Source organism: Pollicipes pollicipes, unplaced genomic scaffold (assembly GCF_011947565.3).
Source record: "Pollicipes pollicipes isolate AB1234 unplaced genomic scaffold, Ppol_2.1 Scaffold_4002;HRSCAF=4701_pilon_pilon_pilon, whole genome shotgun sequence".
Classification (NCBI taxonomy): Eukaryota; Metazoa; Arthropoda; class Thecostraca; order Pollicipedomorpha; family Pollicipedidae; genus Pollicipes; species Pollicipes pollicipes.
The window spans coordinates 6,802,214-6,866,160 of record NW_023596420.1 but is presented as its reverse complement, the minus strand read 5'-3'; the positions used below and the strand labels follow the sequence as shown (position 1 = coordinate 6,866,160).

General features: G+C 46.5%; 12 non-coding genes across 12 annotated transcripts; 6 read left to right on the top strand and 6 right to left on the bottom strand.

The window, feature by feature from the left end:
- Positions 1 to 16,439: 16,439 nt before the first annotated feature.
- Positions 16,440 to 16,605, top strand: LOC119094641 (U1 spliceosomal RNA). The gene has a single exon (XR_005093783.1). It is a non-coding gene; the product is annotated as a U1 spliceosomal RNA (small nuclear RNA).
- Positions 16,606 to 17,054: 449 nt separating this feature from the next.
- On the bottom strand, positions 17,055 to 17,168 carry LOC119094651 (U5 spliceosomal RNA). The gene has a single exon (XR_005093792.1). It is a non-coding gene; the product is annotated as a U5 spliceosomal RNA (small nuclear RNA).
- A 2,366-nt stretch (positions 17,169 to 19,534) lies between these two features.
- LOC119094639 (U1 spliceosomal RNA) lies at positions 19,535 to 19,701 on the top strand. Its single transcript, XR_005093781.1, has one exon. It is a non-coding gene; the product is annotated as a U1 spliceosomal RNA (small nuclear RNA).
- A 438-nt stretch (positions 19,702 to 20,139) lies between these two features.
- Positions 20,140 to 20,253, bottom strand: LOC119094653 (U5 spliceosomal RNA). Its single transcript, XR_005093794.1, has one exon. It is a non-coding gene; the product is annotated as a U5 spliceosomal RNA (small nuclear RNA).
- Positions 20,254 to 26,868: 6,615 nt separating this feature from the next.
- LOC119094650 (U5 spliceosomal RNA) lies at positions 26,869 to 26,982 on the top strand. Its single transcript, XR_005093791.1, has one exon. It is a non-coding gene; the product is annotated as a U5 spliceosomal RNA (small nuclear RNA).
- A 3,174-nt stretch (positions 26,983 to 30,156) lies between these two features.
- On the bottom strand, positions 30,157 to 30,323 carry LOC119094670 (U1 spliceosomal RNA). The gene has a single exon (XR_005093811.1). It is a non-coding gene; the product is annotated as a U1 spliceosomal RNA (small nuclear RNA).
- Positions 30,324 to 37,266: 6,943 nt separating this feature from the next.
- On the top strand, positions 37,267 to 37,433 carry LOC119094667 (U1 spliceosomal RNA). Its single transcript, XR_005093808.1, has one exon. It is a non-coding gene; the product is annotated as a U1 spliceosomal RNA (small nuclear RNA).
- Positions 37,434 to 40,608: 3,175 nt separating this feature from the next.
- LOC119094649 (U5 spliceosomal RNA) lies at positions 40,609 to 40,722 on the bottom strand. The gene has a single exon (XR_005093790.1). It is a non-coding gene; the product is annotated as a U5 spliceosomal RNA (small nuclear RNA).
- Positions 40,723 to 47,327: 6,605 nt separating this feature from the next.
- LOC119094655 (U5 spliceosomal RNA) lies at positions 47,328 to 47,441 on the top strand. The gene has a single exon (XR_005093796.1). It is a non-coding gene; the product is annotated as a U5 spliceosomal RNA (small nuclear RNA).
- A 443-nt stretch (positions 47,442 to 47,884) lies between these two features.
- On the bottom strand, positions 47,885 to 48,051 carry LOC119094638 (U1 spliceosomal RNA). The gene has a single exon (XR_005093780.1). It is a non-coding gene; the product is annotated as a U1 spliceosomal RNA (small nuclear RNA).
- Positions 48,052 to 50,421: 2,370 nt separating this feature from the next.
- LOC119094648 (U5 spliceosomal RNA) lies at positions 50,422 to 50,535 on the top strand. The gene has a single exon (XR_005093789.1). It is a non-coding gene; the product is annotated as a U5 spliceosomal RNA (small nuclear RNA).
- Positions 50,536 to 50,984: 449 nt separating this feature from the next.
- On the bottom strand, positions 50,985 to 51,151 carry LOC119094640 (U1 spliceosomal RNA). The gene has a single exon (XR_005093782.1). It is a non-coding gene; the product is annotated as a U1 spliceosomal RNA (small nuclear RNA).
- Positions 51,152 to 63,947: the final 12,796 nt, after the last annotated feature.

Here is a 63,947-nt window from a genome sequence, read left to right as displayed (position 1 = left end):
GCTTAATTTCCATGCACGTTTTATATCTATATCTATATCTATATATATATATATATATATATATATATATATATATATATATATATATATATATATATATATATATATATATATATATGCTCAAGATTAGAAAGCCGTGGGCCTGAAAAGGTCATTTTAACATGGGAACCCTATGCCTAGTCGTGAAATGTGCGCCGTTGCTGCCATATTTTATACTAGACTTTGGACCCCCCCCCCCCCCCCCGATGGCTGCAACCACACCCGGGAAGCCGGCGCACGCTGCAAAGCCAAGCTCCTGTTGGTCACGCGATGGCGTCACCGCGCGCGGTAGCAACGTACCTGCAAAATGTTGTCAGATACTAGTGTGACCCAGATTTTGAAGTTCTAAAGTTGTCGCCAACGGAGTGCTGGGGTACTGGCTCGGCAAGACATTGCAGCGCAGGCATCACATCTTCCAACGAACGCTTTTGGTCGCCTCTGCGCTGGCCATGGTTGCCATAATAAGGAGCCAGCTTTGCCTAGAGATCTTGAGAAGAAAAAAACTTGCGTGAGATACGAAACTGCGATTTGAAGTCTTCGTCACCATGTCCTGGAACCGCGCCATGCACATCATTTTCTGTTTTGTTTGGCGACGTTGACGCTTTGGCAGGGCCAGAACCGCTACGTCGGCGAATGCACCAATGCGTTAGCCACTTTCTGGATCCTGTAACATAAATAGTTTGTCTGGACAGTTTGATCGTGGGAAAGTTTATGTATGCCTTGGATGCTTTGGAAGTTGACTATACTGTATAGGCTGATGTTACATGCTTCCATTCGTCTGTGTGTCTATATGTAGAACTCTCCTTCATGCGACTTGTCACAACATGAGATTTCTCCCCCACACGTGCTCCGAGCAAAGCTGTATCCCTGCTTACAGCCACACGCGCCAAAACTCGTCCATGCGTAACAAAATATACGGACGACCTCAATATACATGCTCGATGATCTTGCTGGCATAAGGCGTTAAGTTACCAGTGTCTGTTTAACTTCGTAGTCGTGGGATGATCGGTTGCATGTGGTTATGTTCGCACAACGCTTGAAATAATGCAACGTCTTTCAGAGTCGAGGGCGATGACCTGCCTTTCTCTGCCTATAGTATTCTCGTTAAGGTAAGTCGTCATGGCGTAGGCGGCTGTTGTGAGAAATGCGCCTGAAGTGTTTGCACATTTGTACATTGAAGTACATTTGACTGTCCCGACTCGTCAAATATCGTCTGCTGCGCGTTCAAATGTGTTTGTTTGGGATACACGGTGATTTTACTAGCCACCATGTTGAGGAGTTACTGGAGCGTTCTTCATAACCGTAGATGACGTAGATGTGGACGTCATAGGTTTTACACTGACAGGGGCGGAGCATCTGGCACACATTTTCCCTATCAATAACGGGGACTCTGGGAGCTTTTAAGCTCGCGCCTATGGCTGGACCCGCATGCTCAAAGGTGGCAGCACTAATCGGGCACGCACGTTTATATAGGTAGCGCAAAACGCAAGCTGGACGTCGAAAAAATCTGAAAAAGCCTGAAGGGGCAGTTAACACCGCTTGCCCCACCACACTTTGAAAAGTGTGGGGGGGATACGAAACCCCCACAATCCCGTTGCTACGGCCCATATTCCGACTTTGTGGATGACTTGCTTGCGCGCCGCCACTCAACCAATCGCTGCGCGACATTTCCTCAGGTTCAGACAGACACGTGACCTGCGCTGTTCCCGCCGTGGATTCCCGCCAAAAGTCGCGAGCGGGGCCTTAGTGTTTGTTCAGAGCGCGTGCGGGGGTGGTGCGCAGACGCAAGCAAAGCACCGATGGTGCTTTGTGTGGGCGCGGAGATCGGGAAGCGGTGCTGCAGATCGGTGAGTGAAGACCCGTCAGGCTCAAGAAGCTCTACACGCCAGGTATCGTGATAGTTAAAGTGGAGCTGAGAACCCCGTGATTTGTTCTGAGCGCGAGGCGATGCCCGCCCTCAGCATGGCGAATATTCGGTCGTGCTTGGATACCTTATGCGCGGTCTGCCACAAGCACGATATATGACGCTATCGGACAAGATTGCGTTAACACCCTCGTTTGGCATGGGTTACAAATAGTCGCAGAGATGTGTGGCGTAACGATGTGGGAAAGACGATACTTGAGCGCGGCCCACCGGAATCACAGCTCCGCCCCGCCCCGCCCCTTCCCACGCTGACTGAACGTCGCACTAAGCAGATAGGGCGCGCCAAGTATCTGAAACTTGGGTGTTTCTTGGTGTTTTTTAGCCCCAAGACGTTTTGTTCTCCTCAAGCATACACTGGAAAGAACGTAAAAAACTCTCTGAGCGACGTCAGATGGAGGCAAGCTGTTCCTGCAACTTTGACAGCGTCGGGCACCGCGCTCACGACTGAGCGAGGGACACTGCTTTCGGGTTTACAGTCGAATCTCTGCCATATCACACTTAATCTTTCCTTGCAATGCATTCAGTGCTCAGGTCTGTTGCTGCTCACCAGCACATGTTTAACTCTCCTACCGTCCAACGACACCAACACGTCAATGCACCGGGCCCGAGCCCGCGCCTAAAACAAACGGTGTCCCTTGACGGATCAGGGGGAAGCGCAGATAATATCTCGTACACGGCGCGATTCAACGTTTCTGGATTGCACGTAGAAGTCGTTTGAAACGCAAGACAAATTTGTACGAAAGTATATGTTGTCATATTTACATGTACCTTTAAATATAAGGTAAATCAATCATGTATTGATGACTAGGATATTTTTCATTCGTTTTAAATAGTACTTCTATTGAATTTTTATTAGAAACCATCAAAAATGGATATGGCATAGAGCGTATAATGGTGACGTCAAACATCATCCCAAACACTCGCTCGGGCACACGGAAGACCACGGTTCCGCGAGCCTCCGGCTCTCGGGGAGGATTTAGCATTGCAGAGAAGGTATGTTCTCCACCAAGAAATCCGAGCTGAATACGAGGTGAAAACGCATAAAAGGGTCATCAAACAAAAGTATGGAGTTGTTTTTATCGATCTACTGAGCGTCCTCGCGAAATGATAGTTTGAGTATAAAGCTAAAGCAGGGTTTCTTGTTCTCCGTTGAGGAGACCTTTTATTGGTGTATCTACAGAATTATTTACGTTTTTTGAGATCTAACTTTTATCTTAGTCTGGTTTTGGTAACCAATATTTTGTACAAAATTAATAAGGTCCTAAAAAGCAATATCAAAACCAGTGAATAACCTGCAGAGGTTCTGTCCTTGAAGACGGCTATTGCGTGCGCGCCATTTATGTAGCCTACCGACCTTGTTTTGGAGGAGCCGCGCGAGGAGCAGTGGTAGCGCGACGGGTTGGTGGTGTAGATAAAGGCAATATATAAATTTAGGCCAGTGTCATACACTGAGAAAAGTATTGTGTTGGACTCAACGCCGGTGAGCAGATGTACTGATGCTAAGCTTATGCGACTGGATTGCTCTGTGAGGATGAAACGATTCTTCCGCCCCTGCTACGTTGGTCTCCGAGCCCCGACCACGCAGCAGCCTGACGTCCCGGGTGGTGTAGTTTTGTACATAACTTGATGGGGCGGGTGAGCAGAGAAATCTTTTATCCCCAAAAATGGTACAAACCATGTTCTTCCTGATTTCGACCAAGTGTTTTTCTTATAGATGGCGAGGGTTTGGCATCCTATCCAACTAAATTGGGAACTACACACTTGTTCCCAAAATTAAGTACATCTAGGTCCTAAAAACCCAAGCGGGGCATCACATCACTCCAAGATTTGTCCTCTGGTTCAGTTAGTGCAGCTACATTCTGGCGCCTGGGCCAGAATGTAGCTGCACTAACTACAATGCCCCAGATGCTCCTGTTTATGTTGCGGCGTGCATGACATTTCAGCCATAAACCTAGCATTGTGCTCCGGGGGATGGTGTAAAAGGCGCACAACAGTTTAGGCATCTGCTTCTATCAGCCTGTATTGAGACTGACACCTTTACAATAGAATTATCAATATCAGCTACTTCCTATCAGCTCCATAGGTAAAAAAATGCAGTAGGTGCAATCATAGACTTGGGAAGGAAGCACTTACTCGGGAAGCTGGAAAGTCCAAGAAATGCAAGCGGCCAATTTTAATGGTCATTGGCAATCACTGAGACCAGCTAGAGCATGGTGTTAACTGTCATCTGCTGCCAAAGAATGTCCTTTAGTGCCAGCTTTAAATGCAGTGCAAATTCACTTAGGTTATTTTGTTTTCAGGACAAGCCGTCATTTCAATATTTTTGTTCTCTCCCCCAAGAGCCAAAACCAAAATTCAGATGCTGCGCGGCACTGGCGACGTACTCAGCGAACAGTGTTAAAGGTAATAGCTCTATGAGCATCAGCGGCGTGGTACGCATTTTCAGTTTTAGGGTATGCTCGAATCCGGTCAGTAAAACTGTTTTGACTATTATGCCCGTCAATAGCGACGCCAACTTCGTGTTATCGTGGTGCCTCACATTGTTGATAGGTGGTCAGCATTAGCTGGTCAATTATCGTGGGCTATTTAAATATGGCTTTAGTGTCGTGAAAGACGTGATTATACACGGTTATGGTTGTGGCTTTGTTCGATGATCATTTGTCAGGTCCGCTGCACCGTTGGTTATGACCGAAGACCAGGCAACGTTTTTTTAAGTTTCGTCCTTCTCTTGACACATGCTAATACGTGACTCAAATGTGGCGGAATACCTTCAGTGCGTATCGCTCATCAATGCTATTTTTCACCTTTTTGATTTGGAGTACCAGATTCGGACGCAGTGCTGTCACTTTTGAACCCACAGACCCGCGAGGCGCGGACTAAGATAGCCCGCAGGGCTTCTAGCGAGCATTGCTGACCACATTCCGGGTATTTGCGGACATTGCTGACCATGTTGCGATCACTTACGAGTATTCTACACTTAAACTCATCCCCCTTACATTGTCTTATCCACAAACCTTCATCTTATGAGATAGAACTGGCTGGTAATACATGCCAATTGAAGATAAGCGAGTTTTTTGGCAAACAAATGCGCGAGGTAGTATCCACTTCTGTGGCGTACGCACGTACTCATATTTGCAAGTCGTGTTGGAATGGATCATGAGCTGTCCAGGGTCAAGACTTAGACTTTGAGTCATTTACGGTGCACTCATCTTTTACGAAATACTTCTGCCTTCTCGTACATACCACGCGGCACCGCAATGCCGAACCCAGTGGGTATATGGCATTATCTGTGTAACCGTATTCAAGGCATTGGGAGCAAGAATTCAGCATGAGGAGGGAGTTCGTAGTCAAGTTCTTAAGCCTCGTTAGTGGACGCAGGTCAGCAAGTTTAACCATCATGCAGGTACCTACTGACGTGTATGGAGCTGGAACTGGTGTTATTGTGGTGCCTTATGGCAAGGAACTTCGTTTCATGACGGCTTTTTATGTGTGAGGCTATCCGTTTTTCATTGCACGTGCTAGTGTTGCTTTGTTAAATTGACAACTTGGATGGTTTGGAATGTTTGCTACCTTTAGGCTTAGGATGACCTAATTCCGTTTAGACATGTTTGTTTGTATGCTTACAAATGCGTATTTGTTGTGCAGCAGTCATATAAACCCAGCTACATGTAAGGTGGGTCTCGGTTTTGCGTTCTTATACTGGTGTAGTTCTTTGATTTCTTGCCTTCTAATGTATAGGTGATTGAGCTCTTCACCAATCGGGGTTTGTCTTGGACAACCACAGTTTACACCTGGGACCGAGGGATTGCATGTGTTTGCTCTTCAGCAGACTCTCCCCAGGGGTCAGAGTTTCAAATATGGAGATGGATGAAATTCATCGGTCGTACTCATTGCTAGGCTGTAAAAAACGTTTAGCAGTTAGTGTAGGTTTTGAAATTTCCTTGGTGACCCCTTTACTATCATCAGGCTAAGTATGTGTATGTGGAATAAATATGATATCTATTGATGCAAGCCATGGCACAAATTTAACAGCCTAAATGAGCGTGCTTAAATGTTTTTATAGCAGCTCCCTGTTTAAACATAAATATACGGTTAAGTATTTGTATCTGGGATGAGAAATGAGGTAAGCAGGCCCATGTTAACTTTTCAAGGGACACTTACCTTGTGCGCGAATTCGGGCCTTCAAATTTGGGTTTGGGTTGGGTGCGGGCATTCCCATTCCCATTCCCATTAAAAAAGTGGCAGCTGTAGTCGGAAGTTTAGGTCACCTCCGCTTCGTCAGAACCCAGCTGTGCTCTCGCGGCCCTCATGCGGACATTTGGGGCTGGGGCGAAGCACGGGTGACGCGCGTATCTTCCGTAGTCGTCCTCCTCCCCGCTCTCCACCCAAGCTCCGCTCTCCTGCCCCCGGCATCGGTGGGGGAGCACGTCAACTGACGCCCCACGTCATAGGTGTCACAACACTGTAACGACCGGTGGGGTCCGACGCGATTTATTGCTGGAGTCCTGTTCTGGTGCCATTTGATGTGGATAGGGCGACAAACAACCCAAACGGCCTCATTTACCCGGTTTACATGGGCAGCCGAGGATAATTCGAATTAAGATCGGAACGGATCATGCGACGTTTACCCGGTTTACATGGGCAGCCGAGGATAATTCAAATTAAGATCGGAACGGATCATGCGACGTTAACCCTCTCGGCGAGGGGCGTTTGCATGGGCGAAACCGGCTCTACGTCGGATTAACGGTCGATAGTTCGATCCCGCTTAGTTTCGAATGAAGGAACGGATTATGGGCGAAAACTGCGCTTTTGAGGCGAACTGAACAATACAAGAAGAAAAAAGCCGGTACTCTGCGTATGGATGGCGAATGTCACGAGCCATGGAGGGCGCGAGACAGCTTTGAGGGCGAGGAGGAAGATGGACTCCGTTGGAAAAATGATCTGTGTGGGACTCATAGGCTTTATAGCTACAACACAAGCCATAGCACTTCATCATCAGTACCTGAGGGCAGCGTTGCCATTTAGACTTGGCATGGACTGGCAAGTCAGAATGCAGCTATTTGCTTTCTTGACATACTAGGGTTGAAATACTGCTTTGATATCCTTGCAGTCAACAGCATTGGCTGATATGGACTGATGGCTAGGTGGCACAAACACCTGTGTTTGCACAGTCCAAAGATCATAACATGTGAACCAGCCTCAGAGCTGTCATGACAAAAGCAATATGGGCTCAAAATTCATAACAAATGATTAATTATAACAACAGCTCAGTTATCCACCTCATGGTTTGCAAAGATACGTGTCACAAAAAAGCACCAAGGTGACATATTAACTCACCAGTACAAAAACAGGTAATGATGTGCACCACAGATGTTCTCTGCACATCATGTGGCATTAGGTTAGGTTTACTTAGTTTATGCACTGTTTTCTTCCACATGAAATGCACAAACCTGGATTTGACAGAGTACTGATGACAGCTATTTTCATCCAGTGCTCACATTTGCTTTCTTGACATTTTGAAACCATCACTGGGCAATTTTGGTCCCATCATTAAAATAGTTCACATTCTGCACTGACTGCAATGATCTACTGTCTATATTTGTTGATCCTTTGCATCATGCAGGAATTATTGAGTTACCTATCTCACACACATTAAACTGACAAGCAACAAACAGCCTAACTGCATCAAAAACAAATATTCCAGCCCCCGCTTCCTTGCCAGTTGGTCTACCAGTGTGACATAACTTCATATTTCCTTGATGAGCCAGTCGCCAATATCCAGCACATCCCTCCAGCCAAAAGGTGTCAACCAAATGTTCAAGTCACAGGAGGAATGTCTGCAAAACCAATCCTGGGGCATTTATGTATGCGCTTAATGAAAGAAAGTATTGGTACTCTCTGCAAGAATTGTTGAACAGTTGAATTGCCTACCTCATGGCCTGCAAAGACACACAGCACAAAAAAGCACCAAGGTGACATATTTAATCACCAGTACAAAAACAGGTGATGATATGTAACACAGAAGTGTTCTCCACGCAGCGTGTGCCATCGTGTTAGGTGTTAGTTTATGCACTGTTTTCTTGCACATGGAACACACAAACTTGGATTTAGCAGAGTAATGATGACAACTATTTTCCTCAATTCGAATCACAGCTGCCCATGTAAACAGGGTAATTGAGTTACTGGGGTCGAGGACCCAACGAACGCGTGGGGTGAAGACGCGTGTGCACCGCGAATATCCCCGAGGCCGGGAACGGGACCTCAGTCTCCGGCTTGGAGAAGTGAGCCGGGCTTCCCCAATGAGTGCAGCGAGGAAAGGACCAAGCCCAGAGAGAGAGGTTAGGTTAGGTTAGGTTAGGTTAGGTTAGGGAGAGAGAGAGAGAGAGAGAGAGAGAGAGAGAGAGAGAGAGAGAGAGAGAGAGAGAGAGAGAGAGAGAGAGAGAGAGAGAGAGAGAGAGAGAGAGAGAGAGAGAGAGAGAGACGCGCGGTAAGTCTTAATTCGTGTCATGTCCTATTCCCTGCTTGTGTGTGCTTGATGAACCTGGTGTGCTTGCTTGTCAAGGGTTTGTAGCCGGGATGCCAGCGGCGGCTAACCTCATGGGCTTTGTCAGTAGTTGCCATGGAACTGATTCGCCATGTACAGTCGTTCTTCATCATTGAACCGTGCTCATGGTAAGGAAGTCAGCGTTTTCTTTGGTTTCAGGGTATATTTTAGTCGCACAGGTGCAAATGACGCGGTGGTTTTGGAGCCGGTGTATATGAGGAAAGTCAATTTGTTTGCGTGGATGGCGTTTGTAGAACCCTTTGGGATAACGTGATCATAATGATGTCATCATCTTCCTTTCTGTCCTAGATGGAAATAAGTGTGAATGTTGTTCTTTGTTCCGGTCACGGCGTTCTGTTTTCTACGTGGCATTTTCCGTACAGCTTGAGTGCGGATGTCTGGGGCGTAGGCGTTCGGCGTAATCCGATATTTCAGCCAAAATCTTGGCTGTTGCGTAATGCCGCCGTTTTCATTTGACTTTCCTTAGATTACGGTTCCTTCCCCAAAGTTTGGACATTTGGTAAGTATGAACTCTTTGCTAACATGTTTTTGTGATTGCATCGGCGTGCATGTGTGCTATATGAAGATCACCTGCTGGCCAGAGTTGTGTTCGACTCACATCTTTAGTCGGCTGAGGACTAACTCACATGTTTTGCCTGATATTTGGCAGTCTGCACCTGCCAGGTGCCAGCCAAGTGCATTCACACCGAGGTTATTTCATTTCTAATAGCCAGCACTACCCATGCCGTCAGTGATTGAATCAGGTATATCAACGATTTAATATGTGCTTGCAGATCTTGCGATAGCGATCACTAACCTATAGAACTAACCTAACCTAACTTATGTGTCAATTGTCGTTTCCACCAGGATACCTTAACCTCATCTCACCCCAATATCACTATTTCTTTGATGTAACCAGTAGTAGACGATCTGTCACTAATTTTAGGGTAGTATATAGAAACGTAGGGTGTTTAAACCACGCAATATCCTCTGGTTCTTAGTTGAGATTTAGCGAGCTGAAGTTCAGAATGAACAACAATGTGCTTGCTAGTTAGAAATTACAGTAGCAAACTTTGTGCCTGTTTTGCAAAAAACCTTAATATTCAATGCTACATGATGTTCGTTTAACACTAAAATGGTCAGTTAATTGGTATGCTGAGTGCTGTTTCCTCGTGTTACCATTTTCCAGGGAGCTAGAATCGCTTTTGAACTAGGGTGAGAGTGAAAAATTCCATCGTAAAAAGACCACGCGGGAGTGAAAAACCAGTTAAAAAAGATGGAACTTATGAGCCCGTGACTGATGCTTCAGCAAACAAAGACTCAAGTTGGCATGGACGTAATATCAGGAACCTCACAAGACCATTTCGTTTTTTAACATCTTAGGCCATTAAAGTGTAACAGAATACATTAGCACGCGCTCGGGTTGGAGGTGGGTGGGGGCAAATTAACCCCCCCCCCCCGACGGCTTTTCCCAAATGGTTTCTGAACGGCGCGGCGTAGCGGCGCCAAATTTTGCATAGCTGTAGAAAATTGCATAGCGGATCGTTTGACATACCAATTTTAAATGTACCTTGTAAGGTCGCTGACCTACGACAGGTCAAAATCAGCCCATGGTTTCAGCGAAAGCAATTTCTAGGGAATCGTTCAATCTCATACAACAAAGGAGTGTTTGACGAGGGCGTACACCTCTGAGATGCTTTCTTAGGCACCACAAGTATTGAATGAGCAAATTACGTTTACCTAAGGTCAGGTATGATGGTCAGATCAAGATCAAACCAACCTGATTTATTACTCTAGGGCTTGCTGTATAGGATAGATTCTGGTGCTCATTTAGAATTTGTTGACAGCAGGAACCGCATTACACATCTTCAACTGACTTCTTACAGGTCAGAACAGGCCATTGATCTAACATCGCCAGAGTCGAACGTTTGTTTTAGGAACATACTACCTAATGTAATCTTCGTCGCTTATTCAAATGCAAAACACAGATAAGTCTTGTATCATTTTGGCCACCATGACCTTCAAAGGGTCAAACAAGGTCAATGACCTCAAATTGGCTTGTGAAATTTTCCGTAGAGACAGTTGCGTAGATTCTGGGGACGCTTTGGAGACCAACCTAGAATTTGACCTTGTTTAACCTTATTCGACCTGAAGGTCATAACCTAGGAAGCTGAAACCTTAACCTTAGTGAGTTCACGTATAAGTCAAGACACCCTGTAAATTTGGTGTCTCTAGCTTTCTTAGTTCCCGAGATCTCAGAGGGAGGGTCAAATTGACCCCCTCCCCCCACCTGAGCAAAGGGTATCTAGCCGGCCAACCGGGAGCGTGTCAGAGCATGGTAATTTCATGACAGTATTATGAACATAGCCAATTATTAACACCACTAAGTTGATGATGCACTTTTCAGTTCCGTTCCACAGCACTTATAAAACAAAACAAAGCAAAGGAATTCAATAACAAAATAGCAACAGAAAATTCAACAAGCATAACACACTCGAACAAAAAACCTTGGACTCCTACACATCACCCCATCACCAAGTCAACCACAAGACACATACTTCTGGCTTCTGTTAAGATGGGGTCAGGGAAAACAAACATTTCGTCACTGTTTCTTACAAAATACCAATGCTTATTTCCACGACAGTAGGCCATGCCTAACCTTAAGAGGCCTTACATCATCCCATCCTGTATAACCTGTTTGTATCGCAGCAGCAGTTGCGAGTTACTGATTCTTGCACAATTCCTATTGCCACTTGCCATGCACTTGACCAACTTAACCTAACTTAGAGTAGCCCATATGATGAACATCATCTCAACTCGCCTATCTGTTAACAGCAGCACTTGTGATAAAAACATGATATTTAAAGCTAGTTTTTGGCCGGTTCCGACTTGCATTTTTATTCAATTCATTTGTGTATGCTTGTTGACACCAGACAAATTTGACAACACGCAAATCAAAACACTTCAAATCACTTTGAACAACTTATTTTGATTGTCATGGTTAACCTATGTCAAGGGCAATAATGGGTATGCTCCATAAAACAATCTCTCTTCTCCAAAAATAACACAACTTTTAAATGACCATGCCAGTATTGCTGTTTGCCCTTTCAGCTGCAGCAAATGCATCCATTAAGGCTTGTTTATTCATATTTAATGACAAAGTTTGAGATATTGGCTTCACATTTTAAATGGGGTGGTCTGACTATTTGTTACATACCAATATTGAACTCATATTATAATTGCTATGCAGCTTAGAGTATCCCCGTGTTAAAAATATGGTCCATATATACAGTACAGTCATTTGCCGGTCAGCAAACCATGACAACTACAGGAAACATGTGGTTAAAGCAGCCATAAGGGGCCACTTTAGGAAATCTGGCGCAAATATCCAAGAGTATGGAATAAAATAAACCCACTGCATGCCTTGTGGCATCATAATTTGTCTTATGGCAAAACTCGATGCATTAAAACAAAAAAATGGCTAACTGGTTACCAATCATGTGTTGAAAGCAGGCAAGGTAAGCAATTACTTGGTCCACAGGAGACTTACTGGCTTCTTCCTGCTCCCCAAAAACAAAAATTCAGTACCTTTTGCATTGTCTGCTGGCAGACCGAGTCATCCGACTTACTCCCCAAATATAAATATCAATCATGCCCACCAACCTTCGAGATTAAAATGCGAAACAAGTAAGGGGTGTGCATGATAAACATCTCCAGAGGGCAGGATTTCGCCATCAAACACTTCTGTATTACTTGCGTCAGGTCTGTCCCAAGGCTACGTATGGCAGCATTTATTCTGATGCTAATGCCTTGCCAGGTAGCATGGTGAGTGAGACACTCGGAAGGCTTGAATTTATCATTATTGAGCACCGCCATGAATGAAGAAAACGGTTAACCGAAGCTTTAAGAGGGCGAAAATGGCGGTAAAAATAAGCTCCGTGCTTCAAATTGTCTCCTTCATTCCCTGTGAATTGTTCACGCTTGGGTGCATATCAAACATGTTTGGGCGGCTGGCGAATTAATCCAATTCATGTATAAAATACGTACAAGTTTGCAGTTGGAGCATCTTGCAGAGAAATTGGGCAACATTTTAAGCAGCAGATGGTACCTCTAAAGACAGTTGAAAAGGAAGGACGAATAAAGTGGTATAACATTGGTATGATACCAAGAAAAACGAAAGTAGCTAAATAAATATAAAGACAGGTACTTTTCTCGCAAAAAAATTTTGTTATCAGCTGATTTGACGTAAAATCTGTTAATAGAAGTGCTCAAATGGTGATATTCATCCTGTAAGTTTCATTTATAAGACATTTCTTGAACTTTTCATCCATGCATTTCGGGAGTGATGCAATTAAGTGGTCAAGTTTTCTCGGGAAAAATGAATGCGTGGAGGGAAATTATCTACCAGACCTTTTGGTGTTTGCACCAGGCTCTGCTTTCGTGGTGTGATGGTGGGACCAAAAAAATAGGGGATGCGTGAAAACCTTGCATTTGGCGCACAGCTGCAGATTGTGATGCATTTTGTAAACAAACCAAACTCAATGCGTGCAAGCGGCTGGGGTCGCTGGGGTTCTTGGGCTTGGAGGTACCTGGCGCCCTTGCTCTGTGCATACATGGGACATGATTCAGATGTAGGTGAGGCAGGACATAGCCATTGGTGTCCAGGTTCTGCGAAACCTCGTTCATGCTTGGTGGTTTCAAGTGAGCTCGGTTTTGGATGACATCTGAAAACCTCAGGAAAGTAAATAGGGGTTTGGCATGTGCGATTAGACAATGTCAGGCAGGAGTGAAAAATTCACATAAAATATGGGGAAAAGGAGTGAAACATTCCTTTTCCTAGGGTGTTGCTTTACACCCAAAGTCGGCAATTCTAGGACACTGCCATTTTCGCTTGTGCCACATGACTCACTGACACAACATTGTTCGCAATGATTGACTCACGATTTAGCACATGAAATGTATGAAGAACGTGATTTAGATCATGGCTCCAAGAGATCTTTAGTAGTGAAACGATTCAGCACTCGACCCATCCCAGAAACGATTGACCCATGAGTCAATTCATGATTCAGCTCGAGTCGAAAACAATTCGGCTGCTGGTTGAACCACCAGCAGACGATTCTGGGTGCCAGATTTCGGCTGAGTTTGAATTGTGCCGGTGGCGACCCTCCAGCGCGCAATGGCGGTTTTATCCGCGATCGCCGATCGAAAGCAATCGCGGCTACTTGAGCTATATATAGCCGTTTAATAATTTTGATGGAATCTGAAATAATTGAGTCGTTAAATTTGGCATGTAAATCAAGACAGAGTCGTTTTCCCAAACTCAAAATCATTATGTCGATAAGATCTGAATTGTTCGACAAGCGTAACGAATTAATGGTGAATCGATTATGGAAAAATTTATCGAACACACGTCTGGTACAACGATTAAATTATGCTCAGATCTGATTGTTCTGGTCTTAACAGTCTCACGCTAGTGATGCGTACAGTTTTACTCTGTAGAGACTATTGTATCAGTGCTCTGCCTCACAGGATTTAGTACATAAGGCTGTTAATGTGCGCGCCCAACGTTACCCGTTCAATACCTGCGTGTCTCCCTCAGTGCTGTCACCTATAGACCATTATCAGAAGTCCCAGTGGGTGCGTCCGCCGCCGATACCGCCGCTTGTAGGTAGTAGCAGCAAGCGCCGAAACTATGAGAATACGTAGGCTTTTTGCGCGGCGTTATTTCGTCAAGTAAATCACATACAACAGAACAATATGACTTCTACCTATTAGAAACAATGGTATCAGTAACTTATAGCTTTTGTTGTAATATTTGTTGCGGAAAAGGCTGCTCTGAACAACACAATTTCTCTGTTTAGTAAATATGCTCTTTGATACGGCATTGTTTGCTGCGATCATCGTACCTCGCATAACATTGATTGTGAGCCATTTGATCGCCGTCATGTCTGGAAATCGTGCTCACGAACGGCAGATATGGTCGGCTCGACCAGGATACGTATCGGGGCCTTGATCGCCGCATGGCTGAATGGGATGACAGGACTTGAATAGCGTTATTTTGACGTGACGAACGTCAAGATGGCCCTGAAATACTGTTGGCTTGATTGTTTTCCTCCATCTTCGCGGACGTGTAGCTGAGAAATTAGACGATTTTAGATCTTAGGAAGGCAGGTCTTTGAACTGCATCGAGTGCTGTTGAAGATGGATGTTTCAGTTCCAAACCCGCTTAGAAATGTGCAAGACTTCCTTTAGGGGTGGCCAGTTCAGCGAGACGTGTCGCAAGAAGTACAAGAAACCCAGTTCCAGGTTCCGAAGTCGATCTCCTCATGTTGGACAGCCACGCGCCGGGGAGCCCAAGCAACGACACGCGCCTGCGTCAAGTTCTCCACTCTTTGAATGCCGTGAAAAGAGTTCGCCCTCATCTTCGAGCCCCTACTACCGCTGCGATTCGGAATACCAGGTTCAGCCAAACAAAGCAAGATGTACAAGTGATTCCTGAAGGCTGCGCCGACAAATAACATCATGGGATCAGTCGTGCTGCATTAGGGTGGCATGCAAAAAGATCAGGTCACAATTTCGGACCGCACGACGTGGCAGCTGCCGACGGTCAACCCACGTCGCACATCGGCTCCTTTCCTGCCAGCATCACTCTCCCACGGCAGGACAGCTCACGAAGCAGTGCACGTCTTTCGTGAAGTTCGTGGGACGCTGCTCTCCGGACGCGCCGGCAATACTCTGGGCATGCTGCCCATCATTACCCTCGGGGCTGTCCGCCATATGCCAACGGAAAATTGGGACAAGCGAAGCATCCGCGTTCAACAAACTTGCAACAAGCCTGCTGTTGGCGCTGGTAGTCGAGCAAACCGTGTCCTCGCAGCAAAGAAGGAAGGAAAAACGAGCCGCTGATGGCCGATTCTGCGCCTTCCGGCATCTGTGAAGACGTGACGGCAGGCCTTTCCTCTCACGCTGGTCGCCACTTGCTCATCAACGTGAACAGGCTATGCGTGACCGATTGGTCTTGCATTTGCCAGAGGAGACAATCGAGCCGGCTAACTGATCTAAGTCGCCAAGAGCACTCGGTGTTCCAGTCCGTTTCTGCCCCGATCGAGTTCCTCAAGACGTCACGCTGAGACCGTCGGGGAGCTCCGTCATATCGTCCCCCATCCGGAAAGCGTGCTGTAGGGGAGCCAGAAGACGTACCGTAAGGGACAGTTCCAACACCAATACTATCTATCCAGGCTTTCTAGAACGAAGAAGACGTTCATCAGTGCTGCCAGCTATAGACACGTGACCTTAAAGTGAAGCTGTCACAGCGAATGGATGTGTCTCACGTGGCCGAACACAGCGAGTTGTTGTGACGCTTGTCGTGCGCCGTCTCCGCTAACAGCTACTGCGAACGCGACGGCTGGTAAGCAGCCCAACTGACAGCTACCTTCCAGTATTGCAGCCCTAGGTGATGGACTTGGAACCAAGGATACGCAACTTGCTCAACAGATGGCAAAGCGAAATAGTCATTTGAGTCGTTTAAAGGCATGTTTAGTGGTGCGAGGCACGGGGCTGGTTTGTTTTCTTCCTTGCGAATTTAACATTGAAACGAAAATATTGCACCGTGTATTTGTCTGTCTTGCCAGCTGCTTGCTCATTAAGCAAGCGTTAGAGTGCGAATTCCAGGAGGTTACCTCAGTCGTCACTAGATGGTGTTGTACGTGACTTTTTGGTGACAAGTTGCTTCAGCGAATTTCGAAAGTGCTGCTTGACGACCAAGAAGCGCTTCATGGGTCGTGCAGGGTGTTTGAAATGTGTTGCAACGACCGTCTAATGCAGAACATGAAAAGAGCCGAACTTGAGAGAAGTGGACAGATGAATACATTGATTGCGCGCCGTCGTGCCTTGCCAAGGACGATGTAGTGCCAAATGTGTGTGGCGGAACTCATACTTACCTGGCTCAGGGGACACCGTGATCACAAAGGCGGTTCCCCCAGGGCGAGGCCCTTCCATTGCACTCCGGTTGGGTTGACCCCTGCGATTACCCAAATGTGGGTAACTCGGGAGTACAATTTTTGTTAGCGGGGTAGGTTGCGTTCGCGCTCCAACCCTATTTGCACTTGGATGAGACAAATCAGCGCGGGAAGAGCGAAAGCGCTACGCGCGCGTGGAGTGCGTCAAGCACATGAGAACCACGACGGACGTGTTCAGATAGGGCTGTCGGACGGGCGAAGACGCTCTGTAACGTTGTTCGTGCCGTAAAGAGCGTAAGGTATAAAGCACGTTTACATGACACGTAGAGAGTACAGATAGTGGTGGTCCCATTTCTAAACACTGAGACAACTTAGAACACATCAGCCCGCCATTATGCCTCTCAGGATTTTAATATGCCAGCTGATTTGTTTTGTGGGACTCTTTCGAGCATGAGTACAGGACGCTGAAAATTGTATGAGCCCCAACTGACGCATAGTAGTGCCCACGTGCCGTGTCTTATCTATCGCCTCTGAGCACCGCGCTGGAGCTCTACCAGCGCCGTTGTCATTGCCGCCCCACATGTGGTGTGGCCACCGTACGGTGGCCGTAAGAAATTCGCGAATACTCATTTGAGTGTTCCCCTCCACGGAAATCTTTAGTAAAAGGCGAAAGATTTGTGCGTTTTGAAGGGAAACCAGAGATCCCGCCTGGCGCGTCAACTGGGAGACCGAGCATGTGTGCTGTGGATGGCTATCACTAGTTTATAGCGTGGCGTGACCGTTTCGTGTCCTTTTACCTAATGCTTGGACCGGTGCATACATGTGCGTGGAATCCGTTTGTACGCCCATAAATAAAAGTTAAGAACCACGCGCTACTACTCTGGAAAATGTTGCAAAATCCTGAAGACTGGCAAAACAAGTTGTTAAGTTGATGTCGGCCACCTAGTGGCAGACATGAGAACTGAAGGTTTACTGCGATTTATTTGTGTTTGGTGGTTTTGACTTGTATGACGGGCTTGTTGCGCCGCGGCGAAACGGTGCTGCCCCCGTCTCCCGGCAGCCTCAAGCCTGCGCTCAAGGTCAAACGGCCGCCTGCACGCGTGATGGGCCGCATTGTTTCATTGCTGCCGACCGCTTGTGGCATCTCGCACCGACATGTTCTCGCGTAACACATGTTACGCGTTAGGTGATGCATTTTGTTTTCTTTCACGGGTTCACAAGTATAAAACATTGACCTGCGGCCTAGAAAATCGGAAAATGGCCTGTTCACGAGTGCCGCACAACCCGAAAGTGCTCACGCTTACGTTCGCGACACACGCATTCAGCAGCAAAATCTTACTAACAGCCAATCATCTTCCGCGCATGGTATCATACGTGCCGCATGTTCACTTTTGCAAATGTACCAGCGGCCATGCTGTTTTGACCATATGCAGGAAACAGGCTGTATGATGACCGCGATCGCATGACGTTTCTATGACATCATTATTGCCGAGGCAATTTGAAATTGGCTCCCAATGAACCTTTTTGCACTTTTGCAGGCGTGTAACTCAGAAGCCAGAGCGTTTCGGGTCTTAAAAAGGACATGACGGTGAACTGCGTCAAAAGGTCCTCAAGATGGCTGTTTCAGTTCAAAACGTCATACAACTGTGGAGCATTTTCTTTGAGACTTGACAACACTTCTGAAACTATATGGCCACGCCTGCCCCTCATCCTGACAGAAAGGGCGAACACGATGGGGAATCCAACGTCGCAGTGAACGGTCACACACAAAACCAATTACTTGTACACGTCAGTCATAATGCCGCTCCAGTGACGTGGCAAGACGCGAACAAGGAAGTTTTGCTGGTTGTAGCAGAAAGCGATGCAACTATGAGAACACGTGGACTTTTTACGCAACGTTCTTTCGTAAGGTAAACCACATACAACTGAACAACGTGACTTCTACCTATTAGAAACAATGATATCAGTAGTATTGGCCCCCCTCCCCATCCCCGGTGCGTAAAAAATGTGCGTCTGAACAACCTGCAACGTGCCTGCTGTTGGCGCTGGCAGTCGAGCAACCGTGTCCTCGCGACAAAGAAGGAATGAAAACGAGCGGCTGATGGCTGATTCTGCGCCTTCCGGCATCTATGAAGACGTGACGGCAGGCCTTTCCTCTCACGCTGGTCGTCATTTTCTCACAACGTGAACAGGCTATCAGATCTGAGTCGCCAAGAGCATCGGTGTTCCAGTCCGTTTCTGCCCGATCGAGTTCCTCAAGACGTCACGCTGAGACCGTCGGGGCTCCGTCATATCGTCCCCCATCCGGAAAGCGTGCTGTAGGGGAGCCAGAAGACGTGCCGTAGGGGGCAGTTCCAACACCCATACTATCGATCCGAGCTTTCTAGAACGAAGAAGACGTTCATCAGTGCTGCCAGCTATAGATACGTGACCCTTAAGTGAAGCTGTCACAGCGAATGGATGTGTCTCACGTGGCCGAACACAGCGAGTCGTTGTGACGCTTGTCGTGCGGCGTCTCCGCTAACAGCTACTGCGAACGCGACGGCTGATAAGCAGCCCAACTGACAGCCACCTTACAGTATTGCAGCCCTAGGTGGCGGACTTGGAACCAAGGATACGCAACTTGCTCAACAGATGGCAAAGCGAAATAGTCATTTGAGTCGTTTAAAGGCATGTTCAGTGGTGCGAGGCACGGGGCCGGTTTGTTTTCTTCCTCGCGAATTTAGCATTAAAACGAAAATATTGCACCGTGTATTTGTCTGTTTTGCCAGCTGTTTGGTCATTAAGCAAGCGTTCGTGTGCGGATTCCAGGAGGTTACCTCAGTCGCCACTAGATGTGTTGTACGTGGCTTTTGGTGACAGGTTGCTTCAGCGAATTTCGAAAGTGCTGCTGGACGACCAAGAAGCGTTTGATGAGTCGTGCAGGGTGTTTGAAATGTGTTGCAACGACCGTCTAATGCAGAACATGAAGAGAGCGAACTTGAGAGATGTGGACAGATGAATACATTGATTGCGCGCCGTCGTGCCTTGCCAAGGACGATGTAGTGCCAAATGTGAATGGCGGAACTCATACTTACCTGGCTCAGGGGATACCGTGATCACAAAGGCGGTTCCCCCAGGGCGAGGCCCTTCCATTGCACTTCGGTTGGGTTGACCCCTGCGATTACCCCAAATGTGGGTAACTCGGGAGTACAATTTTTGTTAGCGGGGTAGGTTGCGTTCGCGCTCCAACCCTATTTACACTCAAGTGAGGCAAGTCAGCGCGGGAAGATGAAAGCGCTCCGCACGAGTGGAGTGCGTTGAGCACGCGGGAACCACGATGGACGCATTCAGATAAGGTTGTCCGACGGGCGGAGACGCTCTGTAACGTTGTTCGTGCCGTAGAGCGTACGATAAAGCACGTTCACCTGACACATAGAGTAGACAGTGTGGTCCCATTTCTAAACAAACAACACTGAGACAACTTAGACACCTAAGCCATCTCAGGGTTTGAATATTCCAGCTGATTTGTTTTTGCGGGACTCTTTTCGAGCATGAGTACAGACCGTTGAAAATTTTGTGAACCCCAACTGACGCCTAGTGGTGCCCACGTGCCTTGTCTTGCATCTGTCGCCTCCGAGCACCTCGCTGGAGCTTTACCAATACCGTTGTCATTGCCTCCTCACATGTGATGTGGCCACCGTACGGTGGCCGTAAGAAATTCGCGATACTCATTTGAGTGTTCCCCTCCACGGAAATCTTTAGTAAAAGGCGAAAGATTTGTGCGTTTTGAAGGGAAACCAGAGATCTCGCATGGCGCGTCAACTGGGAAACCGAGCATGTGTGCTGTGGATGCCTATCACTAGTTTATAGCGTGGCGCGACCGTTTCGTGTCCTACCTAATGCTTGGACCGGTGTATACATGTGCGTGGGATCCGTTTCTACGCCCATGAATAGAAGTTAAGTACCACGCACGGCTACTCTGGAAAATGTCGCAAAATCTTGAAGACTGGCAAAACAAGTTGTCAAGTTGATGTCGGTCACCTAGTGGCAGACACGAGAACTGAACGTTTGCTGCGATCATTTGTGTTTGGTGGTTTTGGCTTGTATGACGGCTTGTTGCGCCGCGACGAAACGGTGCTGCCCTGTCTCCCGGCAGCCTCAAGCCTGCGTTCAAGGTCAAACGGCCTTCTGCACGCGTGATGGGACGCAGTGTTTCATTGCTGCCGACCGGTTGTGGCATCTCGCACCGACTTGTGGACAAAGACGGGTCGGAGGTCGGAGCGACCCGGAAGTCGTTTGCCATGCAGACTTGTTTTCGACTCGAGTTGATTCATTGTTCGGCTCATCAGTCAATCGTCTTTGAGTGAGGCGTGAGCTGAGTGCACTCGTCGGGAAAAGTTCTGCTTGAGTGGTGAGTTGAATTACATTGCCTGCAAATTTCATACGCTGAATCGTAAGCCAATCATTTCTGACAAAGTTGTGTTACGCCGTTTGGTCATGGCGTGTCGATGTTGTCGTGTCATGATATGACTCAAATGAAAGCGGTCACATGAGGAAACAGCAGGTTCCTGACAAGCCATTTGAGAGTGTTGATGTGAACAACGTGCAGCTGCAGTATGCATTGGTTGCACAGTTTTTCATCTGCTTTTATGCAAACTCATTACAAGCGCGTGGCGCGTGGCGCGTGGGCTGGCGGCCGTCTGTGGTAGGTGGTTGGGCGTACGGTTGTAAATGACTGTTCGTTGCATCCGTGGCGATTATTGCGAGCTGTGGTCAATGCTAGGTTAAGTTATGTCCATGTTCGAGTTGGTCTGCGTAGGACATAGGAAGTGATAGCTTTGCTAATCTATAGACCGGTACGATTCTGGTACTCGTTTCTCATTCCCCAGTATCGTTGAAAGGCAATACCATTCAACACTCACACACTTTATTTTCCACATTTCCATACATGGTTTAGCATATGCCTAGGTGGCAACACAGGCTGCTTGCTACTGGGCATCTTAGTCTGGTGGGTACAAGATTTGTGCTCTTGCAGATATCAATACATGGCTCCTAACTGAAGCAGCAAGTCTCAAGGTGTTGCACCTTCTGGTTTGATTTTGTTCTGACACAAAGAGGGAAAAATGAGTTTTTCTAACAGCTGTTCTTGTTGCATCATGATGGAGTACAAAATATTTCATTTTACCTAGTCGCAATCCTGGAGTACAAAATCTCCTGGCATACATTATACCAGCAAACGTCAAGTTTTCCAACACTGGGTAGATGTGGTCATGGCCTTTATTGTTACCTTTTGCCGCAATATGAAAGTGTTCATTAACTGATATTTAAATAACAGACAACATGCATATCTACACGACAGGAGCTCTTAGGGACATCTCATCATCTTGTATTCAGAATCTGATTATGACAAGGATGGAGAGGTGGGCCACATGGCTTGGTTTAACTCTCAATGAATAATGGGTACAGAGAAGCTATTATATTTTATATTATATATATAATATATATATATATATATGTGTATGTGGGCTACATATAGCGAAGTATAGTAAAGCTGTTATATTTTTAGTTATCAACATTAGGTATCACTTTCCACGGTAGCCTAATTTAATGTACGCTTACGGTCGCATGTAAATGATGTATCACAAAAATATTGCATACATAATTAAACTACTAGCCTATGTGTAGACATAGACCTAAATGCAATTCAAGATGTCTTAGGCAGTCGTGCCAACGGTTACGTTATGTACATATATCAACCTTGGTAATCAGGAGTCAATTGACTCTTGAAAGGACAGATGTGATAACTTGTGTAAATATTATCATTTAATCCAATGAGCAATGTGAACATGTCTGGGATCAAAAATTGGTGACAAACTGCCTGAATAGGCCATCTCAAACAATAACATGTGTTCCTCCAATTGACATCGTGGTGGTTTTCTGACACAATCCAACACTTGGGGTCCTAAGCCAAGGTGGAGAATTTCTATAAAATGGCCAAAGTGTGTGGGTACCTTCCCTAAATTGAAGCACTGTTTTTCTGAAGCACTGATAATTATTGCCCTGTTGTCTACTCATTAAAGCTTTCCTGCGCCAAGCACAATCACAGGCGGTACAACCAGGATTGTCAAAGGGGCATAGCGTGGGGAGGATGCAGCTACACATTGATAGCTTGAGGCAGAGCCTTAATAGTTTGTCTGAATCGGTCTATATCGCAAGAATGTGGGCCTAGGGGAAGGAACTGCTTCCCCCCCCCCCCCCCCCCCTTATGCTGCATCACTGTGCAATTCCCCTCATCATGTTTTAAAGAATTGTGAACAATGATTAAGGTAACAGTGCATAATTGGTCGGCATCTTGGAATAAAACATTGGGAATGACATGGTTGGATGGGCCAATATGAACAAATCTGCACACCAGTCCCACACGAAAGCGGTCAATGTGTAGTGATTACCGCCCAACTAGACAGCATTCCATACCGCAGCGCTAAAGCACGTGCCAGTGCATTCTGGATATTCATCATTCCAACAAGCTTTGCATAGTACGTCAAGAATGAACAGGTACAGTGTTCTTACCCAGTGATGTCTTGAGCCTCCCAGAGCTGCTCATAAAGCAATGAATGGCAAGAGAGAAGCGTAATGGCGACAGGGATGTCTGGGCAGTGCCAGGCAACTCCTAGTGAGGGCGTCAAGCCCCTATGAAAGCGTGATTATCCATGCTGTGGGGTCAAAAGGAAAACTTATGGGAGTCCTGCAATTGATAGCTTGGAGGTTCGCGACTCCCCCCCACAGGGTGTCCATTACGTGACACCCCACTTGGTGTCGTTGTAGCATTCGGCCACCCGAAAGTGACTCTCCGCGTCGGCGGCGACGCAGAAAACCGACTCCTGCATGAGTTCACGGTAACATAGCGACCAGTTTTTGGAACGTGACACCCCCAACGAACTTTAAGCATACGAATACGGTGGTCGGGTGTGGCTCCTAGGTGTAAAACGTATTTCAGTGGAAAAAAGCAGAGTTAATGGAGTGTACTACTTTCATAGTGGTGAGCAGGGAGTCAAATGAGATTTTCTCGCGCAGGGCCGATTACTTCAAATCGAAGTTCTGAGCTGTTTAGAAGTCTTGAGAAGTTTAGTATTACTGATCAAATCGGACGCGGATGATGTAACAATAAGTGAAAAGTACACAAAGGGGGATAGCTCCCTTTAAGGTGTTGCGATTGCCACGAGATGGCAGCGTTGGGTTGTTTCTTTCCCTTTGATGTTACTTCAGCGAATTTTGTCAAAGCGTTTTTACAATAGTTAGACGTGTGACATGATATGCATCGGAGTTTAATGTATCTCAGTGGCATGCATCCAGAATGCTATGAAGAAAGGAAAATGGTGGATATGAACAGATGAGGCATTAATGGTCGCGTACCGTGGCAAGTCGCAAAAAACATTGTTATAAAAAACCTGACTGGCATAACAACCCATCCTCACATACTCTTGCTTGCTTTTATTTCTAAATACACGCCTAAGGGAATTTGGCAACTATCTACGGTTCATTTTGGTTGTGTAATATGCATTTGGGTTTTGCAACAGCTTTCATTTATTTTTGTTATCAATCCAACCGATGGTCATGCGTGAACAAATACATTCCTGACAGCTAAATCAATCAGTGAGGAGGGAATGACGAATGCACCGGCTTACATGTGGCGAGTAACTGTGCGCCACATGCATGGCCGTTGTTTTGGTTGCTACAGTCTCGTGCGGATAAGGCTAACACTGGCAGTAAAAGCTGTACGCATTCGAAGATCCCTTGTGTAATTCCAAATGGGAAAATGATGCACTGAACATACCTGGTGTACCAGCGACATTCGCGGCGACATTTCCACCTCATGTGCTTCGTAAAACGCTGAACTCGGTTCAAGGTTGCCACCAATTTCGGATAAAAGGATCTAATATTTCAAGGTGTCATGTACGAATGAGTGTAGGTTCATTACCAAACGAACTCCATGACTTATCAACATAATTACTATGCATTTCATGCCTGCTTATGCCACACTCAGATGTTGCATGTCCTTTCTTGTCAACATGTCACATTACTGGTGCACACATATATCCGGTATGATGGGTGCAAAGCTGGTATTTGATGACAGGGTGTCACAGCGGTTGCATGAACAGTTTGGGTCAGTGGTCATGTGTTCCAAATTGATGGTTGTCTACATACTTTATGACCTGGTGACGAGAACATTTAACTCAGCTGTTTGGAAAAAGGCTGTATCGCACAATGTATCACTTTTCAGCTTATATCATTTAAACATCTTATGTTAAAACAATGATACTCTGCTGTAATGCTTTCAAGCTATAATACCAAACATACCTGCCCATCCGTGTTGTTTCATGACCGTGGTTTATTAAATGGGGCAGCTATGCCTGTATTGAAGTACAGCTTCCCCAATTGTGAAAACCAGATGTCAATTCTGGGGTAAGGATACGGAATGCAATGCTACTCCAAACATGCAAAACATGCAGACAAACGGAGTGCACCAATTCAAACAAAACACAACACCGGCCAAGAGATATACCCATGCAACTTGCGAATATTAATCAGAATAAGGCTGCTGTCTTCTTTGCAGAAAGTTCTTGTGTCCTGTGTATTCCTATTAGAAGAAACAAATACCAACATCTAAGAAGTGTTGACAGGCCTCCTCCCTTGGCCTCCGGCTAACATTGCCTAGAGCGCAGCTGTGGTGTAGCGTGCCAAAGAATTGATGAGAAAGGCGCCCTAACGATTTTGAGCAAGGACTTCGGGAGCAATGTGCCGATAAGGTAGGCAAAACGTTAGCACATAGGTGGAATCATTCACGAGGGACAAAGGAGTGCTTGTTTTTCTTAGAAGCGGCAGTTCAAACGAGTCTGGACGCTGTCAATCTCTTTTAAATTGGAATTGGACACGCGTAAACAGCAGCGAGCCAGCAAGGATAAGCACAACCAGTGTCGGAAAACTTAACGTTTGCTGGCATAATGTATACCAGGAGATTTTGTACCCAGGATTGCGACTAGGTACTACATCATGATGCAACAAGAACAGCTGTTAGAAAAACTCATTTTTCCCTCTTTGTGTCAGGACAAAATCAAACCAGAAGGCGCAACACCTTGAGACTTGCTGCTTCGGTTAGGAGCCATGTATTGACATCTGCAAGAGCACAAATCTTGCACCCACCAGACTAAGATGCCCAGTGGCAAGCAGCCTGTGTTGCCACCTAGGCATATGATAAACCATGTATGGAAATGTGAAAAATAAAGTGGGTGAATGTTGAATGGTATCGCCTTTCAGCAACACTGGGGAATGAGAAACGAGTACCAGAATCGTACCGGTCTATAGATCAGCAAAGCTCCCACTTCCTATGTCCTACGCAGACCAACTCGAACATGGACATGACGTACCTAGCATTGACCACGGCTCGCAATAATTGCCACGGATGCAACAAACAGTCAATTAAAACCGCACGCCCATCCACCTACCACAGACGGCCGCCAACCCACGCGCCACGCGCCACGCGCTTGTAATGAGTTTGCAAAAAAGCGGATGAAAAACTGCGCAACCAACGCATACTGCAACTGCACGCTGTTCACCTCAACACTCTCAAATGGTTTGTTGGTTTGTCAGGAACCTGCTGTTTCCTCATGTGACCGTTCTCATTTGAGTCATATGATGACACGACAGCATTGGCACGCCATGACTAAACGGCCCTAACACAACTTTGTCAGAAATGATTGGCTCACGATTCAGCGTATGAAATTTGCAGGCAATGTAATTCAGCTCACCACTCAAAGCAGAACTTTTCCCGACGAGTGCACTCAGCTCACGCCTCACTCAAAGACGATTGAGTGATGAGCCGAACAATGAATCAACTCGAGTCGAACACAAGTCGGCATGTAAAACCACTCCCGGGTCGCTCCGACTTCCGACCCGCCTTTGTCCACAGGTCGGTGCGAGATGCCACAACCGGTCGGCAACAATGAAACACTGCGGCCCATCACACGTGCGGACGGCCGTTTAACCTTGAACGCAGGCTTGAGGCTGCCGGGGGACGGCGCAGCACCATTTCGTCGCGGCGCCGTCAACAAGCCGTCATACAAGCCAAAACCACCAAACACAAATGATCGCTGCAAACCTTCAGTTCTCGTGTCTGCCACTAGGTGACCGACATCAACTTGACAACTTGTTTTGCCAGTCTTCAAGATTTTGCGACATTTTCCAGTGTAGCCGCGCGTGGTTCTAAACTTGTATCCATGAGCGTACAAACGCATACCACGCACGTGTATGCACCGGTCCAAGCATTAGGTAGAAGGACACGAAACGGTTCGCGCCACGCTATAAACTAGTGATAGGCATCCACAGCACACATGCTCGGTTTCCCAGTTGACGCGCCAGGCGGGATCTCTGGTTTCCCTTCAAAACGCACAAATCTTTCGCCTTTTACTAAAGATTTCCGTGGAGGGGAACACTCAAATGAGTATTCGCGAATTTCTTACGGCCACCGTACGGTGGCCACGTCACATGTGAGGAGGCAATCACAACGGTATTGGTAAAGCTTCAGCGAGGTGCTCGGAGGCGACAGATGCAAGACAAGGCATGTGGGCGTCACTTGGCGTCTGTTTGGGCTCACAAAATTTTCAGCGGTCTGTATTCATGCTCGAAGAGTCCCACAAAACAAATCAGCTGGCATATTGAAATCCTGAGAGGCACCATGGCGGGCTTGTGTGTCTTAAGTTGTCTCAGTGTTACGTTTACAAATGGGACCACCACTGTCTGTACTCTCTATGTGTCAGATGAACAGGTGAACGTGCTTTATATCGTACGCTCCTTACGGCACGAACAACGTTACAGAGCGTCTCCGCCCGCCGGACAACCTTATCTGAATACGTCCAGTTACCCGGTTTACATGGGCAGCCGAGGATAATTCGAATTAAGATCGGAACGGATCATGCGACGTTAACCCTCTCGGCCAGGGGCGTTTACATGGGCGAAAGCGGCTTTACGTCGGATTAACGGTCGATAGTTCGAATCAAGGAACGGATTATGGGCGAAAACTGCGCTTTTGAGGCGAACTGAACAAAACAAGAAGAAAAAGGCCGGTACTCTGCGTATGGATGGCGAATGTCACGAGCTATGGTGGGCGCGAGACAGCTTTGAGGGCGAGTAGGAAGATGGACTCCGTTGGAAAATGATCTGTGCGGGACTCATAGGCTTTATAGCTACAGCACAAGCCATAGCACTTGAAACACAAGAGTTGCGCAGTCAGCACTGCCAAATCTATCACATAAGCAGTGTCATATGTAAATTCTTACTAGCGGGAAACTTTGGCTAGCAGGAAATCATTATTTTCTTGTACTGGCCAATGACACTCACAAACTTACCACACTCATATCAGTATGCCACCCAGCATCATGTCATCTACTTTGCGCAGCCCAAGAAACACCTTACCTACTCCCACACTAATGCATTTATGAGCAGCCTGCAACAGTGAGCTAAGCTACAGAAATGACTCATGAATGCTACATAGTTAGTGGCAAAAATTGTGTAACTATGTTGTCTTTCCCCATCCAATGCATCGTCGGTACCTGAGGGCAGCATTGCCATTTAGACTTGGCATGGACTGGCAAGTCAGAATGCAGCTATTTGCTTTCTTGACATACTAGGGTTGAAATACTGCTTTGATATCTTTGCAGTCAACAGCATTGGCTGATATGGACTGATGGCTAGGTGGCACAAACAGCTGTGTTCGCACAGTCCAAAGATCATAACATGTGAACCAGCCCCAGAGCTGTCATGACAAAAGCAATCTGGGCTCAAAATTCATAACAAATGATTAATTATAACAACAGCTCAATTATCCACCTCATGGCTGCAAATATACATGTCACAAAAAAGCACCAGGGTAACATATTTACTCACCAGTACAAAAACAGGTAATGATGTGCACCACAGATGTGCTCTGCACATCATGTGGCATTATGTTCGGTTTACTTAGTTTATGCACTGTTTTCTTCCACATGAAATGCACAAACCTGGATTTGACAGAGTACTGATGACAGCTATTTTCATCCAGTGCTCACATTTGCTTTCTTGACATTTTGGAACCATCACTGGGCAATTTTGGTCCCATCATTAAAAATAGTTCACATTCTGCACTGACTGCAATGATCTATTGCCTATATTTGTTGATCCTTTGCATCATGCAGGAATTATTGAGTTACCTATCTCACACACATTAAACCGACAAGCAACAAACAGCCTAATCGCATCAAAAACAAATATTCCAGCCCCCGCTTCCTTGCCATTTGCTCTACCAGTGTGATGTAACTTCATATTTCCTTGACGAGCCAGTCACCAATATCCAGCACATCCCTCCTGCCAATAGGTGGTCAACCAAATGTTCAAGTCACAGGAGGAATGTCTGCAAAATCAATCCTGGGGCATTTATGTATTCACTTGATGAAAGAAACTATTGGTACTCCCTGCAAGAATTGTTGAACAGTTGAAGTACCTACCTCATGGCCTGCAAAGACACCCATCACAAAAAGCACCAAGGTGACATGTTTAATCACCAGTACAAAAACAGGTGATGATATGCAACACAGACGTGTTCTCCATGCAGCATGTGCCATCGTGTTAGGTGTTAGTTTATGCACTGTTTTCCTGCACATGGAACACACAAACTTGGATTTAGCAGAGTAATGATGACAACTATTTTCATCCAGTGTTCACATTTGCTTTCTTGCTGTTCTGACCCCGTCATTGGCCAATTTCGGTCCTACCATTAAAAAAGTTCACATTCCGAGCTGACTGCAATGATCTATATTTGTTCATCCGTCATATCATGCAGCAATTTTTAAGCTACCTTTCTCACACAAATTTAACTAACAAGCAACCAGCATCCTAATTTAAGGAACATCTGCAAAAACACTCCTGGGGCCTTTAGGTATTAACTTAATGAAAGAAACTTGGAGGCATTCTCTGCAAGAATTTTGAGCAATCCAAAAATTAAAATGAGAACAAGTCAAAGCTATATAAAATGACCATATTACCTCCATCTGGCTTTTGGAAGCATGGAGCCTGCCCCAGATGTAAATTAATCTAACCTTTAGGCGGAAAGATAACACGAAACACCGCCGACGCCTGCTGTCTGCATAGATCAAGCGCCTAGCAAGGCTAAATCACGTGAGCATTTCTGTGCTGCTAGCCACTCAAGGCCCTCAATAATAAGAGTAGTTTTAGCAGCATGGTGTCAACTTCACCTTCTTTCTCTTTTCCTTTACCATCTTGGACTTGGACCGTCTGGAGCAATAGCTAAAAAACCCGTGGAAAAGCGGCAACACCAAACAAAGCTGGAATGGCCATGAACAGAACTGCGTGCGCCAGGCATTTTTCTTCTTTTTTTTTGTTTAGACAGCTTACGGCCGATAATTCGGACGAAATCCCTTCCTGAACGGATGATCCTCTCACGGGAAGGGATTTCTTCCGGCGCACAATTCGAATCAGCGGGACGGCGCGTGAGTGTATACATGGGCCGGATAGTTCGGATCGAGGACGGGTCCCGGCTCAATTCGAATCACAGCTGCCCATGTAAACAGGGTAAGTGTGGTTCCCATGTGCTTAACGCACTCCACTCGTGTGGAGCGCTCTCGCTCTTCCCGAGCGGAATTGTCTCACTTGAGGGTAAATAGGGTTGGAGCGCGAACGCAACCTACCCCGCTAACAAAAATTGTACTCCCGAGTTACCCACATTTGGGGTAATCGCAGGGGTCAACCCAACCGAAGTGCAATGGAAGGGCCTCGCCCTGGGGGAACCGCCTTCGTGATCACGGTATCCCCTGAGCCAGGTAAGTATGAGTTCCCCCACACACATTTGGCACTACATCGTCCTTGGCAAGGCACGACGGCGCACAATCAATGTATTCATCCGTCCACTTCTCTCAAGTTCGGCTCTTTTCATGTTCTGCATTAGACGGTCGTTGCAACACATTTCAAGCACCCTGCACGACCCATCAAACGCTTCTTGGCCGTCAAGCAACACTTTCGAAATTCGCTGAAGCAACTTGTCACCAAAAAGTCACGTACAACACCATCTAGTGACGACTGAGGTAACCTGGAATTCGCACTCTAACGCTTGCTTAATGAGCAAACAGCTGGCAACACAGACAAATACACGGTGCAATATTTTCGTTTTAATGCTAAATTCACGAGGAAGAAAACAAACCAGCAACGTGCCTCGCACCACTAAAAATGCCTTTCAAAGGCATTTTTAGTTTGGCATTTGCGGCTCAAATTACTATTTCGCTTTGCCATCTGTTGAGCAAGTTGCGTATCCTTGGTTCCAAGTCCACTACCTTGGGCTGCAATACTGTAAGGTGGCTGTCAGTTGGGCTGCTTACCAGCCGTCGCGTTCGTAGTAGCTGTTAGACGAGGCGGCGCACGACAAGCGTCACAACGACTCGCTGTGTTCGGCCACGTGAGACACATCCATTCGCTGTGACAGCTTCACTGTAAGGTCACGTATCTATGGCGGGCAGCACTGATGAACGTCTTCTTCGTTCTAGAAAGCCTGGATAGATAGTATTGGTGTTGGAACTGTTCGCTATGGCACGTCTTCTGGCTCCCCTACAGCACGCTTTCCGGATGGGGGACGATATGACGGAGCACCCCGACGGTCTCAGCGTGACGTCTTGAGGAACTCGATCGGGGCAGAAACGGACTGGAACGCCGAGTGCTCTTGGCGACTTAGATCAGTTAGCCGGCTCGATTGTCTCCTCTGGCAAATGCAAGACCAATCGGTCACGCATAGCCTGTTCACGTTGATGAGCAAGTGGCGACCAGCGTGAGAGGAAAGGCCTGCCGTCACGTCTTCACAGATGCCGGAAGGCGCAGAATCGGCCATCAGCGGCTCGTTTTTCCTTCCTTCTTTGCTGCGAGGACACGGTATTCAAAGCATTTTCAGAAGTCTCGCACATTTCTAAGGAGGTTTGGAACTGAAACAGCCATCTTCAACAGCACTCGATGCAGTTCAAAGACCTGCCTTCCTAAGATCTAAAATCGTCTAATTTCTCAGCTACACGTCCGCGTGGCGGAACTCGTGGCGGAACGTGGCGGATGTGTGTGGCGGAACTCTACACGGACAGGCTCACAGGCTTTCGTCAGTTGATTCGGTGCCCGGAGACCCATCTGACACGACTTCAGGAAGTGGTTTGCTCCTGTTGCGGCTCTCAGCCAAGGAGTCCTTTTTCGTATCGTCGATTTCGTCACTTTTCCGTTCGCACTAGCTACAAACACACATTTTCGCTTACTTTTTGTTCTCTTCTCGCTCCCCTAATATGGGGAAGCGAACCAAACGTAAGAAGGGTGATACTGACACTGACTCGAACTCGGCCTCTGACCTCGACAATGCCCTGGACGTAGACGATGGAAGTGTCGCCTGCCCCGCTTTTGCTGCCACTTCACCTGATGACCCTCGCGCGCCCCAGGCCATGACCGTTGGTACGCACAGTTCCACCGTGGTGGGTGGACAACAGGCTTCGTCTCCGTCCAACGCCCCCAGTTCCGACCCTCGCTCGTCTTTGACCACTCCGGTGCCCGCTCGCCCTGATGCTGACCCTCGCTCGACAACGACCAGTGTTCGCCAGCCCTCTGAGCCAATCCTGGATCCTCTCGGATCGTACGTTGTCGTCCAACCTTGTGATGAAAATGTGTCGTTTCGAAAGATCAACATTTTTTGGCCATCAAAGCAAATCAAGGCTATCTGCGGTCCATGCGAACTCAAGATTGAAGCGCCAGCAAACGGATCACTCATCATCAAAACAACCACTCGCGCGCAAACCAAGGCCCTACTCAAAACAGCTGAATTTTGCGGCAAACAAGTCAAAGTCTCGCTGCACCATGCCAGAAACACCAGTAAGGGCACCATCTTCGCGCCTGAGCTCCGCTTCATGACGGAGGACGAGATCCTAGCGGAGCTCAGAGATGAGCAAGTTTGCCATGTCCGTCGGCTGACGACTTTCAGAGATGGTCAGCGTCACGACACCAGCCTGCTTGTTATCACCTTTGGTACCACCCGACTTCCAGATTCGCTCACCGCTGGTTACCTTCGTTATAAAGTAAGAGTATTCATTCCAAATCCACTCAGGTGTTTTAAATGTCAACGGTTCGGACACGGCAGCAAGTACTGCAAACAGAGTGCCAGATGCTTGAAGTGCGGCGAGACTCCTCACGAGGGATCTGCCTGCACATCACCCCAGAAATGCCTGAGCTGTGGAAGTGCTGATCACGCCGCCAACTCTTCTCAGTGTCCCACGTGGAAAAAAAGAAAAAGAAATTTGTTCTGAAAAGGCAAAGACAGGTGTGTCGTACCCCGAAGCACGGCGCACCGTTGAAACTAAAATGTCGTCGCAGCCCAGCAAAACATATGCCCAAGTAGCAAAAGCCACGATGGCCACATGTGCAACACAGACCGACCCTATCACCCATCTGCCTCCTCTGAAACTTCTCAACCCTCGCCCCTCGGTTTCAGTTGAGTCAACTACGCAGACCCAGACGAAACATGCCGTTGAGTCGCCCTTGGCTGGACGTTCGGATGCCCAGGCGCCCGTGCACCCCTGTCCCCAGGTCGGCCGGCGTTCCAGCCCGCCGGCTGTGAGTGATTCACGCGCGGGTCAGGCCGTCCGGCGTTCTAGCCCCCCGGCTATGAACAGTCGGCGGCCCGGACCCTCTGGCCACCACACAAACATCACCTCCCCTTCCCCCACCACAACACCTGTCGAAACACGCCCGAACGAAGACCGCCGGTCCCGTCCACCGGTGAGGGTGGCGATGGGACGGCCTAGGTCTGTTTTGTTCGGGCGATTCCCATCAACCGGTGGGAATGGATCCCTTCATCACTAAATGTCTTTCATCTTACAGTGGAATTGTCGCGGTCTCATTTCAAAATGGTCCGAAATGAAAGCACTTTTTGCCGTACTAACTCCAATCATCATTGCCGTACAGGAAACATGGTTTCGTCCCACCGACACATATAACTTTAAAATGCCAAATTACTCGTTATATCGCTATGACACGATGGACGGTGAGCGTCGCCAAGGTGGGGTGGCGCTGTACATCAGTCAAAAATTAACACACACGCCACTCACTCTTAACACACCTCTTCAGGCTGTTGCAAGTTCAGTTCGACTGCATGGCCGTACCATCGATATATGCTCAATATACATTACACCAAATTATAATAATACGGAGCTCTTACGGCAACTTGACCAACTCGTTGCTCAATTTCAAAACCCTTTTCTCATCCTCGGCGATCTCAACGCTCACAGTCCAGCTTGGAGTAACGGCACCCAAGCCGTTAATCGCCGAGGACATTTGGTTGAAGATTTTATTGATACACACAACTTAGTCCTGTTAAACAAAGGCAATAATACTTATCACCACTTACCCACTGGTAACAGAAACAGCCATCGACCTGTCGCTGTGCTCTCCCTCAATAGCAACGTACTTTGATTGGACTGTTGAGGGAGATATACACGACAGCGACCATTTTCCAATTAAACTTTACACCACTTTTGACGCAACCGCTGACGAAGTTTTGCGATCCATACCCCGCTGGAATTTACGAAAAGCAGACTGGGCCAAATTTCAAGAACTTTGTTATGTGAACCGTGACTGTTATGAATCACCAGAGCAGGGTGTTGGCCTCATTACACATATTATTCATGCTGCAGCAACCGCGACAATTCCACTAAGTAAAACGCCATCACGCCGCATCCCAGTACCATGGTGGACGACCGAAGTTAAGAACGCTATTGCGCGTCGGAAACGTGCTTTCCGCTGCTTTCGTCGCCACCATGATATACCTCATCTTCTTGCCCGAAATTATGAGCGTGCTCGAACCAGACGAATTATAAGGAGTGCCAAACGTCATTCTTGGCAAGCATACATCCAGCAGTTCACTGCTGCTACTCCCCTAAGCCAGCTATGGGGACTGGTTCGGGCACTTTCCGGAAAACGCACCTCTATTTCATTGCCCACTTTACGCATTAATAACCAAACCATTTCGGCAACACCTCTTATCACCAATGCTCTTGCTGAAAGTCTTTCTCAGTGTAGCTCATCCGGAAATTACCGACCAGGATTTGTGGAAGCTGCGCAAGCCCGTTTTCGTTTACATACTGATTGTTTTGTTTCCGATAACACCGAAGACTATAATTTACCATTTTCATTTCTGGAACTACAAAAGGCTATAAAATCCGCCGGCAACACCTCAGTTGGTCATGATCAGTTACACTATTCTTTTTTTCGTAATCTTTCAGAAGATATGCTTCGTTTTATATTGGCAGTTTTTAACGATTTGTGGTCAACCCATGTCTTTCCTGACGCCTGGAAAGACACCATCATTATTCCACTTGCAAAGCCAGGAAAAGACACCAAAGATCCATCAAATTATCGTCCCATTGCACTTACCAGCTGTCTAGGAAAACTTTTTGAGCGGATGGTGGTGAAGCGAATCTCTTGGATCGTAGAACGAGACTGCCTGCTTACAAAAAATCAATGTGGTTTCCGACACAATCGTAGCACAATAGACCATGTCATCAGACTTGAAACTGACATCAGACGTTCCTATAAACATCGACACAACACAACTGCTGTATTCCTGGATATTAGCCGAGCCTACGACATGGTCTTTAAACCTGCACTAATTTTCAAGCTCCATCAGTTAGGGTTTAAAGGCCATTTGGCACATTATCTTATTGGGTTTCTTTCCGGCATCAGACCATTTCGTGTGAGATGCAGATCCGCCGTTTCCGACACTCACCATCTAGAGAACGGCCTCCCACAAGGGAGCTGTATCTCACCGATTCTTTTTAATTTTATGATAAACGATTTATTTGACTCATTACCATCGGGTATTTCCTCTTCACTTTTTGCGGATGATAGCGCCATCTGGTGCTCAGACACTGAATATGACCATTCGCTGCCACGGCTCCAAGTCGCCCTAAACAAGGTGCAGCAGTGGTCAGAGCGATACGGGTTCCGCTTCTCCACTCCCAAATCTGCAGTTATGATTTTCGGCAAAAATATGCGTGGTACTCCCAATTTTCGGCTTCGACTAGATGGACACCACATTCCTTTCGTTTCGTCTTTCAAATTTCTTGGCATCGTACTTGACTCCAGATTATCGATGCGACGGCACGTGGAGCATGTTCGCTCCAAATGCCTAAAAAGACTAAATTTATTTAGATGCATTTCCGGGTCGACATACGGTGCCGACCGCCAATCGTTATTACGTCTATACAGATCCTTAGTTCTTCCCATCATTGAATATGGCTCCGTGGTATATGCAGGAGGCAGCCAACACACTCTCAAACCACTATCCACCATACAAAATATGTTTTTGCGAGTTGCCCAAGGAGCTCTGCGTACTTCCCCGATTTCAGCGCTTGAAGTGGACGCGCATGTTATGCCTCTTGCCCTCCGACGAATGGAACACACATTGAGATACATCACAAAAGTGCGACAAAATCCCAGTCACCCAGCATATAAATCCATACATGTCTTACCTCACATTCACCATAACTACGTAGGACCGGCAGAAACGTCGCTCAGGGACTTACAATAGCATCTCGAACCACTATCTACTGTACCACTCTTCAGTTTACTTTACCGCCTTCTTCCATGCCACCTGTTTTAATAGTACCACCATGGCAGTTAACCCCTCGGAAAGTTATGCTTCTTTTTGATGATCCCAAACGCATTTTCACAATAAGTTATTTTCAACAAACATTTAATCGTCTAATTTTCAACAATCAAAATAGCAGCTTTATTTACACCGATGGCTCCAAGGCCAATAACCACACCGGATGTGCAGTTATTTGCACTGAACATTGCCATAAAAACTGTCGGTTACCGGATGGCACCTCAGTATATTTGGCTGAATTATTTGCTCTTTTCCTTGCATTGCAACACATTCAACAACACACCCACAAAACGAAGACAATAGTGATTTGTTCGGATTCAAAGACAGCTGTGCAATCTCTTATTGGCCCAGACTTCACACACCACCTCCTTGTTAAAATCGTCAATCTCTATCATATATTACATACACAGGATATGAATATCAAATTTCTATGGATTCCAGGACATACAGGCATCATGGGCAATGAACGGGCTGACCAACTAGCCAAGGAAGCTTTGACAAACCAACACATCATGGAGATCCCTGCTGATCATGCATCTACAAAACATTCCATTCGCACAATGACAAAACATTTTGGCAACAACAATGGACCGATACTACCAGAACACAACTTCATGATATCAAACCAGACATTACACCTTGGCCATCAACGCATCGTAAAGACCGTCTGGAGGAGAAGGTGCTAGCCCGTTTACGAATCGGACACACTACACTCACACATAGTTACATATACTTAAGTCAACCTCGTCCTCACTGTCAACCGTGCGATCATCCACTTTCGGTTAAACATATTGCTATTGAATGCACAAAATATCAACAGCACCGCAAAGATATGCAGGCTTTCTGTCGTAACCAAAATATCGAGTTTTCTTTAAAAAACGTCCTTGGCGATGACCATCCTGAACTGCTGAACATTGTCTTTAACTTTCTCAGACTTGCCGGTTTGCTTCAAGCGTTGTAAATGTCAATAAACGTACACTTTTCTTCACATACATAATTACACCAATTTAAAATAACATCATCCAGGCGTGAAATGGTCTGAACAGGCCGAAACGCCTCAAACAAATAAATGAAATGAAATGAAATGGCGGAACTCATACTTACCTGGCTCAGGGGATACCGTGATCACGAAGGCGGTTCCCCCAGGGCGAGGCCCTTCCATTGCACTTCGGTTGGGTTGACCCCTGCGATTACCCCAAATGTGGGTAACTCGGGAGTACAATTTTTGTTAGCGGGGTAGGTTGCGTTCGCGCTCCAACCCTATTTACCCTCAAGTGAGACAATTCCGCTCGGGAAGAGCGAAAGCGCTCCACACGAGTGGAGTGCGTTAAGCACATGGGAACCACACTTACCCTGTTTACATGGGCAGCTGTGATTCGAATTGAGCCGGGACCCGTCCTCGATCCGAACTATCCGGCCCATGTATACACTCACGCGCCGTCCCGCTGATTCGAATTGTGCGCCGGAAGAAATCCCTTCCCGTGAGAGGATCATCCGTTCAGGAAGGGATTTCGTCCGAATTATCGGCCGTAAGCTGTCTAAACAAAAAAAAAGAAGAAAAATGCCTGGCGCACGCAGTTCTGTTCATGGCCATTCCAGCTTTGTTTGGTGTTGCCGCTTTTCCACGGGTTTTTTAGCTATTGCTCCAGACGGTCCAAGTCCAAGATGGTAAAGGAAAAGAGAAAGAAGGTGAAGTTGACACCATGCTGCTAAAACTACTCTTATTATTGAGGGCCTTGAGTGGCTAGCAGCACAGAAATGCTCACGTGATTTAGCCTTGCTAGGCGCTTGATCTATGCAGACAGCAGGCGTCGGCGGTGTTTCGTGTTATCTTTCCGCCTAAAGGTTAGATTAATTTACATCTGGGGCAGGCTCCATGCTTCCAAAAGCCAGATGGAGGTAATATGGTCATTTTATATAGCTTTGACTTGTTCTCATTTTAATTTTTGGATTGCTCAAAATTCTTGCAGAGAATGCCTCCAAGTTTCTTTCATTAAGTTAATACCTAAAGGCCCCAGGAGTGTTTTGCAGATGTTCCTTAAATTAGGATGCTGGTTGCTTGTTAGTTAAATTTGTGTGAGAAAGGTAGCTTAAAAATTGCTGCATGATATGACGGATGAACAAATATAGATCATTGCAGTCAGCTCGGAATGTGAACTTTTTTAATGGTAGGACCGAAATTGGCCAATGACGGGGTCAGAACAGCAAGAAAGCAAATGTGAACACTGGATGAAAATAGTTGTCATCATTACTCTGCTAAATCCAAGTTTGTGTGTTCCATGTGCAGGAAAACAGTGCATAAACTAACACCTAACACGATGGCACATGCTGCATGGAGAACACGTCTGTGTTGCATATCATCACCTGTTTTTGTACTGGTGATTAAACATGTCACCTTGGTGCTTTTTGTGATGGGTTGTCTTTGCAGGCCATGAGGTAGGTACTTCAACTGTTCAACAATTCTTGCAGGGAGTACCAATAGTTTCTTTCATCAAGTGAATACATAAATGCCCCAGGATTGATTTTGCAGACATTCCTCCTGTGACTTGAACATTTGGTTGACCACCTATTGGCAGGAGGGATGTGCTGGATATTGGTGACTGGCTCGTCAAGGAAATATGAAGTTACATCACACTGGTAGAGCAAATGGCAAGGAAGCGGGGGCTGGAATATTTGTTTTTGATGCGATTAGGCTGTTTGTTGCTTGTCGGTTTAATGTGTGTGAGATAGGTAACTCAATAATTCCTGCATGATGCAAAGGATCAACAAATATAGGCAATAGATCATTGCAGTCAGTGCAGAATGTGAACTATTTTTAATGATGGGACCAAAATTGCCCAGTGATGGTTCCAAAATGTCAAGAAAGCAAATGTGAGCACTGGATGAAAATAGCTGTCATCAGTACTCTGTCAAATCCAGGTTTGTGCATTTCATGTGGAAGAAAACAGTGCATAAACTAAGTAAACCGAACATAATGCCACATGATGTGCAGAGCACATCTGTGGTGCACATCATTACCTGTTTTTGTACTGGTGAGTAAATATGTTACCCTGGTGCTTTTTTGTGACATGTATATTTGCAGCCATGAGGTGGATAATTGAGCTGTTGTTATAATTAATCATTTGTTATGAATTTTGAGCCCAGATTGCTTTTGTCATGACAGCTCTGGGGCTGGTTCACATGTTATGATCTTTGGACTGTGCGAACACAGCTGTTTGTGCCACCTAGCCATCAGTCCATATCAGCCAATGCTGTTGACTGCAAAGATATCAAAGCAGTATTTCAACCCTAGTATGTCAAGAAAGCAAATAGCTGCATTCTGACTTGCCAGTCCATGCCAAGTCTAAATGGCAATGCTGCCCTCAGGTACCGACGATGCATTGGATGGGGAAAGACAACATAGTTACACAATTTTTGCCACTAACTATGTAGCATTCATGAGTCATTTCTGTAGCTTAGCTCACTGTTGCAGGCTGCTCATAAATGCATTAGTGTGGGAGTAGGTAAGGTGTTTCTTGGGCTGCGCAAAGTAGATGACATGATGCTGGGTGGCATACTGATATGAGTGTGGTAAGTTTGTGAGTGTCATTGGCCAGTACAAGAAAATAATGATTTCCTGCTAGCCAAAGTTTCCCGCTAGTAAGAATTTACATATGACACTGCTTATGTGATAGATTTGGCAGTGCTGACTGCGCAACTCTTGTGTTTCAAGTGCTATGGCTTGTGCTGTAGCTATAAAGCCTATGAGTCCCGCACAGATCATTTTTCCAACGGAGTCCATCTTCCTACTCGCCCTCAAAGCTGTCTCGCGCCCACCATAGCTCGTGACATTCGCCATCCATACGCAGAGTACCGGCCTTTTTCTTCTTGTTTTGTTCAGTTCGCCTCAAAAGCGCAGTTTTCGCCCATAATCCGTTCCTTGATTCGAACTATCGACCGTTAATCCGACGTAAAGCCGCTTTCGCCCATGTAAACGCCCCTGGCCGAGAGGGTTAACGTCGCATGATCCGTTCCGATCTTAATTCGAATTATCCTCGGCTGCCCATGTAAACCGGGTAACTGGACGTATTCAGATAAGGTTGTCCGGCGGGCGGAGACGCTCTGTAACGTTGTTCGTGCCGTAAGGAGCGTACGATATAAAGCACGTTCACCTGTTCATCTGACACATAGAGAGTACAGACAGTGGTGGTCCCATTTGTAAACGTAACACTGAGACAACTTAAGACACACAAGCCCGCCATGGTGCCTCTCAGGATTTCAATATGCCAGCTGATTTGTTTTGTGGGACTCTTCGAGCATGAATACAGACCGCTGAAAATTTTGTGAGCCCAAACAGACGCCAAGTGACGCCCACATGCCTTGTCTTGCATCTGTCGCCTCCGAGCACCTCGCTGAAGCTTTACCAATACCGTTGTGATTGCCTCCTCACATGTGACGTGGCCACCGTACGGTGGCCGTAAGAAATTCGCGAATACTCATTTGAGTGTTCCCCTCCACGGAAATCTTTAGTAAAAGGCGAAAGATTTGTGCGTTTTGAAGGGAAACCAGAGATCCCGCCTGGCGCGTCAACTGGGAAACCGAGCATGTGTGCTGTGGATGCCTATCACTAGTTTATAGCGTGGCGCGACCGTTTCGTGTCCTTCTACCTAATGCTTGGACCGGTGCATACACGTGCGTGGTATGCGTTTGTACGCTCATGGATACAAGTTTAGAACCACGCGCGGCTACACTGGAAAATGTCGCAAAATCTTGAAGACTGGCAAAACAAGTTGTCAAGTTGATGTCGGTCACCTAGTGGCAGACACGAGAACTGAAGGTTTGCAGCGATCATTTGTGTTTGGTGGTTTTGGCTTGTATGACGGCTTGTTGACGGCGCCGCGACGAAATGGTGCTGCGCCGTCCCCCGGCAGCCTCAAGCCTGCGTTCAAGGTTAAACGGCCGTCCGCACGTGTGATGGGCCGCAGTGTTTCATTGTTGCCGACCGGTTGTGGCATCTCGCACCGACCTGTGGACAAAGGCGGGTCGGAAGTCGGAGCGACCCGGGAGTGGTTTTACATGCCGACTTGTGTTCGACTCGAGTTGATTCATTGTTCGGCTCATCACTCAATCGTCTTTGAGTGAGGCGTGAGCTGAGTGCACTCGTCGGGAAAAGTTCTGCTTTGAGTGGTGAGCTGAATTACATTGCCTGCAAATTTCATACGCTGAATCGTGAGCCAATCATTTCTGACAAAGTTGTGTTAGGCCGTTTAGTCATGGCGTGCCAATGCTGTCGTGTCATCATATGACTCAAATGAGAACGGTCACATGAGGAAACAGCAGGTTCCTGACAAACCAACAAACCATTTGAGAGTGTTGAGGTGAACAGCGTGCAGTTGCAGTATGCGTTGGTTGCGCAGTTTTTCATCCGCTTTTTTGCAAACTCATTACAAGCGCGTGGCGCGTGGCGCGTGGGTTGGCGGCCGTCTGTGGTAGGTGGATGGGCGTGCGGTTTTAATTGACTGTTTGTTGCATCCGTGGCAATTATTGCGAGCCGTGGTCAATGCTAGGTACGTCATGTCCATGTTCGAGTTGGTCTGCGTAGGACATAGGAAGTGGGAGCTTTGCTGATCTATAGACCGGTACGATTCTGGTACTCGTTTCTCATTCCCCAGTGTTGCTGAAAGGCGATACCATTCAACATTCACCCACTTTATTTTTCACATTTCCATACATGGTTTATCATATGCCTAGGTGGCAACACAGGCTGCTTGCCACTGGGCATCTTAGTCTGGTGGGTGCAAGATTTGTGCTCTTGCAGATGTCAATACATGGCTCCTAACCGAAGCAGCAAGTCTCAAGGTGTTGCGCCTTCTGGTTTGATTTTGTCCTGACACAAAGAGGGAAAAATGAGTTTTTCTAACAGCTGTTCTTGTTGCATCATGATGTAGTACCTAGTCGCAATCCTGGGGTACAAAATCTCCTGGTATACATTATGCCAGCAAACGTTAAGTTTTCCGACACTGGTTGTGCTTATCCTTGCTGGCTCGCTGCTGTTTACGCGTGTCCAATTCCAATTTAAAAGAGATTGACAGCGTCCAGACTCGTTTGAACTGCCGCTTCTAAGAAAAACAAGCACTCCTTTGTCCCTCGTGAATGATTCCACCTATGTGCTAACGTTTTGCCTACCTTATCGGCACATTGCTCCCGAAGTCCTTGCTCAAAATCGTTAGGGCGCCTTTCTCATCAATTCTTTGGCACGCTACACCACAGCTGCGCTCTAGGCAATGTTAGCCGGAGGCCAAGGGAGGAGGCCTGTCAACACTTCTTAGATGTTGGTATTTGTTTCTTCTAATAGGAATACACAGGACACAAGAACTTTCTGCAAAGAAGACAGCAGCCTTATTCTGATTAATATTCGCAAGTTGCATGGGTATATCTCTTGGCCGGTGTTGTGTTTTGTTTGAATTGGTGCACTCCGTTTGTCTGCATGTTTTTGCATGTTTGGAGTAGCATTGCATTCCGTATCCTTACCCCAGAATTGACATCTGGTTTTCACAATTGGGGAAGCTGTACTTCAATACAGGCATAGCTGCCCCATTTAATAAACCACGGTCATGAAACAACACGGATGGGCAGGTATGTTTGGTATTATAGCTTGAAAGCATTACAGCAGAGTATCATTGTTTTAACATAAGATGTTTAAATGATATAAGCTGAAAAGTGATACATTGTGCGATACAGCCTTTTTCCAAACAGCTGAAGTTAAATGTTCTCGTCACCAGGTCATAAAGTATGTAGACAACCATCAATTTGGAACACATGACCACTGACCCAAACTGTTCATGCAACCGCTGTGACACCCTGTCATCAAATACCAGCTTTGCACCCATCATACCGGATATATGTGTGCACCAGTAATGTGACATGTTGACAAGAAAGGACATGCAACATCTGAGTGTGGCATAAGCAGGCATGAAATGCATAGTAATTATGTTGATAAGTCATGGAGTTCGTTTGGTAATGAACCTACACTCATTCGTACATGACACCTTGAAATATTAGATCCTTTTATCCGAAATTGGTGGCAACCTTGAACCGAGTTCAGCGTTTTACGAAGCACATGAGGTGGAAATGTCGCCGCGAATGTCGCTGGTACACCAGGTATGTTCAGTGCATCATTTTCCCATTTGGAATTACACAAGGGATCTTCGAATGCGTACAGCTTTTACTGCCAGTGTTAGCCTTATCCGCACGAGACTGTAGCAACCAAAACAACGGCCATGCATGTGGCGCACAGTTACTCGCCACATGTAAGCCGGTGCATTCGTCATTCCCTCCTCACTGATTGATTTAGCTGTCAGGAATGTATTTGTTCACGCATGACCATCGGTTGGATTGATAACAAAAAATAAATTGAAGCTGTTGCAAAACCCAAATGCATATTACACAACCAAAATGAACCGTAGATAGTTGCCAAATTCCCTTAGGCGTGTATTTAGAAATAAAAGCAAGCAAGAGTATGTGAGGATGGGTTGTTATGCCAGTCAGGTTTTTATAACAATGTTTTTGCGACTTGCCACGGTACGCGACCATAATGCTCATCTGTTCATATCCACCATTTTCCTTTCTTCATGCATTCTGGATGCATGCCACTGAGATACATTAAACTCCGATGCATATCATGTCACACGTCTAACTATTGTAAAAACGCTTTGACAAAATTCGCTGAAGTAACATCAAAGGGAAGAAACAACCCACGCTGCCATCTCGTGGCAATCGCAACACCTTAAAGGGAGTATCCCCCTTTGTGTACTTTTCACTTATTGTTACATCATCCGCGTCCGATTTGATCAGTAATACTAACTTCTCAAGACTTCTAAACAGCTCAGAACTTCGATTTGAAGTAATCGGCCCTGCGCGAGAAATCTCATTTGACTCCCTGCTCACCACTATGAAAGTAGTACACTCCATTAACTCTGCTTTTTCACTGAAATACGTTTTTACACCTAGGAGCCACACCCGACCACCGTATTCGTATGCTTAAAGTTCGTTGGGGGTGTCACGTTCCAAAAACTGGTCGCTATGTTACCGTGAACTCATGCAGGAGTCGGTTTTCTGCGTCGCCGCCGACGCGAGAGTCACTTTCGGGTGGCCGAATGCTACAACGACCACCAAGTGGGGTGTCACGTAATTGACACCCTGTGGGGGGGAGTCGCGAACCTCCAAGCTATCAATTGCAGACTCCCATAAGTTTTCCTTTGACCCCACAGCATGATAATCACGCTTTCATAAGGGGCTTGACGCCCTCACTAGGAGTTGCCTGGCACATGCCCAGACATCCCTGTCGCCATTACGCTTCTCTCTTTGCCATTCATGCTTTAGTGAGCAGCTCTGGGAGCTCAAGACATCACTGGGTAAGAACATTTACCTGTTCATTCTTGACTGTACTATGCAAAGCTTGTGGAATGATGAATATCCAGAATGCACTGGCACGTGCTTTAGCGCTGCGGTATGGAATGCTGTCTAGTCTGGGCGTAATCACTACACCATTGACCGCTTTCGTGTGGGACTGGTGTGCAGATTTGTTCATATTGGCCCATCCAACCATGTCATTCCCAATGTTTTATTCCAAGATGCCGACCAATTATGCACTGTTACCTTAATCATTGTTCACAATTCTTTAAAACATGATGAGGGAATTGCACAGTGATGCAGCTAAGGAGGGGGGGGGGGGGGGGGGGGGGAAGCAGTTCCTTCCCCTAGGCCCACATTCTTGCGATATAGACCGATTCAGACAAACTATTAAGGCTCTGCTCAAGCTATCAATGTGTAGCTGCATCCTCCCCACGCTATGCCCCTTTGACAATCCTGGTTGTACCGCCTGTGATTGTGCTTGGCGCAGGAAAGCTTTAATGAGTAGACAACAGGCAATAATTATCAGTGCTTCAGAAAACAGTGCTTCAATTTAGGGAAGGTACCCACCACACTTTGGCCATTTTATAGAAATTCTCACCTTGGCTTAGGACCCAAGTGTTGGATTGTGTCAGAAACCACCACGATGTCAATTGGAGGAACACATGTTATTGTGAGATGGCATATTCAGGCAGTTTGTCACCAATTTTTGATCCCCAGACATGTTCACATTGCTCATTGGATTAAATGATACATATTTACACAAGTTATCACATCTGTCCTTTAAGAGTCAATTGACTCCTGATTTACAAGGTTGATATATGTACATAATTAACCGTGGCACGACTGCCTAAGACATCTTGAATTGCATTTAGGTCTATGTCTTACACATAGGCTAGTATTTTAATTATGTATGCACTATTTTTGTGATACATCATTTACATGCGACCGTAAAGCTTACATTAAATTAGGTACCCGTGGAAAGTGATACCTTAATGTTGATAACTAAAAATATAACAGCTTTACTATACTTCGCTATATGTAAGCACACATACACATATATATATATATATATATATATATAATACAAATATAATAGCTTCTCTGTACCCATTATTCATTGAGAGTTAAACCAAGCCATGTGGCCCACCTCTCCATCCTTGTCATAATCAGATTCTGAATACAAGATGATGAGATGTCCCTAAGAGCTCCTGTCGTGTAGATACGCATGTTGTCTGTTATTTAAATATCAGTTAATGAACACTTTCATATTGCGGCAAAAGGTAACAATAAAGGCCATGACCACATCTACCCAGTGTTGGAAAACTTGACGTTTGCTGGTATAATGTATGCCAGGAGATTTTGTACTCCAGGATTGCGACTAGGTAAAATGAAATATTTTGTACTCCATCATGATGCAACAAGAACAGCTGTTAGAAAAACTCATTTTTCCCTCTTTGTGTCAGAACAAAATCAAACCAGAAGGTGCAACACCTTGAGACTTGCTGCTTCAGTTAGGAGCCATGTATTGATATCTGCAAGAGCACAAATCTTGTACCCACCAGACTAAGATGCCCAGTAGCAAGCAGCCTGTGTTGCCACCTAGGCATATGCTAAACCATGTATGGAAATGTGGAAAATAAAGTGTGTGAGTGTTGAATGGTATTGCCTTTCAACGATACTGGGGAATGAGAAACGAGTACCAGAATCGTACCGGTCTATAGATTAGCAAAGCTATCACTTCCTATGTCCTACGCAGACCAACTCGAACATGGACATAACTTAACCTAGCATTGACCACAGCTCGCAATAATCGCCACGGATGCAACGAACAGTCATTTACAACCGTACGCCCAACCACCTACCACAGACGGCCGCCAGCCCACGCGCCACGCGCCACGCGCTTGTAATGAGTTTGCATAAAAGCAGATGAAAAACTGTGCAACCAATGCATACTGCAGCTGCACGTTGTTCACATCAACACTCTCAAATGGCTTGTCAGGAACCTGCTGTTTCCTCATGTGACCGCTTTCATTTGAGTCATATCATGACACGACAACATCGACACGCCATGACCAAACGGCGTAACACAACTTTGTCAGAAATGATTGGCTTACGATTCAGCGTATGAAATTTGCAGGCAATGTAATTCAACTCACCACTCAAGCAGAACTTTTCCCGACGAGTGCACTCAGCTCACGCCTCACTCAAAGACGATTGACTGATGAGCCGAACAATGAATCAACTCGAGTCGAAAACAAGTCTGCATGGCAAACGACTTCCGGGTCGCTCCGACCTCCGACCCGTCTTTGTCCACAAGTCGGTGCGAGATGCCACAACCGGTCGGCAGCAATGAAACACTGCGTCCCATCACGCGTGCAGAAGGCCGTTTGACCTTGAACGCAGGCTTGAGGCTGCCGGGAGACAGGGCAGCACCGTTTTCGTCGCGGCGCAACAAGCCGTCATACAAGCCAAAACCACCAAACACAAATGATCGCAGCAAACGTTCAGTTCTCGTGTCTGCCACTAGGTGACCGACATCAACTTGACAACTTGTTTTGCCAGTCTTCAAGATTTTGCGACATTTTCCAGAGTAGCCGTGCGTGGTACTTAACTTCTATTCATGGGCGTAGAAACGGATCCCACGCACATGTATACACCGGTCCAAGCATTAGGTAGGACACGAAACGGTCGCGCCACGCTATAAACTAGTGATAGGCATCCACAGCACACATGCTCGGTTTCCCAGTTGACGCGCCATGCGAGATCTCTGGTTTCCCTTCAAAACGCACAAATCTTTCGCCTTTTACTAAAGATTTCCGTGGAGGGGAACACTCAAATGAGTATGCGCGAATTTCTTACGGCCACCGTACGGTGGCCACATCACATGTGAGGAGGCAATGACAACGGTATTGGTAAAGCTCCAGCGAGGTGCTCGGAGGCGACAGATGCAAGACAAGGCACGTGGGCACCACTAGGCGTCAGTTGGGGTTCACAAAATTTTCAACGGTCTGTACTCATGCTCGAAAAGAGTCCCGCAAAAACAAATCAGCTGGAATATTCAAACCCTGAGATGGCTTAGGTGTCTAAGTTGTCTCAGTGTTGTTTGTTTAGAAATGGGACCACACTGTCTACTCTATGTGTCAGGTGAACGTGCTTTATATCGTACGCTCTCTACGGCACGAACAACGTTACAGAGCGTCTCCGCCCGTCAGACAACCTTATCTGAATGCGTCCATCGTGGTTCCCGCGTGCTCGACGCACTCCACTCGTGCGGAGCGCTTTCACTCTTCCCGCGCTGACTTGCCTCATTTGAGTGTAAATAGGGTTGGAGCGCGAACGCAACCTACCCCGCTAACAAAAATTGTACTCCCGAGTTACCCACATTTGGGGTAATCGCAGGGGTCAACCCAACCGAAGTGCAATGGAAGGGCCTCGCCCTGGGGGAACCGCCTTTGTGATCACGGTATCCCCTGAGCCAGGTAAGTATGAGTTCCGCCATTCACATTTGGCACTACATCGTCCTTGGCAAGGCACGACGGCGCGCAATCAATGTATTCATCTGTCCACATCTCTCAAGTTCCGCTCTCTTCATGTTCTGCATTAGACGGTCGTTGCAACACATTTCAAACACCCTGCACGACTCATCAAACGCTTCTTGGTCGTCCAGCAGCACTTTCGAAATTCGCTGAAGCAACCTGTCACCAAAAAGCCACGTACAACACCATCTAGTGGCGACTGAGGTAACCTCCTGGAATCCGCACACGAACGCTTGCTTAATGACCAAACAGCTGGCAAAACAGACAAATACACGGTGCAATATTTTCGTTTTAATGCTAAATTCGCGAGGAAGAAAACAAACCGGCCCCGTGCCTCGCACCACTGAACATGCCTTTAAACGACTCAAATGACTATTTCGCTTTGCCATCTGTTGAGCAAGTTGCGTATCCTTGGTTCCAAGTCCGCCACCTAGGGCTGCAATACTGTAAGGTGGCTGTCAGTTGGGCTGCTTATCAGCCGTCGCGTTCGCAGTAGCTGTTAGCGGAGACGCCGCACGACAAGCGTCACAACGACTCGCTGTGTTCGGCCACGTGAGACACATCCATTCGCTGTGACAGCTTCACTTAAGGGTCACGTATCTACAGCTGGCAGCACTGATGAACGTCTTCTTCGTTCTAGAAAGCTCGGATCGATAGTATGGGTGTTGGAACTGCCCCCTACGGCACGTCTTCTGGCTCCCCTACAGCACGCTTTCCGGATGGGGGACGATATGACGGAGCTCCCCGACGGTCTCAGCGTGACGTCTTGAGGAACTCGATCGGGGCAGAAACGGACTGGAACACCGAGTGCTCTTGGCGACTCAGATCTGATAGCCTGTTCACGTTGGTGAGAAAATGACGACCAGCGTGAGAGGAAAGGCCTGCCGTCACGTCTTCATAGATGCCGGAAGGCGCAGAATCAGCCATCAGCCGCTCGTTTTCATTCCTTCTTTGTCGCGAGGACACGGTTGCTCGACTGCCAGCGCCAACAGCAGGCACGTTGCAGGTTGTTCAGACGCACATTTTTACGCACCGGGGATGGGGGAGGGGGCCAATACTACTGATATCATTGTTTCTAATAGGTAGAAGTCACGTTGTTCAGTTGTATGTGGTTTACCTTACGAAAGAACGTTGCGTAAAAAGTCCACGTGTTCTCATAGTTGCATCGCTTTCTGCTACAACCAGCAAAACTTCCTTGTTCGCGTCTTGCCACGTCACTGGAGCGGCATTATGACTGACGTGTACAAGTAATTGGTTTTGTGTGTGACCGTTCACTGCGACGTTGGATTCCCCATCGTGTTCGCCCTTTCTGTCAGGATGAGGGGCAGGCGTGGCCATATAGTTTCAGAAGTGTTGTCAAGTCTCAAAGAAAATGCTCCACAGTTGTATGACGTTTTGAACTGAAACAGCCATCTTGAGGACCTTTTGACGCAGTTCACCGTCATGTCCTTTTTAAGACCCGAAACGCTCTGGCTTCTGAGTTACACGCCTGCAAAAGTGCAAAAAGGTTCATTGGGAGCCAATTTCAAATTGCCTCGGCAATAATGATGTCATAGAAACGTCATGCGATCGCGGTCATCATACAGCCTGTTTCCTGCATATGGTCAAAACAGCATGGCCGCTGGTACATTTGCAAAAGTGAACATGCGGCACGTATGATACCATGCGCGGAAGATGATTGGCTGTTAGTAAGATTTTGCTGCTGAATGCGTGTCGCGAACGTAAGCGTGAGCACTTTCGGGTTGTGCGGCACTCGTGAACAGGCCATTTTTCCGATTTTCTAGGCCGCAGGTCAATGTTTTATACTTGTGAACCCGTGAAAGAAAACAAAATGCATCACCTAACGCGTAACATGTGTTACGCGAGAACATGTCGGTGCGAGATGCCACAAGCGGTCGGCAGCAATGAAACAATGCGGCCCATCACGCGTGCAGGCGGCCGTTTGACCTTGAGCGCAGGCTTGAGGCTGCCGGGAGACGGGGCAGCACCGTTTCGCCGCGGCGCAACAAGCCGTCATACAAGTCAAAACCACCAAACACAAATAAATCGCAGTAAACCTTCAGTTCTCATGTCTGCCACTAGGTGGCCGACATCAACTTAACAACTTGTTTTGCCAGTCTTCAGGATTTTGCAACATTTTCCAGAGTAGTAGCGCGTGGTTCTTAACTTTTATTTATGGGCGTACAAACGGATTCCACGCACATGTATGCACCGGTCCAAGCATTAGGTAAAAGGACACGAAACGGTCACGCCACGCTATAAACTAGTGATAGCCATCCACAGCACACATGCTCGGTCTCCCAGTTGACGCGCCAGGCGGGATCTCTGGTTTCCCTTCAAAACGCACAAATCTTTCGCCTTTTACTAAAGATTTCCGTGGAGGGGAACACTCAAATGAGTATTCGCGAATTTCTTACGGCCACCGTACGGTGGCCACACCACATGTGGGGCGGCAATGACAACGGCGCTGGTAGAGCTCCAGCGCGGTGCTCAGAGGCGATAGATAAGACACGGCACGTGGGCACTACTATGCGTCAGTTGGGGCTCATACAATTTTCAGCGTCCTGTACTCATGCTCGAAAAGAGTCCCACAAAACAAATCAGCTGGCATATTAAAATCCTGAGAGGCATAATGGCGGGCTGATGTGTCTAAGTTGTCTCAGTGTTTAGAAATGGGACCACCACTATCTGTACTCTCTACGTGTCATGTAAACGTGCTTTATACCTTACGCTCTTTACGGCACGAACAACGTTACAGAGCGTCTTCGCCCGTCCGACAGCCCTATCTGAACACGTCCGTCGTGGTTCTCATGTGCTTGACGCACTCCACGCGCGCGTAGCGCTTTCGCTCTTCCCGCGCTGATTTGTCTCATCCAAGTGCAAATAGGGTTGGAGCGCGAACGCAACCTACCCCGCTAACAAAAATTGTACTCCCGAGTTACCCACATTTGGGGTAATCGCAGGGGTCAACCCAACCGGAGTGCAATGGAAGGGCCTCGCCCTGGGGGAACCGCCTTTGTGATCACGGTGTCCCCTGAGCCAGGTAAGTATGAGTTCCGCCACACACATTTGGCACTACATCGTCCTTGGCAAGGCACGACGGCGCGCAATCAATGTATTCATCTGTCCACTTCTCTCAAGTTCGGCTCTTTTCATGTTCTGCATTAGACGGTCGTTGCAACACATTTCAAACACCCTGCACGACCCATGAAGCGCTTCTTGGTCGTCAAGCAGCACTTTCGAAATTCGCTGAAGCAACTTGTCACCAAAAAGTCACGTACAACACCATCTAGTGACGACTGAGGTAACCTCCTGGAATTCGCACTCTAACGCTTGCTTAATGAGCAAGCAGCTGGCAAGACAGACAAATACACGGTGCAATATTTTCGTTTCAATGTTAAATTCGCAAGGAAGAAAACAAACCAGCCCCGTGCCTCGCACCACTAAACATGCCTTTAAACGACTCAAATGACTATTTCGCTTTGCCATCTGTTGAGCAAGTTGCGTATCCTTGGTTCCAAGTCCATCACCTAGGGCTGCAATACTGGAAGGTAGCTGTCAGTTGGGCTGCTTACCAGCCGTCGCGTTCGCAGTAGCTGTTAGCGGAGACGGCGCACGACAAGCGTCACAACAACTCGCTGTGTTCGGCCACGTGAGACACATCCATTCGCTGTGACAGCTTCACTTTAAGGTCACGTGTCTATAGCTGGCAGCACTGATGAACGTCTTCTTCGTTCTAGAAAGCCTGGATAGATAGTATTGGTGTTGGAACTGTCCCTTACGGTACGTCTTCTGGCTCCCCTACAGCACGCTTTCCGGATGGGGGACGATATGACGGAGCTCCCCGACGGTCTCAGCGTGACGTCTTGAGGAACTCGATCGGGGCAGAAACGGACTGGAACACCGAGTGCTCTTGGCGACTTAGATCAGTTAGCCGGCTCGATTGTCTCCTCTGGCAAATGCAAGACCAATCGGTCACGCATAGCCTGTTCACGTTGATGAGCAAGTGGCGACCAGCGTGAGAGGAAAGGCCTGCCGTCACGTCTTCACAGATGCCGGAAGGCGCAGAATCGGCCATCAGCGGCTCGTTTTTCCTTCCTTCTTTGCTGCGAGGACACGGTTGCTCGACTACCAGCGCCAACAGCAGGCTTGTTGCAAGTTGTTGAACGCGGATGCTTCGCTTGTCCCAATTTTCCGTTGGCATATGGCGGACAGCCCCGAGGGTAATGATGGGCAGCATGCCCAGAGTATTGCCGGCGCGTCCGGAGAGCAGCGTCCCACGAACTTCACGAAAGACGTGCACTGCTTCGTGAGCTGTCCTGCCGTGGAGAGTGATGCTGGCAGGAAAGGAGCCGATGTGCGACGTGGGTTGACCGTCGGCAGCTGCCACGTCGTGCGGTCCGAAATTGTGACCTGATCTTTTTGCATGCCACCCTAATGCAGCACGACTGATCCCATGATGTTATTTGTCGGCGCAGCCTTCAGGAATCACTTGTACATCTTGCTTTGTTTGGCTGAACCTGGTATTCCGAATCGCAGCGGTAGTAGGGGCTCGAAGATGAGGGCGAACTCTTTTCACGGCATTCAAAGAGTGGAGAACTTGACGCAGGCGCGTGTCGTTGCTTGGGCTCCCGGCGCGTGGCTGTCCAACATGAGGAGATCGACTTCGGAACCTGGAACTGGGTTTCTTGTACTTCTTGCGACACGTCTCGCTGAACTGGCCACCCCTAAAGGAAGTCTTGCACATTTCTAAGCGGGTTTGGAACTGAAACATCCATCTTCAACAGCACTCGATGCAGTTCAAAGACCTGCCTTCCTAAGATCTAAAATCGTCTAATTTCTCAGCTACACGTCCGCGAAGATGGAGGAAAACAATCAAGCCAACAGTATTTCAGGGCCATCTTGACGTTCGTCACGTCAAAATAACGCTATTCAAGTCCTGTCATCCCATTCAGCCATGCGGCGATCAAGGCCCCGATACGTATCCTGGTCGAGCCGACCATATCTGCCGTTCGTGAGCACGATTTCCAGACATGACGGCGATCAAATGGCTCACAATCAATGTTATGCGAGGTACGATGATCGCAGCAAACAATGCCGTATCAAAGAGCATATTTACTAAACAGAGAAATTGTGTTGTTCAGAGCAGCCTTTTCCGCAACAAATATTACAACAAAAGCTATAAGTTACTGATACCATTGTTTCTAATAGGTAGAAGTCATATTGTTCTGTTGTATGTGATTTACTTGACGAAATAACGCCGCGCAAAAAGCCTACGTATTCTCATAGTTTCGGCGCTTGCTGCTACTACCTACAAGCGGCGGTATCGGCGGCGGACGCACCCACTGGGACTTCTGATAATGGTCTATAGGTGACAGCACTGAGGGAGACACGCAGGTATTGAACGGGTAACGTTGGGCGCGCACATTAACAGCCTTATGTACTAAATCCTGTGAGGCAGAGCACTGATACAATAGTCTCTACAGAGTAAAACTGTACGCATCACTAGCGTGAGACTGTTAAGACCAGAACAATCAGATCTGAGCATAATTTAATCGTTGTACCAGACGTGTGTTCGATAAATTTTTCCATAATCGATTCACCATTAATTCGTTACGCTTGTCGAACAATTCAGATCTTATCGACATAATGATTTTGAGTTTGGGAAAACGACTCTGTCTTGATTTACATGCCAAATTTAACGACTCAATTATTTCAGATTCCATCAAAATTATTAAACGGCTATATATAGCTCAAGTAGCCGCGATTGCTTTCGATCGGCGATCGCGGATAAAACCGCCATTGCGCGCTGGAGGGTCGCCACCGGCACAATTCAAACTCAGCCGAAATCTGGCACCCAGAATCGTCTGCTGGTGGTTCAACCAGCAGCCGAATTGTTTTCGACTCGAGCTGAATCATGAATTGACTCATGGGTCAATCGTTTCTGGGATGGGTCGAGTGCTGAATCGTTTCACTACTAAAGATCTCTTGGAGCCATGATCTAAATCACGTTCTTCATACATTTCATGTGCTAAATCGTGAGTCAATCATTGCGAACAATGTTGTGTCAGTGAGTCATGTGGCACAAGCGAAAATGGCAGTGTCCTAGAATTGCCGACTTTGGGTGTAAAGCAACACCCTAGGAAAAGGAATGTTTCACTCCTTTTCCCCATATTTATGTGAATTTTTCACTCCTGCCTGACATTGTCTAATCGCACATGCCAAACCCCTATTTACTTTCCTGAGGTTTTCAGATGTCATCCAAAACCGAGCTCACTTGAAACCACCAAGCATGAACGAGGTTTCGCAGAACCTGGACACCAATGGCTATGTCCTGCCTCACCTACATCTGAATCATGTCCCATGTATGCACAGAGCAAGGGCGCCAGGTACCTCCAAGCCCAAGAACCCCAGCGACCCCAGCCGCTTGCACGCATTGAGTTTGGTTTGTTTACAAAATGCATCACAATCTGCAGCTGTGCGCCAAATGCAAGGTTTTCACGCATCCCCTATTTTTTTGGTCCCACCATCACACCACGAAAGCAGAGCCTGGTGCAAACACCAAAAGGGTCTGGTAGATAATTTCCCTCCACGCATTCATTTTTCCCGAGAAAACTTGACCACTTAATTGCATCACTCCCGAAATGCATGGATGAAAAGTTCAAGAAATGTCTTATAAATGAAACTTACAGGATGAATATCACCATTTGAGCACTTCTATTAACAGATTTTACGTCAAATCAGCTGATAACAAAATTTTTTGCGAGAAAAGTACCTGTCTTTATATTTATTTAGCTACTTTCGTTTTTCTTGGTATCATACCAATGTTATACCACTTTATTCGTCCTTCCTTTTCAACTGTCTTTAGAGGTACCATCTGCTGCTTAAAATGTTGCCCAATTTCTCTGCAAGATGCTCCAACTGCAAACTTGTACGTATTTTATACATGAATTGGATTAATTCGCCAGCCGCCCAAACATGTTTGATATGCACCCAAGCGTGAACAATTCACAGGGAATGAAGGAGACAATTTGAAGCACGGAGCTTATTTTTACCGCCATTTTCGCCCTCTTAAAGCTTCGGTTAACCGTTTTCTTCATTCATGGCGGTGCTCAATAATGATAAATTCAAGCCTTCCGAGTGTCTCACTCACCATGCTACCTGGCAAGGCATTAGCATCAGAATAAATGCTGCCATACGTAGCCTTGGGACAGACCTGACGCAAGTAATACAGAAGTGTTTGATGGCGAAATCCTGCCCTCTGGAGATGTTTATCATGCACACCCCTTACTTGTTTCGCATTTTAATCTCGAAGGTTGGTGGGCATGATTGATATTTATATTTGGGGAGTAAGTCGGATGACTCGGTCTGCCAGCAGACAATGCAAAAGGTACTGAATTTTTGTTTTTGGGGAGCAGGAAGAAGCCAGTAAGTCTCCTGTGGACCAAGTAATTGCTTACCTTGCCTGCTTTCAACACATGATTGGTAACCAGTTAGCCATTTTTTTGTTTTAATGCATCGAGTTTTGCCATAAGACAAATTATGATGCCACAAGGCATGCAGTGGGTTTATTTTATTCCATACTCTTGGATATTTGCGCCAGATTTCCTAAAGTGGCCCCTTATGGCTGCTTTAACCACATGTTTCCTGTAGTTGTCATGGTTTGCTGACCGGCAAATGACTGTACTGTATATATGGACCATATTTTTAACACGGGGATACTCTAAGCTGCATAGCAATTATAATATGAGTTCAATATTGGTATGTAACAAATAGTCAGACCACCCCATTTAAAATGTGAAGCCAATATCTCAAACTTTGTCATTAAATATGAATAAACAAGCCTTAATGGATGCATTTGCTGCAGCTGAAAGGGCAAACAGCAATACTGGCATGGTCATTTAAAAGTTGTGTTATTTTTGGAGAAGAGAGATTGTTTTATGGAGCATACCCATTATTGCCCTTGACATAGGTTAACCATGACAATCAAAATAAGTTGTTCAAAGTGATTTGAAGTGTTTTGATTTGCGTGTTGTCAAATTTGTCTGGTGTCAACAAGCATACACAAATGAATTGAATAAAAATGCAAGTCGGAACCGGCCAAAAACTAGCTTTAAATATCATGTTTTTATCACAAGTGCTGCTGTTAACAGATAGGCGAGTTGAGATGATGTTCATCATATGGGCTACTCTAAGTTAGGTTAAGTTGGTCAAGTGCATGGCAAGTGGCAATAGGAATTGTGCAAGAATCAGTAACTCGCAACTGCTGCTGCGATACAAACAGGTTATACAGGATGGGATGATGTAAGGCCTCTTAAGGTTAGGCATGGCCTACTGTCGTGGAAATAAGCATTGGTATTTTGTAAGAAACAGTGACGAAATGTTTGTTTTCCCTGACCCCATCTTAACAGAAGCCAGAAGTATGTGTCTTGTGGTTGACTTGGTGATGGGGTGATGTGTAGGAGTCCAAGGTTTTTTGTTCGAGTGTGTTATGCTTGTTGAATTTTCTGTTGCTATTTTGTTATTGAATTCCTTTGCTTTGTTTTGTTTTATAAGTGCTGTGGAACGGAACTGAAAAGTGCATCATCAACTTAGTGGTGTTAATAATTGGCTATGTTCATAATACTGTCATGAAATTACCATGCTCTGACACGCTCCCGGTTGGCCGGCTAGATACCCTTTGCTCAGGTGGGGGGAGGGGGTCAATTTGACCCTCCCTCTGAGATCTCGGGAACTAAGAAAGCTAGAGACACCAAATTTACAGGGTGTCTTGACTTATACGTGAACTCACTAAGGTTAAGGTTTCAGCTTCCTAGGTTATGACCTTCAGGTCGAATAAGGTTAAACAAGGTCAAATTCTAGGTTGGTCTCCAAAGCGTCCCCAGAATCTACGCAACTGTCTCTACGGAAAATTTCACAAGCCAATTTGAGGTCATTGACCTTGTTTGACCCTTTGAAGGTCATGGTGGCCAAAATGATACAAGACTTATCTGTGTTTTGCATTTGAATAAGCGACGAAGATTACATTAGGTAGTATGTTCCTAAAACAAACGTTCGACTCTGGCGATGTTAGATCAATGGCCTGTTCTGACCTGTAAGAAGTCAGTTGAAGATGTGTAATGCGGTTCCTGCTGTCAACAAATTCTAAATGAGCACCAGAATCTATCCTATACAGCAAGCCCTAGAGTAATAAATCAGGTTGGTTTGATCTTGATCTGACCATCATACCTGACCTTAGGTAAACGTAATTTGCTCATTCAATACTTGTGGTGCCTAAGAAAGCATCTCAGAGGTGTACGCCCTCGTCAAACACTCCTTTGTTGTATGAGATTGAACGATTCCCTAGAAATTGCTTTCGCTGAAACCATGGGCTGATTTTGACCTGTCGTAGGTCAGCGACCTTACAAGGTACATTTAAAATTGGTATGTCAAACGATCCGCTATGCAATTTTCTACAGCTATGCAAAATTTGGCGCCGCTACGCCGCGCCGTTCAGAAACCATTTGGGAAAAGCCGTCGGGGGGGGGGGGGTTAATTTGCCCCCACCCACCTCCAACCCGAGCGCGTGCTAATGTATTCTGTTACACTTTAATGGCCTAAGATGTTAAAAAACGAAATGGTCTTGTGAGGTTCCTGATATTACGTCCATGCCAACTTGAGTCTTTGTTTGCTGAAGCATCAGTCACGGGCTCATAAGTTCCATCTTTTTTAACTGGTTTTTCACTCCCGCGTGGTCTTTTTACGATGGAATTTTTCACTCTCACCCTAGTTCAAAAGCGATTCTAGCTCCCTGGAAAATGGTAACACGAGGAAACAGCACTCAGCATACCAATTAACTGACCATTTTAGTGTTAAACGAACATCATGTAGCATTGAATATTAAGGTTTTTTGCAAAACAGGCACAAAGTTTGCTACTGTAATTTCTAACTAGCAAGCACATTGTTGTTCATTCTGAACTTCAGCTCGCTAAATCTCAACTAAGAACCAGAGGATATTGCGTGGTTTAAACACCCTACGTTTCTATATACTACCCTAAAATTAGTGACAGATCGTCTACTACTGGTTACATCAAAGAAATAGTGATATTGGGGTGAGATGAGGTTAAGGTATCCTGGTGGAAACGACAATTGACACATAAGTTAGGTTAGGTTAGTTCTATAGGTTAGTGATCGCTATCGCAAGATCTGCAAGCACATATTAAATCGTTGATATACCTGATTCAATCACTGACGGCATGGGTAGTGCTGGCTATTAGAAATGAAATAACCTCGGTGTGAATGCACTTGGCTGGCACCTGGCAGGTGCAGACTGCCAAATATCAGGCAAAACATGTGAGTTAGTCCTCAGCCGACTAAAGATGTGAGTCGAACACAACTCTGGCCAGCAGGTGATCTTCATATAGCACACATGCACGCCGATGCAATCACAAAAACATGTTAGCAAAGAGTTCATACTTACCAAATGTCCAAACTTTGGGGAAGGAACCGTAATCTAAGGAAAGTCAAATGAAAACGGCGGCATTACGCAACAGCCAAGATTTTGGCTGAAATATCGGATTACGCCGAACGCCTACGCCCCAGACATCCGCACTCAAGCTGTACGGAAAATGCCACGTAGAAAACAGAACGCCGTGACCGGAACAAAGAACAACATTCACACTTATTTCCATCTAGGACAGAAAGGAAGATGATGACATCATTATGATCACGTTATCCCAAAGGGTTCTACAAACGCCATCCACGCAAACAAATTGACTTTCCTCATATACACCGGCTCCAAACCACCGCGTCATTTGCACCTGTGCGACTAAAATATACCCTGAAACCAAAGAAAACGCTGACTTCCTTACCATGAGCACGGTTCAATGATGAAGAACGACTGTACATGGCGAATCAGTTCCATGGCAACTACTGACAAAGCCCATGAGGTTAGCCGCCGCTGGCATCCCGGCTACAAACCCTTGACAAGCAAGCACACCAGGTTCATCAAGCACACACAAGCAGGGAATAGGACATGACACGAATTAAGACTTACCGCGCGTCTCTCTCTCTCTCTCTCTCTCTCTCTCTCTCTCTCTCTCTCTCTCTCTCTCTCTCTCTCTCTCTCTCTCTCTCTCTCTCTCTCTCTCTCTCTCTCTCTCTCTCTCTCTCTCTCCCCTAACCTAACCTAACCTAACCTAACCTAACCTCTCTCTCTGGGCTTGGTCCTTTCCTCGCTGCACTCATTGGGGAAGCCCGGCTCACTTCTCCAAGCCGGAGACTGAGGTCCCGTTCCCGGCCTCGGGGATATTCGCGGTGCACACGCGTCTTCACCCCACGCGTTCGTTGGGTCCTCGACCCCAGTAACTCAATTACCCTGTTTACATGGGCAGCTGTGATTCGAATTGAGGAAAATAGTTGTCATCATTACTCTGCTAAATCCAAGTTTGTGTGTTCCATGTGCAAGAAAACAGTGCATAAACTAACACCTAACACGATGGCACACGCTGCGTGGAGAACACTTCTGTGTTACATATCATCACCTGTTTTTGTACTGGTGATTAAATATGTCACCTTGGTGCTTTTTTGTGCTGTGTGTCTTTGCAGGCCATGAGGTAGGCAATTCAACTGTTCAACAATTCTTGCAGAGAGTACCAATACTTTCTTTCATTAAGCGCATACATAAATGCCCCAGGATTGGTTTTGCAGACATTCCTCCTGTGACTTGAACATTTGGTTGACACCTTTTGGCTGGAGGGATGTGCTGGATATTGGCGACTGGCTCATCAAGGAAATATGAAGTTATGTCACACTGGTAGACCAACTGGCAAGGAAGCGGGGGCTGGAATATTTGTTTTTGATGCAGTTAGGCTGTTTGTTGCTTGTCAGTTTAATGTGTGTGAGATAGGTAACTCAATAATTCCTGCATGATGCAAAGGATCAACAAATATAGACAGTAGATCATTGCAGTCAGTGCAGAATGTGAACTATTTTAATGATGGGACCAAAATTGCCCAGTGATGGTTTCAAAATGTCAAGAAAGCAAATGTGAGCACTGGATGAAAATAGCTGTCATCAGTACTCTGTCAAATCCAGGTTTGTGCATTTCATGTGGAAGAAAACAGTGCATAAACTAAGTAAACCTAACCTAATGCCACATGATGTGCAGAGAACATCTGTGGTGCACATCATTACCTGTTTTTGTACTGGTGAGTTAATATGTCACCTTGGTGCTTTTTTGTGACACGTATCTTTGCAAACCATGAGGTGGATAACTGAGCTGTTGTTATAATTAATCATTTGTTATGAATTTTGAGCCCATATTGCTTTTGTCATGACAGCTCTGAGGCTGGTTCACATGTTATGATCTTTGGACTGTGCAAACACAGGTGTTTGTGCCACCTAGCCATCAGTCCATATCAGCCAATGCTGTTGACTGCAAGGATATCAAAGCAGTATTTCAACCCTAGTATGTCAAGAAAGCAAATAGCTGCATTCTGACTTGCCAGTCCATGCCAAGTCTAAATGGCAACGCTGCCCTCAGGTACTGATGATGAAGTGCTATGGCTTGTGTTGTAGCTATAAAGCCTATGAGTCCCACACAGATCATTTTTCCAACGGAGTCCATCTTCCTCCTCGCCCTCAAAGCTGTCTCGCGCCCTCCATGGCTCGTGACATTCGCCATCCATACGCAGAGTACCGGCTTTTTTCTTCTTGTATTGTTCAGTTCGCCTCAAAAGCGCAGTTTTCGCCCATAATCCGTTCCTTCATTCGAACTAAGCGGGATCGAACTATCGACCGTTAATCCGACGTAGAGCCGGTTTCGCCCATGCAAACGCCCCTCGCCGAGAGGGTTAACGTCGCATGATCCGTTCCGATCTTAATTTGAATTATCCTCGGCTGCCCATGTAAACCGGGTAAACGTCGCATGATCCGTTCCGATCTTAATTCGAATTATCCTCGGCTGCCCATGTAAACCGGGTAAATGAGGCCGTTTGGGTTGTTTGTCGCCCTATCCACATCAAATGGCACCAGAACAGGACTCCAGCAATAAATCGCGTCGGACCCCACCGGTCGTTACAGTGTTGTGACACCTATGACGTGGGGCGTCAGTTGACGTGCTCCCCCACCGATGCCGGGGGCAGGAGAGCGGAGCTTGGGTGGAGAGCGGGGAGGAGGACGACTACGGAAGATACGCGCGTCACCCGTGCTTCGCCCCAGCCCCAAATGTCCGCATGAGGGCCGCGAGAGCACAGCTGGGTTCTGACGAAGCGGAGGGTGACCTAAACTTCCGACTACAGCGGCCACTTTTTTAATGGGAATGGGAATGGGAATGCCCGCACCCAACCCAAACCCAAATTTGAAGGCCCGAATTCGCGCACAAGGTAAGTGTCCCTTGAAAAGTTAACATGGGCCTGCTTACCTCATTTCTCATCCCAGATACAAATACTTAACCGTATATTTATGTTTAAACAGGGAGCTGCTATAAAAACATTTAAGCACGCTCATTTAGGCTGTTAAATTTGTGCCATGGCTTGCATCAATAGATATCATATTTATTCCACATACACATACTTAGCCTGATGATAGTAAAGGGGTCACCAAGGAAATTTCAAAACCTACACTAACTGCTAAACGTTTTTTACAGCCTAGCAATGAGTACGACCGATGAATTTCATCCATCTCCATATTTGAAACTCTGACCCCTGGGGAGAGTCTGCTGAAGAGCAAACACATGCAATCCCTCGGTCCCAGGTGTAAACTGTGGTTGTCCAAGACAAACCCCGATTGGTGAAGAGCTCAATCACCTATACATTAGAAGGCAAGAAATCAAAGAACTACACCAGTATAAGAACGCAAAACCGAGACCCACCTTACATGTAGCTGGGTTTATATGACTGCTGCACAACAAATACGCATTTGTAAGCATACAAACAAACATGTCTAAACGGAATTAGGTCATCCTAAGCCTAAAGGTAGCAAACATTCCAAACCATCCAAGTTGTCAATTTAACAAAGCAACACTAGCACGTGCAATGAAAAACGGATAGCCTCACACATAAAAAGCCGTCATGAAACGAAGTTCCTTGCCATAAGGCACCACAATAACACCAGTTCCAGCTCCATACACGTCAGTAGGTACCTGCATGATGGTTAAACTTGCTGACCTGCGTCCACTAACGAGGCTTAAGAACTTGACTACGAACTCCCTCCTCATGCTGAATTCTTGCTCCCAATGCCTTGAATACGGTTACACAGATAATGCCATATACCCACTGGGTTCGGCATTGCGGTGCCGCGTGGTATGTACGAGAAGGCAGAAGTATTTCGTAAAAGATGAGTGCACCGTAAATGACTCAAAGTCTAAGTCTTGACCCTGGACAGCTCATGATCCATTCCAACACGACTTGCAAATATGAGTACGTGCGTACGCCACAGAAGTGGATACTACCTCGCGCATTTGTTTGCCAAAAAACTCGCTTATCTTCAATTGGCATGTATTACCAGCCAGTTCTATCTCATAAGATGAAGGTTTGTGGATAAGACAATGTAAGGGGGATGAGTTTAAGTGTAGAATACTCGTAAGTGATCGCAACATGGTCAGCAATGTCCGCAAATACCCGGAATGTGGTCAGCAATGCTCGCTAGAAGCCCTGCGGGCTATCTTAGTCCGCGCCTCGCGGGTCTGTGGGTTCAAAAGTGACAGCACTGCGTCCGAATCTGGTACTCCAAAATCAAAAAGGTGAAAAATAGCATTGATGAGCGATACGCACTGAAGGTATTCCGCCACATTTGAGTCACGTATTAGCATGTGTCAAGAGAAGGACGAAACTTAAAAAAACGTTGCCTGGTCTTCGGTCATAACCAACGGTGCAGCGGACCTGACAAATGATCATCGAACAAAGCCACAACCATAACCGTGTATAATCACGTCTTTCACGACACTAAAGCCATATTTAAATAGCCCACGATAATTGACCAGCTAATGCTGACCACCTATCAACAATGTGAGGCACCACGATAACACGAAGTTGGCGTCGCTATTGACGGGCATAATAGTCAAAACAGTTTTACTGACCGGATTCGAGCATACCCTAGAACTGAAAATGCGTACCATGCCGCTGATGCTCATAGAGCTATTACCTTTAACACTGTTCGCTGAGTACGTCGCCAGTGCCGCGCAGCATCTGAATTTTGGTTTTGGCTCTTGGGGGAGAGAACAAAAATATTGAAATGACGGCTTGTCCTGAAAACAAAATAACCTAAGTGAATTTGCACTGCATTTAAAGCTGGCACTAAAGGACATTCTTTGGCAGCAGATGACAGTTAACACCATGCTCTAGCTGGTCTCAGTGATTGCCAATGACCATTAAGAATTGGCCGCTTGCATTTCTTGGACTTTCCAGCTTCCCGAGTAAGTGCTTCCTTCCCAAGTCTATGATTGCACCTACTGCATTTTTTTACCTATGGAGCTGATAGGAAGTAGCTGATATTGATAATTCTATTGTAAAGGTGTCAGTCTCAATACAGGCTGATAGAAGCAGATGCCTAAACTGTTGTGCGCCTTTTACACCATCCCCCGGAGCACAATGCTAGGTTTATGGCTGAAATGTCATGCACGCCGCAACATAAACAGGAGCATCTGGGGCATTGTAGTTAGTGCAGCTACATTCTGGCCCAGGCGCCAGAATGTAGCTGCACTAACTGAACCAGAGGACAAATCTTGGAGTGATGTGATGCCCGCTTGGGTTTTTAGGACCTAGATGTACTTAATTTTGGGAACAAGTGTGTAGTTCCCAATTTAGTTGGATAGGATGCCAAACCCTCGCCATCTATAAGAAAAACACTTGGTCGAAATCAGGAAGAA